The 60,948-nt window shown below is 41.0% G+C and overlaps 2 protein-coding genes and 1 long non-coding RNA gene across 16 annotated transcripts; 2 read left to right on the top strand and 1 right to left on the bottom strand.

Moving 5' to 3' along the window:
* Positions 1-948: 948 nt before the first annotated feature.
* nmi (N-myc (and STAT) interactor) lies at positions 949-17,051 on the top strand. The gene is made up of 9 exons (XM_040201262.2): positions 949-1,267; positions 1,342-1,410; positions 6,164-6,322; positions 6,413-6,529; positions 6,693-6,855; positions 7,352-7,458; positions 12,107-12,293; positions 15,860-15,963; positions 16,430-17,051. The coding sequence occupies exons 1-9, from the start codon at positions 1,229-1,231 to the stop codon at positions 16,634-16,636; spliced, it is 1,152 nt and encodes a 383-aa protein (XP_040057196.2). The 5' UTR covers positions 949-1,228; the 3' UTR covers positions 16,637-17,051.
* A 4,801-nt stretch (positions 17,052-21,852) lies between these two features.
* mmadhcb (metabolism of cobalamin associated Db) lies at positions 21,853-31,518 on the top strand. Of its 14 annotated transcripts, none has more exons than XM_078091250.1 (8): positions 21,853-21,941; positions 23,475-23,534; positions 23,883-24,027; positions 24,263-24,468; positions 26,311-26,419; positions 27,463-27,593; positions 29,330-29,416; positions 30,721-31,518. In XM_078091250.1, the coding sequence occupies exons 2-8, from the start codon at positions 23,526-23,528 to the stop codon at positions 30,913-30,915; spliced, it is 882 nt and encodes a 293-aa protein (XP_077947376.1). In that variant the 5' UTR covers positions 21,853-21,941; positions 23,475-23,525; the 3' UTR covers positions 30,916-31,518. The 14 variants fall into 14 exon arrangements, with proteins under 14 accessions (XP_077947376.1, XP_077947371.1, XP_040057200.2 ...); XM_078091245.1 differs by lacking the exon at positions 21,853-21,941 and adding an exon at positions 22,982-23,035 and having other exon boundaries at positions 23,868-24,027; XM_040201266.2 differs by lacking the exon at positions 21,853-21,941 and adding an exon at positions 22,983-23,035.
* A 7,393-nt stretch (positions 31,519-38,911) lies between these two features.
* Positions 38,912-40,161, bottom strand: LOC144388838 (uncharacterized). The gene is made up of 3 exons (XR_013453107.1): positions 39,802-40,161; positions 39,602-39,663; positions 38,912-39,513 (listed from the first exon to the last, which is right to left on the bottom strand). It is a non-coding gene; the product is annotated as an uncharacterized LOC144388838 (long non-coding RNA).
* Between the last annotated feature and the right edge of the window lie 20,787 nt (positions 40,162-60,948).

Here is a 60,948-nt window from a genome sequence, read left to right as displayed (position 1 = left end):
GAAGGAATCCACAGTGGTGACAAGGGCTGGTGGGGCTGCAGAAAAGCCATTTTGATAGGATTCAGATTTTGCAATGATACTGGACTTTAGTGCCAATTCTATTGAAGTTAATTGGGGGAATTTACACAGAAGGTAACACGTTTCATTAGCAGTACTGAATATGAGTATGACAAGACATATTATGGCAGTTTTTCCAAAACACCCTCAATGTCCATTTTGGATATGTCTCCATCACATCTCACCTCTTATATGTTTTATCCAACCAGCCATAGATCAAGTCCAGATGTAAATATCAATGTACACATCTAACTGTCAGACAACATAATAATGTAGGATTTTGTAATCAAATAAGGAAGAACTCCCCTCCATTAATCATATATGAGCTGTCCAAGCGGGTGTATCATGTCTTTAGCTTGTGTGAGTCCAATGGCACTTGAAATTAAATCATGTACAATAGAAATCTTCATCTTTATTCTGATACACAAGTTATGCTGAAATATGTTGGGAACGGTGAGCAGCAGTTATAAACATATGCACAAAGGGAAGGACCAGAGGGTAAACATGTTCCTTCATTCATACAGATATCTCTTCCTGTAGCAGATGGCATGCAGGCCAATTCTTCCCGTATCACATTCTATTTAATAATTAGACCTTGTTAACTCTGATCCCTCTTCAATCGCTTCACAGAAATGCCATATGATAGTGTGTATCTGTCTCTGTTTGTGTGTCATTTAGACACAACATGCAATTTTTGAGAAGAAACAACATTGTTTTAAATGCAACGTTTGATGTTGTTGAGTTTTGCGTTGTGTGTCTGTATTTTTGTATTTGTGTGTTGATTTCAGCGATGACAGGCAGGTCTGCTTTCAAAAGGTGCCTCTAAACAATGTAGGAAATGCCTGTAAAGAACAGTCGACTCTTCGGGGAGGTGTTGCAACGTGATCCGCTACCTTCAATTGGCTGACAGAAATGTTTATTCATTCTATTCTCCTTCCGCCATGACTTCTGCGCCATCGTCAGTCCCGTCTTACTTTCACTTTTGTTTCCTGTCCTTGGGAGCCGCAGCTGCTCTGTGCGTATTCTCACTTTAGGACACCTCGACAGCAAAGTACAGCGTACAGCAAAGAAGTACTCAACAGGGAGTGATCGTTTTACCCCAACTATTGGCTCATTTAATATAATATTAGCTACTTTGTTTACCGATATTCTCTTTCCAAACCGTGAGGTCATGGCGGATATCTGCAATAACCGCCCGGTTAATGGCCAGGTAAGTATTGCGTACGTGACTTCTCGGTGAAGAGGTGAGTGATCGCATCACGATAACATGTTCCTCCCGGGCAGGAGGGCGGGGGTGTGCAGGAGGACACCGAAGACACAGAGGAAGCAAAGAAAGAGTTGGATACTTGGAAGGTAAGAGTTACTCTCCTGACTCCCTGAGCCTTCCACCTCCCAGAGGGCCACGTAACGTCACAGGTTGACGTCAGCAGGGCGGAAACTCCGCGTTACATAACAATAAAATTAACGTTAAGCTAGTTAGCCTAGCGTTAACTTATCCTAAGTATTCTTAATTTTACTTAGTAACTTATCCCAATATTCACTGCGGTCAACTCAGCCGACACTTGGATTTCCGTGGTCAACTCAGCCGACGCTTGAATTGTAGTGCACGTGTATGCTCATATTTACGGTATTGAACAAGTAACCGGAATAAATCAATATAATAATCAAATATTCTGGACAATGACTGAAGTATGTGTGTTCAGGACCATTCTGACTACTATTGTACAACAAAAGGAATACTTCTACTGTACAAAGTTAGATAATTATCCTATATTTCAAGTTCAAAAGGACCATTTCTCAAGTTTGAACTGCAATAAAAATGCTTTTCTCAATAATTCCAGTCAAAGACTAACTGTGTTAGACTGTGTTATGGACATATCTGACTACTATTGTAAGAAAAGAGAAATATTTTCAAAAAGACCATATCTCCATTTTTGAAATGCAATAAAAACAGATTTATCAAATGTTCCAAGGCAATACCAATGTACCTGTGTTAAGGACCTCTCTGACTACTACCATGCTGAATTTGAAACATTATTACTGTACAGATTTGGAGATTTCTGCAAAGTAAAAGCCCTATTTTTGCAAGTTCAAAAACACCATTTCTCAAAGTTTGAACTGCAATAAAAACAGATTCATCAATAGTTCCAAGGCAAGACCAATGTACCTGTGTTAAGGACCTCTCTGACTACTACGGAAGAAATAATAAGCCCCACCATATCCAACTGATTCCGCTCCACCTCCTGCACAAGCTCCGGCTCCTTCCCCCCCAGAGAGGTTACGTTCCCCGTCCCCAGAGCCAGCATCTGCCGCCCAGGTCTGTTCCATCTAGACCCCCCATGTTAGGATTCACGTTTGTTAATTGTGTCAAAGAACCTACTAAAAGGTCATTTTATTTTTTTACTAAGATCAAAGATGTCCATGAATGTATAAATGTTAGACAAATGTTTACTTTCGAGAATCTTTAACTTGTATATACAAAATATTCAGTAAATTTATTGTCATGAAAGTGTCGTACGGATAAATGTACGTCTTTGTCTGGAATTATTGATGAATCTGTTTTTATTGCATTTCAAACTTTGAGAAATGGTGTTTTTGAACTAAAAATAGGGCTTTTACTTTTGTGAAATCTCCAAATCTGTAAAGTAAAAATGTTTCAAATTTAGCATGCTAGTAGTCAGAGAGGTCCTTAACACAGGTACATTGGTCTTTGCCTGGAACTATTGAGAAATTCATTTTTATGGGAGTCCAAACATGGAGAAACTGTCTTTTTTAACGTGCAAAAATAGGGCTTTTACTTTGCAGAAATCTCCAAATCTGTACAGTAAAAATACTTGATATTTATCGTCCTATTAGTCAGAGAGGTCCTTAACACAGGTACATTGGTCTTTGCCTGGAACTGTTGGGAAATCTGGTTTTATTGCAGCTCAAATATGGAGAAATGGTGTTTTTGAAATTTCAATTATAGGGCTTTTACTTTGGAGAAATCTAAATTTTTACTGTACAAATATTTATTTTATTGTACACCAGTAGTCATGTACACACATAGTTCTATCACTGTCTGGAATTAGCTATTTAAATAGCCTTTTTTCGGGTTAAGTCTAGTTTATGCTTCTGTGTTTTCAGAGCGACGCAGACGCAAGACCCCCTTGCGTGTCCCTTGCGTGCCTTTTCACACCTCCTTGCGTGCGTCGACCCATTTTTCTAGGCTTCCGTTGAAAGCGCAGCGCACAAGGCTGTGATTGGTCTGCTAAACTACATCCTTTACGCAGTCTCACATTTCTGTTTTCATAGCCCGACACCGCCATTATTAAAACGAAGAATGTTTACGAGAGAACGGATCAGATTGAAGAACTTTTGTCGGAAGAAATGCGTAAATATGACCCGCTTATACAAGTCGTCATTGGCGGACTGTAGGACCCGCAGATGGCCTCTGATTCATGGAGGGAGATTGTTGAACCAAGGAAATCAGAGTGTCGGCTGGGTTGACCGCAGTAAGTAATCCTACTGTTACTTTGCAACGTAACATAGTGCTAGCTAGCCTATTGCTAATACTTTGTAATTTAGTTATCCTCAAGGAGGCCAGATTACAACAGAAGTCCTTTAGTCCTTTCCTATAGAACAGAGTTCCGCCACACACACGGGTGAGCACACTCCCAACAGCTTACGGAGAACGCATTTTGGAAAATGTGTCGGTTCCCACAATATATGCTGTCCTACAACACCATCAGATCTAACAAATTATGATTTTATTTATTTATTTAAAAAATGATATAAATATGTGTGAAATGCTGACCGTCTGAGCAGAAATTCCCTTTCTGTCAACTCTTAACAGGCACGTGCACATTTTGAGGGGCAAGTGCTCAAACCAAAACAAAAGAGCACCCAAAACGATTCATTAAATAAACATACTAATAATAAAATAAATAAATAAAAACACAGTAGGATATTTTACCTGTTCTTCCTCTTTTGGAATCTCTCTTTTCTCGGCATTCAATTAATTTTATTTTGTATAGCCCAAGATCGCAAATTACAAATTGGCCTCCGAGTGCTTTACAGTCTGTACACATGCGACATCTTCTGTCTCGAAACCTTCACATCAGCACAGGAAAAAAATTTAAACCCTTCCATGAGGAAAAGGAAAGAAACCTTAGGGAGAACGTCAGAGGAGGGATCCCTCTCCCGGGACGGACAGACTACAATGGATGTACAGAATGAACAATGTAAAAGATGTTTAATACATTCAATTCCTATAGCAGAAATGATTCAAACAATTGTGAGTAGCAAGCCAGGTGCGGCAGGACCACTGCAGGGACCACCACCATCAGATAGTACCACCATCCACTGTGGATGGTGCTGCAAATTTTGTAAATGAGATAAACAATGTTGTGCATAATAATCAAAAGCTGACAACACATGTGTACTGTTTTCTAGGGGTGGGGGAAAAAATAGATTTTTCGATTTCTCTCAATTCTCTCTAGAACGATTCGGTCTCGATTCAGAAAAGTTAATAATCGGAATAAAAAAAAAAAAAAGTGTCTCGCGCGAGCAAAAGCCTGTTCGTCTCGCGCGAGCAAAAGCCTGTTCGTCTCGCGCGAGACGTTTGCTCGCTCGCGGAGCATGAACTTCCTCGCTCGCGAGGTTAGTCTCTGCTCGCGCTCGAAGGTATTTTCTACGCGCTCGCTGTTGTTCTTTCTGACTGTAAGGGGGCGGAGCCAGTCACCATGGTCTCTACATCTGATTGGTTACAAACCCCGTCTTTGGATTGGCTGGAGCGATGAATTCACACAACTATAGAAGCTCATTTCCGCACTAATTTGTGAATATCTCAAATTTGAGAAAAAAAAATCTTTGTCACAAATATGATTTTCTATCAACAATGCAAGAACCAATGCATCTTGCATTTCAACACAATATGGAAGTAGCCTATAAAAAATTAGAGAAGGTAATTCATCCGTTGATTTTATTTAATTATCAAATAAAGTAGGAAGTGATTAGCAACCTCTGAGTAGCAAACTCAGTTTTGAGAAAATTTAGAAAATCGAGATGCGATCGATAATCGTTTTATTGGTTTAGAATCAATTATCGGTTTAGAATCGATTATCGGTTTAGAATCAAATCGTTGACCTCTGAATCAGAATCGAATCGAATCGTGAGGTGCCAAGAGATTCCCACCCCTACTGTTTTCTGTTGAAGCATTACACTAATAATATAGCACAACATACCTCACCAGACTGTCATGTAGCTCAACTTAAGACCTACCTTTCATTTCAACAATTGTATATTAAACAAAACTAGTAAACTAGGGTCTAATTTGTAGAACAGTAAAACTGTCTTTAAATTCTCTGCCTGTCTGTCTGCATCTCCCTCTCTCTCTTCATTAAACATGACAAATGTCAGTAAACAGCTGGACAAGGCTTTGAAATCACGGATTTTGGGACTTTTTTGTTTGTTTATTTTTTAGGACACGTCGGACCAGTTGCAATGTAATGTTTTCAGCGGCGCTAATGTTGTGGTTAATTTATCACTAAACAACGTTGGGGGTTTGCACAAACACCGCCATCACCTGTGTGTTCGATGCTGCAGCCGTTTGGCGCTCAACCCAAGCACGAGCACTAAGCGGAGGAGGAGGAGGAGGAGGGAGGGGCGGGCGGAGCGTGTGAGCGCCACGGAGCAGTTCAGGCCGAAGTTCTCACAAGAACTCAAATAAATGCCCCGTCGGATATCAAAACACATTTGGGGGGAATTGATGACAGAGAGAGTAATTGTTATTCTTAAATATTGATGAATGGAAAAACTATTGTGCTCCAGCAGAAGGGGCACTTTTCCTATCCAGGGCAAAAGGACAGGTGCTTGACCACCACTAGGGGTCTATCTGTGTACGTGCCTGCCTCTTAATAATAAACAAGAATACAGGGCACTAATTTCGGTCTCTAGTCACGCACTCCCGCCACACATCCAATTCCTCACGCCAAGACATCGGACTCCGGTTCGAGCCGTGTTGGTTATCCCCCTTTCGGGCGCAGTGTCCGCGCCCCCCGTCTGCCCTGAGCCCTGAGAATATAATACAACTTTTCTCTTAACATTTCCAACTATTTCGTATAAGACTAAAGCAGAGAAAGCTGATGATGTGAAGGCCAGAATGATCTTGGAAAAACTGGAGGAAGATGAAGCCAAGTCAAAGGCCCAGCAGGAGCTGGTGGCTCACGGTAAAAAGCAGGAGGAGTGTCAGAAGGAATCCACTGAACGCATAAATGCAGTGCAGGTACAGTTACTGTCATCTCTATGATGTTATAACATCTACTGGGGGAATACCAATGGATCCACTGCATGTTTTTACTTAATTCTCTCGTAGGTGGAAATCCTGCGGCTTGCTGGGCGCAGACAGAATTTGCTGGACAAACTAAAGGGATATCAAGCTGTGCTGGAAGCTAAGAGGGCCGAGTCCGCAAAACTGAAGCGCAGATTCAAGGTGAGAAAGTGGTCAGTCCATCTACCATATTAGTGCACCAAACTGCGACTTCATAGCAGCAACAAAATACAGCATGATAATGATATAGCTAAATATTGGCATATTCATCAAAGAAAACAAACAACTCTACTTTTGAACATTATTGTTGTGTATTACATTGCAGATCTATACCCAGGTTCCAGACACAGAGGTAGAGTTCAAGGCTCAGAGTAAAGAGGAGAGGGATGAGAACAGTCAGCCAATCAGAGGAGTGTTTACCATCGGCCAGAGACCCACCGTGCCCCTGCAGGGAGGACAGGCACTCATCACCTTTGAAGAAGAAAAAGGTACACTGGCTTCTTAATCCCTCTTTTCTTGTTTGTAGATATTAATGAATTTTTAAAAAAGCATAAAAAGTTACAAGTCCTAACAATCAGTGTGAAACCGTTTTAAAACAACCTCAAGTCACTGTTACTAAACAGCTGGCAGGGGGGGGGGGGCTGTTGTTTTGGACATCAAAAGAGAGGCTTGTGTTTTATTCAGACTCTGTTATTAAACGTTTGCTTCTTGCTTGGCTCTGATTAGTCCCACTTTGTGGTTTTAAGGAGTGCGATGGAATGGAGCACTCTTCTTATCTGTGCTTTTGTACCAACAACTGTCATGAAGTTCACACGTTTGAAAGGCTACTACTAAATACAAGTACAAAAGGGAATTGAGGTGTGTTAGTATGTACAGAGATGATGAAAGGTGGGTGTGTAGAGAGGGTTTGGGTTTGTAAAGAGAAACCCATTCATATAATTGTAGCCTGTTAGCCTGTGATGACACAATGTTTCCCACCTGTAGTGGCCTCTCAGATCCTGATGAATGCCAAGTGCTCCGTATCCTGTGGGAACATCATTTTGGATATTAAACCAAAAAGAATAACCATGGATCCTACTGTTAAGTTTGAGGTATGTTTTGTTGTCCACCTTCAACAGATGCAGTGTCTTATCCTGCTTGCTTTTCTTGCGTGCAAATAGAGCTTTGGTACCAAGTCTACTTTCCCCATTATAGCAACCTGCAAAGGACCGACGGGGAGAGAGACACAGAAAGACAGAGAGGCTAATCCTATAAATCTGTAATCCTCCAGATTTTCTGATTAAAGGACATAAAAGTAATACAATAATAATATGAATTCAAGTTTTTTACAAACAAAACTTTTTAGTAGAGCAACAGAGAAGACCTAACCTTAACCTAACCCGGAGCAAGGTGAACCACGAAAAGTCTTTTAGAAAAGCGCCGTGCCAAGCTACCAAAAATGCATCTATGTTTTATGCAAAACTAGTTTCTTCAGAGCGTAATAGGATTTTGGTTGCGAGCGGTGGCACGGTTCGACACGTGATTGTTCTACACCAATGAGGTAGCTTCTTTTTGTCAACAGAATAGCAAGATGGTTCCGGTGGTTCGATTGAACGTTACAGATAAAGAGGAAAACACCCGAACATCCTCAAAAGTGGGCCAAATGGATTCTAAACAGTGCTGTATACATAGCCACGTCCAAGAAGAACAATGAGGCAAATATGCAATAATGTTATGTTTATGTTAAGTCACAAACGGTGGTTTGACAGGGATCACACAAAATCGGTCTGCAGTGTATCGCTGGATAGTGTCACAGCATGAAAGAGCCGCTATAGCAAGACAGTGTGAATATCTCCTGAGCTACGGACACAAAGACCTTGCCCACACGAATCGATGCTGATGAAAAGGCTGTGAGCAGAATAATTTCCACTATTGATTCCATGCTCAACCCTTTTCATGTATACCAAGACGGCATTGTGTGCCTTCGCTCTGGAAGCATGAAGGATTTGCTTGTTGCCTCAGAAAAGGGTAAAAATGCCGTAAAGAATTTATGGACCAAAGACTGTTATCCAATTCAATTAACATATTTGCCCCCACAGAATCACAAAAACTCAAGACCTGGTAAAAAAATCTGTAGCAGTGTGCTGACAAGAAGTTATTTTCCAGGCTCCTTACCTTGGTCAAAACAGAAAAATTGAGGGAAAAATGAGGGAAATTCTGTCATATTCCTTGGGAACTGTGTCATATCCATTAGCAAGTGCTCATGGATCTATTACAGAACAAAGGTGGAGACTGCTTGGTTGACCAAGTTCCAGTGGATGGTGCAATTCTTTTTGATTGTATGTTGTGGAAGATTTTGCACAGACAATTGGTAAATAAGAATAAGGCTCTGAGTCAAATATGTCTTTTTCCGTTTATTTCTTTGCAAGGGAAAAAAGGTCACGACAGCTACGTGCTCAGTAGACTGCCAAGAACCTTCCTCTTCCCATAACAGGGCCAGGCAGTTCTTATACCTACAGGTGGCCTCCAAACCAACTTGTTCTGTCTCTACAGCCAGGAGACTGGCATCTTATCTGTCAGGGTTTTTGGACTGCATTACCCTGAATGACCATGTGGGGTCCTCAGTGATCCTGTTTATGTCTGTCACCTGTCACGTGTGTGTGTGTGTGTGTGTGGGGGGGGGGGGGGGGGGGTCTTGATTGTTTTCATTGCGTTCACCTGTGCCTTGTTTTCTAGCCTTTAAAACAGTGTTTTTCAACCTTTTTTGCGTCAAGGCACACTTAAGACACAGAAAAAATCTCACGGCACACCAACAACCGGAAATGATATGAAAATCAATCCCAAACATAGTTTCAGCATGAGCATAATAAACTCTAAGAAATCAGGGAAACGCGTGTTCTATTTGTTGTGTTTTATTAAACTTAACATCATCCTAATGCCAAAATGGCACAGGCTTTATGCCCAGGTATCTCTTAAGCCTAGTTTGTGCTTCTGCGTTTTCAGAGCGACGCAAGACCCCCTTGCGTGTCCCTCAGGTGCCTTTTCACACCTCCTTGCGTCCTTGCGTCCTTGGAGCCATTTTTCTAGGCTTGCGTCGAAAGCGGCGCAAGCAACGCAAGTCTCCCGCAGCGCTACAGGCTGCGATTGGTCCGCTAACTATGTCCTTTACGGAGGCTCACATTTCCGCTTTCATAGCCCGATACCGCCATTATTAAAACGAAGAATGTTAACGAGAGAACGGATCAGATTTAAGAACTTCTGTGGGAAGAAATGCGTAAATATGACCGCTTATACAAGCCGTCATTGGCGGGTTGTATAAGCGGGTTGGTTTCACGGAGGGAGATCGGCGCAAACGCCGGTTTGCCGGTCGAGAGGTGCACAAAATTGTGGAGGAAAATACGGGACAAATGTGTCCGCGATGAAAAGCAGCAGTGGCGATGCACGGGGCAATAAAGTCTATGATAAAAAAACAAATAAATAAATAGACGTGACTCTCTAGGTCGTCTTCAACAAAACACGCAACGACGCAGACGCAAACGCAGAAGCATGCGCTGGCCTTAATCTTAATCTCACTTTTTAAAATTGTCGCCTTAGCAAATCTGCTTATTAATTACGCTGCGCACCGCCACCCACAGACAGAGGGGAGTATTGAGCCTTCATACCACCAACAGCGCGACAACACACACACACAAACACACAAGTTGGCTCTTTTTTTTTTCACCAATCAAGTGACCGTATGTAAAAAAGGATTTTTTTTCACGGCACACCTGACTGCCCCTCGTGGCACACCAGTGTGCTGCGGCACACTGGTTGAAAAACACTGCTTTAAAAGGCCACCTGAGTTTCTTTGAGTTTGTTGTGTCTTGGAACTTGCCACCTGGAGCTGAGCCGCGTGAGATTCTTGATGCCTTTCCTCTGTTAATACCTTTTGGTTTTTAAGATCTTCTGTTGCCTCTTTTTTGGGACACCCTTAGTTTCCTAGTTAAATGCCCAGACCTTGGTTTTAGTTGTCTAGGAATATTTTGGAGTTTTTGTCAAGCATATGGAATCCTCTGCTCTTGCAAGTAAAGAAACCTTTTTTGACTCTACAAACGACTTGACTTTCTCTGTCTTTGCACCTGAGTCACCACCAGGGCTGTAGTGGAGGGTAAACGCACGTAAACGCTGTTTACGCACCTCTTGAATTTTGGAAATAGCGTTTACGCACCTATAAATTGCGTTTACGCACCTCAAAGTTCCCTGCGCCTTGTATTCTTCCGTTGGAATAATCCGAAATAAACTTGGTGTGATTTTAAAACAGCTAAGACTACGTTTCCTATTGTTGAACATATAAACGCCGTCGTCTGAATCATGTTCATCTGCGCTGTATTACGGTCTGTGAGCATCCAATCAGTGCCTTGCGGCTGCAGCAGCGACCAATCAGGATCCAGGAGGTGTGTAAACACACGTTGTGGATCAGCCCAGTGGTCCTTTCTTACCTCACGGACCGGTTTCATGTCAGACAATATTTCGCGGACCGGTCGAGAAGGTCCGACGGGGGTGTAGTCGTTGCGGGCGGAACGTGTAGTCGGGGGGGGGGTAGTAGTCGTGCGCTCTGTGCTCGCTGGTCTGTGTTGCACGGTAAAAGGACAAGAAAAACGCCTGGTGACGCGTAGATTAGAAAACAAGTCAGTTCTCAATGTGAAAAAAAACATGCTGAGTGTTCCTTTAACTTATGTTGTCAGTGTGATTGACAGGCTGCTTAACTGGTTAACTTTTAAATTCAACATATTGTTTCAGGCAGTGATAGGACAGGCAATGATGCAGAGAGTGTGCACTCAATGTGCAATTGTGTTGTGTTGACATACTTTTCTTTACTGTTTTCTTAAATGTAATAAACTACTAACACATGTATTCATTGTCATTGATTGTATATGACTTTTACTGATAACATAATGCAATATAGCCAGGACAGCCTTACAGAGTCGCGACGCTTTGTGTTGCGTTGCATCGCGTCGAGGTCTGTATGATCACAAAATTCAGAGTTTACCCACCTCTAATTTTACCACTACAGCACTGGTCAGGACACTATCCACAGCTGATGGGTGCTGATACTTTGAACTTCCTCAGCCGACGTAGAAAGTACAGTCTTTGCCTTGATTTCTTCAGTGTGTGCTGACTGTCCATGTTAGATCGTCAGGTGGATTCCCAGGTATTTCAAACTTATATTAAGTGACTTAACATAACATGATCGTATATTTGCCTCATTAAACTTCTTCATGTATACAGCACTGTTTAGAATCCATTTGGCCCACTTTTGAGGATGTTTGGGTGTTTTCTTCTTTATCTGTAACGTTGAATCAAACCACCGGAGCCGCCATCTTGCCATTCTGTTGACAAAAAGCAGCTACCTCATTGGTGTAAAACAATCACGTGTCGAACCCTGCCACCGCTCGCAACCAAAATCCTATTACGCTCGGAAGAAACTAGTTCTGCATAAAACATAGACTCATCGACAATCAACTGGAATTTCAGCGCCGAACGTTTTTTTGGTAGCTTAGCACGGCTCGTTGTGTAGATTGTGTAGATTCCAGACTGTGGAGCGGGATGAAACGATAACAGGGTTCACTTTACGGCCTAGTGTTGAGTGGGCATTGTTCAGGTCAACTCTGCTTCCTCAGCATTTCCCAACATCAACACTGACTCACACAACAATGGTGCTTAGTGTGTTACATACTGCCCACATGGTCTGAATTCTTACTGCCCTTATTTGTGCAATAGGTCCACCTGGATGTGTCCAGAAAAGAGCTCAAAGTTTCCGGCATCCCCCGTGGCATGCCAGAGGAGCGAATGAAGGAGCGACTGGAGATAAGTTTCTCCAGGCCCAGCAGGGGAGGAGGAGAGGTGGACAAAGTGCAGTACGACAGGAACACCGGGGCAGGAGTCATCACTTTCCTCCACCCTGGAGGTAAAAGTCTCTGGGCCAGAGCTGTACAACAAACGTGTCTCAGTGGATTCTTGTTGTTAGCACCTGATTTACAGAGGTGGGGGGAGTTTGCAGACGGACAGCAACATTTTCATTTTCCGACGTGCGTGCACACACGGGTGAACATGCTCCCACCAGAGGACAGAGAGCGCATGTCAGAAAATTAAAGCGTGTCTGTGTGTGCCAACCAGTGAAAACGCTGGTATGCTTACCTTTTCAACTTACAGTGGTTTTAGAGAATTTGGAGATATGTGACAAATGTCAGGCTATAGGAAGAGACATTCTACTGAGACGGCCCTGGTGAGAGTCCATAATGGCATTCAGATGGCCTCAGACGTAGGTCTATGCTCATTGTTAGTACTTTTAGACCTCAGTTCTGCCTTCGATACAGTCGACCACCATATCATGATTAAGCGATTGCATGAATGGGTGGGTGTATCAGGTGTGGCCTTGGACTGGTTTGCGTCCTATCTTTCAGATAGAACCTTTGATGTCTCTATTGAGGAATGTCATTCTGCATCACCGCCCCTGTTTTGTGGTGTTCCACAGGGTTCAGTGTTGGGCCCAATATTATTCATTTTATATATGTTGCCTCTATGTGAGGTTATCCGCAATTTTAACATTTCTTATCATTTTTATGCAGATGACATACAGCTCCATTTCACTTTTAGGCAAAATGAAACACACAAACTTACTAGGCTCCTAGATTGCATAATTGCCATAAACAACTGGATGGCTGAAAGCTTTTTGCAGTTGAACAGACAAAGGTTTTAATCATAGCGCCAGACAGTGCTATTCCTCCGCATAAGATACTGCAGCCAAACGTTTGACGTCGGGGCGGGTGGATGGGGGGGATATGGGGAGGTGGAGACTGTGCTTTTAGGGTCCGATCGATGCTGCGAGATGCTCCCGCCGCCCCCCTCGCCATCCACGCCTTAAATCTTCGGCTGCTCTCCAGCCACGCCGCCTGCCAAGGGCCCTTTTTAGAATAACCTATTTTCCCCGTTAAGATGGTTCAGCTACTGTAAAGAAAAGGGCACCGTCTCTCGCTCTTTAAATATTAAATGCTCGGCAAGAACGACAGCTTTGTTTCTCCGACGCGCCCTGAAACAAGCTCCATATCTCACGCGCTTCAGCGCCCGCTCAGCATCTCGCCGTCGTAGACCGAGCTTTGGCATGTATGGCAGAGCGTCTTGAGCACCGTGTACAACCAGTATTGATCAACCAATCAACCAATTGATCCATATATAAGGCGCTCCGGAATATAAGGCGCACTGTCGTTTTTTTGAGAAAATTAAAGGCTTTTAAGTGCGCCTTATAGTGCGGAATATACGGTAAACAAATTAAGGGCTGTGGTCTCTCAGCCAGAGCTAGAGCTGCTCATTCATACCTTCATTTCCTCCCGTATTGATTATTGTAATTCACTTTTCTCCTTACTCAATAAGTCTGTCCTTCACCGCCTGCAATCCATACAAAATGCGGTTGCTAGGCTTCTTACTACAGGCATGAAAATCCCTCACCTTTCGGCAAAATTCGCCGTTTTGAAACCAAAATAGGTGACCTACGTGAATCGTGTAGTTTCGATGAGTTTTTTTGGGGGGTGGGGGAGTATTCATATTCAGTGAACTGCAAACAGGTGCGCGTGTCAGAAGGGAGCGCGAGATTCAGTGAATTGCGAACAGGGTGAGTGATGGTTTTAATATTTTATGGTATATCCAAGTTAAGTTACCCAGGAGCTTTGTTGACATAGACTTAGCTAACGTTAGCTACAGCTTGATGAATTGAGTCATTTAACACAGCAGGAGAGAACGCGGCGTTGGCCAGCTAGCTAAAGCTTCGGTGGAAAATGATTAGCTAACGCTACCGTTTTTGAGGAGGTAGATTTTCAGGTGAGGGGACTGACGAGGCAGAAGGTAAAGTGGTCCACTCAATACCAATAAGCAGACCTGCCAACCTGATACGCATTCTGACTCGAAGAAAGATTCGTTCATTTTACTGAACGAGATTCAAAAAACCGAGTCGGTAAAAAAACTGTTGAAAACCCCTGCCCTAGAGGGGTAATATCCTTCTCACCTTTTTCACCCTTGACCCGTTTTCAGGCATGTTACTAGATCAAACAGGCACAACCACGTCACGCCTCTGCTTTGCTCTCTTCACTGGCTTCCTGTAACCTACAGGATCCAATTCAAAATTCTCACCATAACCTATAGGGCTCTACATGGTCAGGCCCCTGACTATCTTGCGAACATAATTCACTTACATACCCCATCCCGGGGTCTCAGGTCTGTCAATCAAAATCTGCTATCCATGCCACACACGCGTCTGAAGACGTATGGGGACAGAGCTATGGCACCCAGACTCTGGAATGCTCTACCAACCAGCATTAGGTTTGCTGAGAATGTGGACTGTTTTAAGGGACAAGTGAAAACTCATTTGTTCAGGCTAGCTTTTGGGTAGCCTACGTCTTTTTTATTCTTTTGATAATTTGTATTTTATATTGACTGTTGTAATGTCTATGCACATTGTAAAGCACTTTGTGACCTTGTCTGTGAAAAGCGCTGTACAAATAAATTTTACTTACTTTTGTTTATCTGGCTGTTGGAGCCAAAAGAGAGAGAGGCTGTGAATACTGAAAGGAGGAGATCAACTAGGTGGTGCTGTCCACCCTCGGGTGTGTGGTGTCTGGGCTCATCCATTGTTTGCTACTTAACTTGATTTCCTAAACACATCTCACAATGTCAGCTGTCAACAAGCTCCACTTGTAAAATGGTAAATGGCCTGTACTTGTATAGCGCTTTTCTAGTCTTCCGACCACTCAAAGCGCTTTAACACTACATGACATCATTCACCCATTCACACCCATTCATACACTGATGACAGGAGAACCATACACAGTGACACTTCCCATCAGTAACTACCATTCACACACTAGTCGCAGCTACAGGAGCAATGTTGGGTTAAGTGTCTTGTGTGGTGGAAGATTTTGCACAGACAATCGTTAAGTAAGAATCAAAGGCTCTGAGTCAAGTATGTCTTTTCTCCGTTTATTTCCTTGCAAGGGAAAAAGGGTCACAACAGCTACGTGGTCAGTAGACTGTCAAGAACCTCCTTTTTTCCCAACACATCGAGGCAGTTCTTATACCTAAATTTAGATATCGGTGGCGTCAACAGAAACCGTTAACCATCTTGTTGAGTATCTACAGCCAGGGTACTGGGAACATCTTATCCATGTAAGACACGTCAGTTCTTTGACCGTATCCTTGCTCTCCCAACATGCTAAAACAAAGGTGGTCATAGACATAACAAACACTTTGTTCAATCTCTACAGCTATGACGCTGGAAACATCTAATCCAAGTGGGAGACATCAGTTCTTATGTCAGGGCCTTTGTGACCTAAGCACTTGCAACTAATAAACTGGTTATACAAATGAAGCATTTAAAAGGGTCACATATCATTTTCCCATTACACTTGCCCAAGGACACAACGACATGCGGGTTAGCCGGGCCTTGTCAAGGTGCAACCCCTGATGATCTGTCTGCCTGTGTAGTTGCTGAGAGCCTAGCCCTGAGAGGGAAGTACCATGTGGATCTGGACTCTGAAGTGACCGTGCAGGTTGGACCCATTTACAAATACCAGCTGTGCAAGTTCCAGGTGAGATCCAGCACTGGTTAAATGCAGCATATTATGTTCTGGATTCCACTCACACACAGGCTGAACCCGCTCTTCAGTCAGCTGTGTGATATTGGAGCCAAACTTAATACCACACAGCTAGACCTTCGGTCAGTATCATCCTAGTTTAGCTTTTTCATTTTTTGTTATAAAATACATCAGTAATTCCCAAAGACTGGGTTGGGATCCCCCGTGGGTTACAGGAAATATTACCCAGGTCGCCGTATAATAAGGAAGATTTCTTCCATAGTTTTTTATTAAACATTTACATATTTGTAATCTGGAATCTTTGTAAGATTTTAAAATATATTTTAGACACTGAGGTGTACATATCCTATCTAGTGGAATCAATTGTTGTTATTAAAACATGTATCCTTTCAATATCAAATCCAAATAATGTTCATATCAGTGGGATCATCAATAACCCTCTACTGCTGATTCCTTTCAGACCTTCTGTGGCTCTTCTAGGCGTACCATCCTCCTGGAAGACATCGAGGACAAGGGGGACGAGGAGGACCTGCTGGACCACCTGGAGATTTACTTCCAGAAACCCAGCAACTACGGCGGTGAGATAAAGAGCATCGAGTACGCCCCCAGGGGGAAAGCTCTGCAGGCCTTTTTCTCTGAGGACTCAGCTACTGCAGCTGCAACATGAGCTCCTCCTCACTGAGTGTTTCTGTCATCTGTGATTCATTTAATTACAAAATTCTATCTGTAATACAAGAATATGATATTGAAATTTCATTTATTTGCTGTCCTGCTGAGAATTAGAAGAGGAGATTTGATTTTATGGGCAAGGCACGCTACAATTATCTGTATGATTTCCCTGACACAAATATGCAAAGTACAGCTAACCTCACAATCACTGGGATCACGTATATTCTGCTGAGAAAATTGTGTTGGGCTTGATGGAGACAGTCTCTTTGATTCCCTTCCATTCAGTGTTTACAGGTGTAGGATATAGCAGTGGTGGTCTGGGTAATATTAGGCTCACTGACCTTCCTGTTCTCACTGGTCAGTCTGTCTTTGTCTTCATTTGTGGTCATTAAATAGTCTCAATGCCAAATCAACCACAGGTGTAGTGTTTTCTTCACTGAGATCCACCCATGGATGAATTCATTTACTGTATGTTCACAGCAATATATTGGAGAGGCCACGGCTTAGGCCATTCTATCTCATTATCATGAGATAAAAATGATGAGATTAAATGTCATAAAAGTCAACTGTAAAATACAAAATCGATATTAAATAAGTAAAAATTGTGAGATAGAAAATTGAAGTTATGAAAGTAATAATGAATAAATATGAACATCAGGATCATGAGATAGAAATCCTAATTATGAGAAGAACAGTAAAAATGATGAGATACAAATTCATAACCCTCAAATGAAAGTCATAATTTAGCATGATGCACTTCTACATCCATCGCAGGCTGTCCACCCCGAGAGAGGGAGTTTTTTTTGTGCCGATAGGAGGGTTTTGGATACTTTTGGGCTTTACAAAATAAAATAAATTTAATTGACCATATATTTGGATTTATTTTGCCAACGGACCTCTGGAGAGTGACCCACCACCGAGGCAGACTGAACACAAATTCCTCACACTATATAAACTATATTTATGTCATATTTATTTCATCTAAAAGAACTAAATATATATATATATATATATATATATATATCTATATATATATTTCATCTAAAAGAGAACAAAATATATATAAAAGACAAAGAATATATATTGGTGAAGCTCAGGATATGATGGTCTAATCATTCTTGCCAATTCTTTACCTGTAAACAAGACCAAATGTACACCCTGTTACAGGTCATCCACATATCTATTGATATGTGTTTGGAATACACAAGTATTGTAATAATTGCATTTTCTAAAAGGAAAAATGTTACTTTATTCTTAAAATAAATATTGAACAGTATTTAGAAAAGGCTGTTCTCTATTTGGACGCTCAATGTAATTTACCCACATTTATTTTAGGATAAAAGGGAATTCCTATGTAATTTTTTTCCTTATTTTTAGTTCAGATCATTTCGATCATTTTGCCAATTTATAACCAGTTAGTAACCAAATATATATTTGTTGATTTCATTTAATTATGAAAAAACACAGTGATGACGGAAGAGTAACAGGGTGGAAATTTTATCAGTCAACAATACAATTCAATAGTCAAGGCAATGGATTTACATTTCACATGAAAATAGAAATTGTAAATGTAACTTCTATTAACAACCATTAATCATTAACTCTCAGATTTCCTTTTTGGCAGACATTCAGCCAACCAGCATGTGTTTTGTAAACCCACCCCGTCTATTCCAGCTGGACGGAGCTTTCTTGGTTCTAGGTTGTGGCTCTCATCAGGCATACGATCTGGTCATCTGTGTTCCAATTCATGTTATCTCATGGACTTGGCCATTAGAACTTTTTGGTTGCATTATTGTGCATGCATTGGCTCTCACATCATCTTCAACATCCAAGATGATTTCTGGGTAAGGTTCACCATAATATAGTACAATGCACCTGTGGCCATGTCTTCTTTTATGATCACCTCAGGCCGGGATGGTTCTTTGTTCACACATGGCTTTGCCTCTTCTACTAGGCTCACCTCGTTCAGCCCACAGCAGGAACAATCCTGTATACCTTTGTCTGCCGGGCATAGGCAAGTTATGTCAAGGTATTTGATTGTCCCTCGAGGCTGATGACTTTGTGGACTGTCATTGTCCCTCTGACAGGTGTTTCGTGTAATGCTATGTCCTGCTGTGAATGTGTGTGCATATGTGTGTATTCGATGTCTGTGAGTCCTAGGTGCAGCTTCCTGATGAGTGATTGAAGTCACCTGGATGAAGGTGTGGACTTCACCTATATAACAAAAACTAATTACTCCATTTTGAGGCATTTTTTTGGCCTCACTCCCTTATTCTAAGGCTTCATATTGGTTAAACCTACATGTCACTCAACTGTTACTCGTAACATTGAACACCACAGTCACCAGTATCTCTTAACTTTGATGTGTGCGGCAACTTGAAACCCTGAGGCAACCTCAGGTGTTAAAAGTATTGGCTGTGAAACCTCAAATCTCTAGTGCCTATCATTCAGAGAGCCAAGGAGCGCTGGAGCGCTTCCATCAAACCCTGACGACCATGTTACACAACTATTGTCTTGAGACTGGTAAGGAATGGAATGAGGGTATACCCCTCTTGCTTTTTGCGATCCGAGAAACTGTTCAGGAATCGTTGGGAGTCGTGGTCACACAGTCAGAGGGCCATTACAACTATTGCGTGAGCAGTTGTTTGGTGATTCTTCCTCTGCCCATAACATCCTAGACTATGTTAGTTCTTTCAAGGAACGCCTTCACCGTGCTGGGAAGGTAGCCAAAGAGGCACTGGCAATCTTGCAATCTAAGATGAAGGTGTACTATGATACGAAGGCCGTCAAAAAAGTATCGCTTCAGGCACCGTTTAGGCAGCGGTATCGGGTTAGTACCGTGAACAAACCCAAATGATATTAATCACTACTTACAATAAGTGCATTTCAACCATAAGGATACAAAAACAAAAGAACAAGAAACAAGAAAGTGCAATTTCATTAAATAAGCCGATTTACAACTTGCTATAGATAAGAGCCATTATAAGTACAATTTTATGTACTACAATTTTTTTGTGTTTTGTGTTAGTCAAGGTAGAGTGGTGTGCGCAGGATGGGATGTAGGGTTTGACCATGTCCTGGATGTAAATGGGACCCGATCCATTTACAGCAGGGTACGTGTGTACCAATGTTTTGAACTGGATGCGGGCAGCCACTGGTAGCCAGTGAAGAGAGCGAAGGAGTGGAGTAGTGTGGTAGAATCTCTGAACAACCTGGGTCATCGTGGCGCAGGGGTAGAGAGGGTGCGCTGGGAACCACAAGATTGGTGGTTCCATCCAACTCTCTCGGCGATGTCATGCCCTCGCAAGGCTTCTCCTACCACAGTTATGGAGCAACCGGCACTGGCCAGCTCACAGCTAACAGCTAACGTCTGTACAGCATTGACATGTAAAATGTAACAACGTCACACACAACCTAACAATGTCAAGAACGCAACGAGGCAGGAAGATGGCATCTTGATTCATTGAGACAACCACCCGTTGTTTGATAGATAGATAGATACTTTATTCACAGCAGCATGTACAGGGAAGAAAATAGAATAAAAAGATACACATTATATACAATATAATAAGATAGAAATATTAAATTAAATTAAATAAACTAAAACTGAAACAAAAGAATAACCTTCCAAAAGAGACAATAATAATAATTTGTAAGAGGAGAAGAGGAAGAGCAGCAACATCACAGCAGTACAGGGTTATTATTTTCATTATTTAGCCAGAGATGATTTATTGTAAAGTGTTATTGCACTGGGCAGGAATGATCTCCTGTATCGGTCCTTGTGACAGCGGAGCTGAAGGAGTCTGTTGGAGAACGTGCTCCGCTGTCCCTGTAGCAGGTGGTGGAGGGGGTGGTCAGGATTATCCAAATGGATAACAGTTTCTTCAGTGACCTCCCCTCCAACACCTTTTCCAAGCTGTCCTGTTTGCAGCCAATGATGAAGCCGGCCTTCCTAACAAGTTTGTTAAGTCTGTTGGTGTCACCGGCTCCAATGCTGCTCCCCCAGCAGACCACGACGAAGTACAAAGCACTGGCCACAACAGACTGATCTCCAACATCTTGCTGCACACATGGAAGGATCGAAGCTTCCTCAGGAAAAAGAGTCGACTCATCCCCTTCCTGTAGACGGCGTTGATGTTGGTCTTCCAGTTCAGTCTGTTGTCGATGGAGACACCCAGGTACTTGTAGTCCTCGACCATGGCCACCTCCTCTCCCAGAACCCTCAGCGGTAGCGGAGCCGTCGTCTTCCTCCCGAAGTCGACCACCATCTCTCTGGTCTTGGCCACGTTCAGGAGCAGGTGATTTCTGCCCGCCCACACCACAAAGTCCTCCACTACTGCCCTGTACTCCTCCTCCCGTCCATCCCTTGTACACCCTACCACTGCAGAGTCATCAGAGAATTTCTGCAGATGGCAGGACTCCGAGTTATACTGAAAGTCAGTGGTATATAAGGTGAACAGGAAGGGAGACAGAACAGTTCCCTGTGGAGTTCCATTACCACTGACCACTGTATCAGACAGCACACTGCCCAGTCGGACAAACTGTGGCCTGCCTGTCAGGTAGTCAGTGATCCAGGAGACGGTGGATGAGTCCACCCCCACCACCCGCAGCTTCTCACTCAGCATCAGTGGTTGGATGGTGTTGAAGGCACTGGAGATATCAAAGAAAGTTATTCTCACAGAGCCACCCTTTCCATCCAGGTGCGACTGGGCTAGTTGCAGCAGGTAGATCGTTGATCAGTTCTATGTAACAGGTTTTGTTACTCATTCCAAGATAGTCTTCAAACGTTTGCCGCTTTAACCGTCACCTTCAACACACGCCGTCCTACCTGCATATTCTTTCCTATCCTGTATTTCAGAAGACACCATAACATTCCACTTAAAGCGAACGAAAACCAAAAAATCAGGCTGGACTGCACCCGTCTACCAGTCACCCCTGAGTCCATTGACGACCCATTCCAGATACTCGCCGTCTCAAAATTCATGAGCCGTCGGACCCAAAAGTATACCACTGGTACATCCGCTCAAATCTCAAAGATGTTCAAGCCTTGTGGCTTCAAGGCCCATCACACCTCACACATGGGAGTTTTTGGGGAATCCTCCGACGTAGCTCCCCACAACCCATCCGACCGCCAGCCGTATCAATTTACAGATCCAAATCCTATCGCTCAAGTCTGTCTTTTTCTCCCTCCTCTCTTTCTACCTTTCTTCATAGGGTCCCGAAAGGGGTTTGCCTTGTCCGGGTGCCACAGCGGATCCCCAGACGCAGCTCCCCACAACCAACTTACAAGTCCTATCTCTCAGGTCTCGCAAATAAAATTGTCAAACAGTTCAGTTGGCGTGCATGGTCCTTGCTTGTGAAATGTACTTTTCCGGTACCAGATCTCACTCTAAACTATATGTTGGCAGCCTTGTACACATACAGGTACATACTGTGCAGGGGATGTGAACATGTCTCCCATCCTCAGCACCAGTGAGCTGCAGAAACCCTATTAGACATGTTTAAAGGGTATCACACTGCCAACCATGTGATGAAAGGACAACCCACTCAACCCTCAAAGTGATGGTCATGGTAGAGATGTAAAACAAAGTATGGAAAAAAACACTGCAAAAATGCATTTCCTGCAGAAAATGTGTTGGAATGGTGAAAGCTTAAAGCTAGAAGAATTTCTGAAAATACAACTTTTGTCATTTCTGTATTTACAGTATTTTTTTAAATTAATTTCAGCAATTTGCATTGCAACGCACGGCAATGGTTGATTAAAGCTTCGAAGGTCAATATTTGCAATGTTTAAATAGAAAAGTTGAACTGGACATTTTATTTCCCGCCGAAAATACGTTGGAATGCTGAAAGGTGAAAGCCAAAATAAATGAGAAAATACAAGCAAGCCGAAAGCTGAAATGAATAAAAAAGAATTGCTGAAAATACAGAAATGAAAAAAGCTGAAATTGTCGGAAGACTATAGAAGGGCTATACAGGTACAGACACTTTACCGGTTATTTGTTATATAGCATATCATTTTAACTGGGGGATCATTCATTATTTAATGCGAATTCCTTTGCTGTATGTTTTCAGCAAACAATAATAATTGTATGTCAACATTATACTATCAATCCAGGTTGGTTTTACTTTAACTACTAACTCTTGTGTTAGTACATTATAAAGAACAGACAAAACGTAGTCAAAATACTTATGTATTATGTATATGCATACTGTTGCAAATAAAACTGATGTTAAAATTGATAAAATAGCAAATATGCATTTCCAGAATTGCCATGAACATCCGTCTTCCGGTCAGTAGGTGGCGGTAATGCGTGTTATAGTTTACCAAGCGACGTTAATCAAATTCACAAACAAGAGATGAGCCCCGTCACAACAGCGCATGCGCCACTTCAAGGTGAAAATTGCACGGATGTATTGATGTTATTAACTACCCGTGTTATGCGAACTAGCCTTATGTAACGTCGGTCTTGTGAACATCTGCTCGAGTAATAGAACATATCACATAACGCTGGTAGGTAGAAGTTCGTCGTTTTGTATTTGGGTGTTCACTCTGTCCTGCCAATGTCTGCTCTGTAAGTGTAGCTGCTACGTTTTTACCAATGGGTAAGTTCAGTTCATTGCTGTTGTTACCTTACGTTAATTAACACCAACTACGGTGGTCCTATCTGAAGAAGTGCAGAGTGTTAACAGTGTAACAGCTAACGTTGGCTATCAGTGAAATACACTTGGTCTTGCTCCGCCGCAGTCGTGTAGAGTTAAATAAAGATAGAGAGTTGACATGTTTCTTTTCATCCCTCCGGATTGAGGTCCTGACATTAACTGTGTGTTCACAGGTAGCTCCTCCCTGATTCACCTCCCACCTGGACAGTGCCGCACCAACCAAGATGACCAGTGTAAGTCAATGCACACCTGTGTGTTACTTTTTCCCTCTGAGACAGCATGCACAGTGCACGCCGAGGAGACATCAATCTTTATAGGGATGGATTTAGAAAGATTGTGGTAAGAGAGTATTTATCTTGGTGCGTGACAATCAACACAGTGCAATAGTAAAGTGAGCATTTCTAATAAACAAACACGTCTTTTACTAAAGTATTAAGTGTATATTTGAAGAGCACTTCATGTCTTAGGGAGAGGGTCCTCTTCACAGTCCTCCTGTTGCACTGCCATGTCAGGCTGAATAAAAGAAACCTCTCTTGATGTATTCATACTCCCGAATGATCATACAGTGTGATCAACAACAGATGCTGTGCAGCAGAGCCAGGCTAGTCATTTACCTTCCGGGGCTTCATGTGTTGGTATCTCGTGTGACTGGAACCAGAAACTTCTCTGCTACTGGATCATCCAGCTCCCATGAGCTCTGTGTAGCCATCACTCCCTCTGAGATGGGTAGGATATTTTGGTTTTGAAACATGAATTAGCTTGAGCTGACAATGAATGATAGACTTTAGAAGCCTCGTAAAGGTCCCCATATGTGGCCATCTAACACAGATCTTTAAAAGGTTATAAAAAAAACAAGATAGTTAAATCGCCGCACAGTCTCTCTGCTGATTCAATAATTAATAAATGCTTCCATCTGTTTTTTATTGAAAAACGTACCTTTCTGTTTCTGGACTCTGGACAGCGTGGCCCGATGAGATCATGGGCCCTTTTGGACCCCAGGACCACCGCTTCCAGCTGCCTGGTAACTTGGGATTTGACTGCGACCTGCAGGGAATAGCAGAGCAGATGAAGAGCCTGGCCCACAGTAAGGTTCCTGACGTGCTATCTTCTCCGCCCAGCAGTGAGCAGCATGGGTTAATTCTGGCCCAGGTCAACAGAGACTCCTTTGTAAGTACAGTATGTACATGGCTGCAGAGCTCCATACTCTCTGCATTATACCATGTCCATTATACCATGTCCATTCCACACAACTTCAAGGTAAACAAGACAACTCGGATCTCTGGGCTTAGAGTTTTTACACCATGGAAAAAGGTGTCATAAGCCTTTCTGAATGACGTGTCAGTACAAATTTAATTAATATTATTCTATCAACAGCTATTTTCTCTTTTCCTCTACTTTTTTTATAGACTTTCTGCTGCATAAAAAGCTAAACCCAGTGTCATTATGAAAAAAGTATACATAAATACACTGCCGTTCAAAAGTTGGAGTGGAGCCACTTAAAAATTCCATTGCTATTAAACAAGAAGCACATGTTTTGTCCATTCAAATTGATCAGAAATATTGTCTAGGCATAATTAATGTTATAAATTACTACTGTAGCTGTAAACAGCTGTTTTTTACTGAAATATCTACATAAGCATACAGAAACCAATTCTCAACACCTCTTACTCTTGCAGGTATGAAAATCCCTCACCTTTCGGCGAAATTCGCCGTTTTGAAACCAAAATAGGTGACCTACGTGAATCGTGTAGATTCGATGACTTTTTTTTGGGGGGGGGGGTATTCATATTCAGAAGGGAGCGCGAGATTCAGTGAATTGCGAACAGGGTAAGTGATTTTAATATTTTATGGTATATCCAAGTTAAGTTACCCAGGAGCTTTGTTGACATAGACTTAGCTAACGTTAGCTACAGCTTGGTGAATTGAGTCATTTAACACAGCAGGACAGAACGCGACGTTGGCCAGCTAGCTAAAGCTCCGGTGGAAAATGATTAGCTAACGCTACCGTTTTTGAGGAGGTAGATTTTCAGGTGAGGGGACTGACGAGGCAGAAGGTAAAGTGGTCCACCATTCTATCAATAAGCAGACCTGCCAACCTGATACACATTCTGACTTCAATGACCCCCCCGTCAACGAATGACTCGAAGAAAGATTCGTTCATTTTAGTGAACGACATTCAAAGAACCGAGTCGGTAAAATGGTCGGTAATATCTTACCACCACCACCCCCCCCCCGTCAACGAATGACTCGAAGAAAGATTCGTTCATTTTACTGAACGACATTCAAAGAACCGAGTCGGTAAAATATAAACTACTTAACGTGTACAGTGGAAAGGCCACTTTGGGATGCGGGCCTCTTAGTAGGGCTGCAAAGAAAACGCCATATCTTGATGATGGGCAAAATAACACAGACACTGGACACAGGAAGACTGGTAAAATGTGTTATGGACCAACAAATTTGAGGTTTTGGGTTGGGATGGAATAATTTTCTCCTACATCGCATCACAATGACTTCCTGTACGAGCGCCATCAACACTCTAGGAATCATTTATTCACAGGAAGCCTGCGATGGATGAACATCTAACAGGACATTTGATTGACAGTTGAACTACGTATGAGGAACGGGGCCTTGGCTTCAGCCTATTTCTCACCACAGTACACTAGAAAACAATTCATGCAACCTATTGTAGTAATTGTTTGAATAAATCAATTCCCTGCGCAGGAGACAATATTCATTGCATATTTGGTGTACGATAATGTTAGATATGGTTTACTTTTTATTATCAATAATTATATCGTCACAACACAACAACATGGTCACTCTTTTTAAATACATGCAGACTTATTCATTATTACTTAATCAAATTTAACATTTAACTGCGGGCTAGACGGAAGCTAGGTAAACTACTCTAAGCCCACGGCGCTGAGTTGGGGTGGGAACTCAACAGCAGAAAGGATGCTCCTCACTCCCAATGTAATCTCTCTCTCCGTCTCTGTCTGTCTGTCTCAGGAGGAAGATGAGCCAGCCTCGTCTCAGGATGTCCATACAGCTGACCGGTACTTTGACAGCTCTAGCCTGGAGTGTGCTGTACAGTGCTGCCCTGAACTTCTAAAGAAAGGTACAGAACTGAGGCCGAATTAATTATTTTGCATTGACTTTCTTCTCTTCATGCTGATGAGAAGTGCTTCCCAGGCACGTGCACAGATAGAACCCTAATGGTGCTCAAGCACCTGCCATTTTGCCCTGGAGGAGAAAAGTGCCACTTCAGCTGGAGCCCAATTTTTTTTTTCATTCATCAATATTTAAGAATGAAAAATTGATGACAAAGAATAAAAATCTCCCCCCAAGTGTTTCAATATCTGACGGGGCATTTATTTGAGTTATTGTGAGAATTTCGCCTAACATGCTCCGCGGCGCTTACAAACCCCGCCCCTCCTTTCTCCTCCGCTTAGTGCTCGTGCAGCGCTGAGCACCAAACGGCTGCAGCATCGGACAAACACGCAATGGCGGTGTTTGTGCAAACCCCTAACGTTGTTTAGTGTTAAATTAACCACAACACTAGCGCCGCTGAAAACATTACATTGCAACTGGTCCGACGTTTCCTAAAAAATAAACAAACAAAAAAAATCCATGATTTTGAAGCCTTGTTGAGCTGTTTACTGAAGAGAGCGAGGGAGAGAGATACAGACAGATAATTTAAAGGCAGTTTTACTTAACAGTACAGTGTACAAATTGGACAAGTTCACTAGTTTAATTCAATTATTGAAGTGAAAGGTAGGTCTTGAGCTACATGACAGTCTGGTGTCAGTATATTGTGATTATATTATTAGTGTAATGCTCCTTATGCTTCAACTCTGTCAGAAAACGGTAAAAGAAATGTGTGTGTGTTGTCAGCTTTATAGAGATTATGCAAGTCACTCTGGATCATTATGCACAACATTGTTTATCTCATTTACAAAATGCGCAGCATAATGCTAAAAAAAGAGAGACTCCAAAAGGAGAAGGACAGGGAAAATATCTAATGTGTTTATTTATTTAATTATTAATATTTTTAATTTCCTGAATTTCCCTTTTGTTTTGGTTTGAGCACCTGCACAGCCCCAAAATCTTGTGCACGTGCCTGGTGCTTCCTTTCTGATGTCTATGTTTCCTGATGAACAGATTTTCAGTCCATGTTCCCTGAAGCACCATCCACTGGTATGATGGTGGTCACAGTGACCCAGAAGACCCGAAACGATATGACGTCGTGGTGTGCTGAGGTGGAACAGGAGAGGGATCAGATGCTTGACAAGGTGAGTGTCTCTGTGCAGACGGGGCCGTGGACTACACGGCCAAAGTGGCAAGGCCACTTCTCAGCCAAAGTGGCAAAGCCAGTCCACAAGTGAAGCATAATGCCTGTATATGCCCATGATTGGGATCCGCTCCTAAACGTAATGGCTTTTTGCACGGCAAGGTGCAGTGTTCAGCACGCTGACAGACTACATGAAACAAACTGAACTGAAAACTTAACTCCTTGGTTGAGGTAATAAGTCATTTGGGGCTTAATTAAGTGTTGAAGGATCAACTAGATGAACTAGCGTTCTCTCCTCTAGAAACCTAAAAGAGAATGTTCCGGGGGCCACAATAAATATTTCTGCTTGGTCTCACTATATCGTATGTTAAGGCTTCCAGGAACATTTTCACTGCAGTCAAACATCGGTTAGTGCTGAGTTAGATCATTTACATTTTCAGAAAAAGTGAACATTACTTGATTTAGAAGGATTACAGTTTACAGGGCAGTATTACATCAGATGAAATACTACCTATTACTCCTGCATCATCCTCGCTGGTTCTGCCAACCATGAGGTCCTCATCTCCACCGTAAACACACCTCCAACCCATGGACAGTCGCTGTCAACTCGCCTCAGTCACAGCCATCCTCAAGGAGCTACAACAACTATCGGCCCATCTCTAATCTCCCTTTGCTGTCTAAAATACTGCAACGCACCAGCAGTGGCGCAGTGGTTAGCACTGTTGCCTCCAAGACTGCCTGTGAAGGGTAGGTAATCTCAATGCTGGGATGGGCTGGGATTCACTCAAGTAATTGTAAGAAAATGTGCATCCAGCATGTCAAAGAATATTTAAAAATGTTCGAAAACAAACGGTGGCGGCGGTGGCGCATGAAGTAGCTGACTGCTCCATGTCCCACAAGCAAGACACCTAACCCCTAAAATACCCCCATGCAAAATGTAAAAACCATGGGTTAAAAATGCAATGTAAGTCGCTTTGGATAAAAAGCGTCAGCTAAATAACATGTAATGTAATGACCTAAAATCCACCTGGACTCCCAGAACATGTATTTGTACCATATAAACATCATTTAAGATTTCATCACAGCATTTAAAAGTGTTATTGATTAAATAATTTTTTCCATTCACTTATTCACTGTAGATCAAATTACGTATGAGTGTATATATTATCAGTAACCGTATAAGTATACGATAATATGCAGTCCCAAGTGGAATGCATTGTCTGCGCTCCAACCTCTTTGGCAGTAGGAAGCACAAACTCATGTCATTGAGGCGGAACTCACTGATTGCCATGAGATGTGCTGATGTCTCAATGTGTCATGACCACTCCATCTCCCCGTCTAAGTCAATTATGTTGCTCCCTCTCAGCACCAGGCAGCAGCATCAGATACCTGTGGCAGGATTAGGGCTGCTGTCAAGCTGTCCATTATGCTAACAGTTTTAGATGTGTAATACTTGCATTGATTGAAGATTAGGGTAACAAGTCTGTTTGTTCCAAGAGCACAGCAGTGGCTCTACCAGCTGTAGGGTAAATGTCTCTGTTAAGCCTGCGTCCCATCCGAAGGCCTCTATTCTATCCGGAACCATTACTTTTCATTTGATTTTATGTTTGAGACGACTGCAGCACCTGAACTGAACTTGAGGTCAGGGCCATAGTAGCATGTAACCTGTCACCAGGCACCAAACGCGAGATCTCGGAAGGCACTGAAGTGAGACCAAGTTGTTTTTCTGCTTTGCAGTTTTGTGATGGAGCACAGGAGATCTGCCATGCTCTGCAGAAGGAGGGCTTCTGGGCCGACTTCGTCGACCCATCTTCCGGCTTGGCGGTATGATGCCGCCGTCAGTCGTTGTTGTATGAGGAACACTTTTTAAGATATGCGTTCCATAGCATTCTAAGACAACTTGTGTGGGCAGAAATCTGTCTTTCAAACCAAAACACAACGATTCAACTATGTTGAAAGGGTCTGTATAAAAACTGTTTCTGGCGTTTGTTTCCATCACCAGTTTTTGTATTTCTTATTTTCAGAGTAGTGTCAAAGTGGCTGAAGATGATCAATAGGTAATTTGTTCATACCAATTTGAAGCCAAATCCCAAATGTAACTTGGTGTTTGCTCTTAGTAAGATGTGGCAATCAATGGTAGGTTACATAAGCCACTTGAGAAGCTTCACTGGAGACCGTCTTCATAAGGGATTGGTTTAACCATATGTCAATCAGATAAGATAATCCTTTATTAGTCCTGCAGCAAAGACATTTCCATCAGATTCTCGCATGGTCTTGAGAAATATGTGAACATATCATGAATAGTCAATGGGCTGGCTTCTAAAGACATTTTCAACTAGTCTAGCCAGTTGTACTGTTTGAAATACCAACTGAGTGAGCAGCTTGGTACTAATATGCTATAATGTACAATAGAGCTACACAGCAACCGCCAAGACAAATTCCTTGTATGTGTGACATATTTTGGCAATACATTTCCTAAAGTTTCCTGATGTCATACTCAAACCAGAGTATCATTATAGGTTTAACGAAAGCTATACATTGTTCTGGAGGCCTCAGGGAAGTTCCAAATAGGAACAGTGACCTGGGTGAGGTTGCCTTCAACTCATGTTAAGCAGTCTGAGTTGGTCTCAACAATTGGAATGTTTGGTGTTTGAGTGCAGTGTTTCCCTCACCGTTATAAATGGGCAGCGCCTAGCCCTGTCCCTGAAGACAGTTCCACCTGATACGTGCAAGCATATGTACGTGGCGCTCGCACCAGCGTGTGTGACATGCTCCGATCTGCTTGTTGCACTCTCACGGAGAGCTCAACACTCAACAACATTTGCCGTCTTTGCTCCTAAATGGTGGAATGAACTCCCCAATGACAGAGCAGAAAGCCTCTACAGCTAAAACACACCTGCTCCGACTATAGCTGGACTTGGCAGTAAACAATGGCTTTCACCGGTTTGTGCATTGGTAACCTTCAACCACAGCACTCATCCTGTAGATTAACTGTTAATGATGAATTGGAGAATAAATCCAAATGTGGCATCCTCAGTCAACATTCAAAGCTGCTGATACAAAGTAAACATAGTTAGTTTGTCTGTTTTGCTGGAGATGGATGATGATGAATGTGTGTTCCTCCCCAGTTCTTTGGTTCGTATACCAACAACACACTGTTTGAGACTGATGACCGGTACCGCCACCTGGGCTTTCAGATCGAGGACCTAGGCTGCTGCCGAGTGATCCGACACTCTCTGTGGGGGACACACGTCTTTGTGGGGACAATTTTTACCAGCGCTCCACCCAGCAGCCTCGTTATGAAGAACTTGCAGAGCAGCTGAACACAATGATGTAATGCAATTATCAACAGCCTTTTTTGTGGTTTTGCGAGATGTATACATGTTTTCTATTTTTAGATTAAAATCCCACAGGCAAATAGCTGCTGTCTTCATATCAAAGTGGTTCTTGACTACACTATGAACTCTGTCTCATTATTTGATTGTGTTGTGTGAACTTTATTCATGGCATGAATGCTACTGTAGCCATGAGTGTACAATGTAAACTCCATTCTAACATCTTAATGTACATCAAACAGAAAATAGATGCTGCTTACATGTTTGTGAAAACAAGATTCTTTCAGCAAGCTGAAAAAATTATACTAAATCATTTTTTATCAGTCTGTGTAAAAGGCTTGAAAGTCAAGCTGAAATTTGTGGAAATGGTATCAAGAATGCTGTTATTGTAGAGAATTAGAACTTGTTCGATGTCAGGACAAGCTACCAAAAGTGTGGTTCAAGATATTTATTGTCATGTGTACAAAATAATTACTCTGTTCATTTAAAAATGCTTATGTTTGTGGAGTTCTGAGCTTCTGATCAAGGAACACTACTGTTCACTCGCCTCTTCTGAGACGATAATAAAGAGACTGAGTCATAAAGAGTCAACTGGCTCGAGTTTAAAAAGTATACAGACGGTAGACAAATACTTTTTAATTGTTCAAAAATGCTGACAAACCTGTTGATGAGAGGATTATCCTCACCTTAGTTGTCTGCCTGGTTTAGAGCTGCAAGTCGAGCTGCTGCATTGGTCACCGAATCATCAGGAGCTCCCTTCTATTCAAGTCAAAACACGCCAATGTGACACGCAAATTGCTGAGGCGTTCAGTAAGAAGGAAGAAACGGAAAAAAACCTGCGCCTGGGTGACACGCAGATTTGTGACGCGTTCCAAAAGAATGAAGAAACGGAAAACAAGCAAATGGGGGATGCGTTCCACAAGAAGGAAGAAACACGAAAGAAAAAAGGTGCCATTGTGACACGCAAATTGCTGAGGCGTTCAGTAAGAAGGAAGAAACAGGAGAAAAAAAACTTGCCAGGGTGACACAAGAATTGGTGTTCCATAAGAAGGAAGAAACACGAAAGAAAAAATGCACCAATGTGACACACACATTGCTGACGTGTTCTAAAAGGAAGAAACGGAGAAAAACCTGCGCCAGGGTGACACACAAATTGGTGATGCCATGAACAGTTTGAATAAACAGTAAAAACTGTTACTTGGACGTTCCTCAGGTAATCGGTTGATGGAATCACTGTCAAGTTGTAAAACTGTTCAGATATCATTAAACTATCTAAAAAAATTGCCTCCATGCCTCAGGTAAAAGGTTGATGAAAACACTCATGCAAAGCATCCTTCCATACTGCCCGTTTAAGATATTCTCTCATTCTGCAAATGTTTTAAAAGTAATGAAAAGGTAAAGACTTGGTTTGAACAAATCAGGTTGTAAAACTATTCAATGCATTCTTCCACACTCTTCGCTTTAAACATTCTCTCCTTCTGCTAAGCTTTAATAGTGAAAAGGTATAAACTTGGTTTGAGGAAATCTAGTTGTAAAACTATTCAGACACCATGATAGCACGATAAAACTGATAAGTCTACATTGCTGAGGTGATATGTTGATGAAAACATTGTCATTCAATGCATTCTCCAATACACTTCGTTTTAGACATTCTCTCCTGCAAAGCTGATGTGAAGAAAAAGTAAAAACTTTGTTAGAAGAAATCTGGTTGTAAAACTATTCAGACATGATGGCATCATAAAACTGATAAGCGTAGATTGCTAAGGTGATAGGTTGATGAAAACACTGTTAAACCAATGCATTCTTGTATGCTGTGCGTTTCTAAGCCTCTCTCAGCCTGCAAACGCTTTAATAGTGAAGCATAAAAAACTTAGTTTGAACAAACCAGGTGTGCAGCTTGAGAGAAGGTTTATGTACTGGATTTAGGGGTCGACTGGAGCCACAAACCGACTTGAAACAGGGTTTCATGCACTTTGATCTTTATTCAGTCATGCCATTTATTTTTAGTTGTTGACGTAATATTTCCATGGTCTATACAAAAAGAAAAGAAAGGAGGTTATAAAATTTGGCATGACGAACAGACGTACAGATGTATTTATATACAAACTAAGTTACATCATAATATGGATCAATCAAGACTGTGTATAGAACAGTTTCTGTTGTTGGTTGGTTTCCTAATGCAACATTGAGGGCCATTTTGATTGATTTGATCTCTCGTTCCCAGCTTCCACCAAAATGCGGGGCGGATGGAGGATTGAACTGGAAGTTCACTTGTCCGTGGGCCAATTGTTGCTTTAAGGCTGGTGCCATGGCCTCAAAGGCACCTTTCAGCTCTGTTTCTCCTCCTTTGAAATTAGTCCCACAGTCGGAGAGTAGTTCAAAGGGTTTCCCTCTGTGTGAGACAAATCTTCTGAAGGCCATTAGGAATGTATCTGTATTCACATTATCAAGCAGCTCGAGATGAATGCAGCGTGTCGTAAGGCATTTGAATAGCAGGCCCCATCTTTTCTCTGTGCGACGGCCAACCTTTACAGTGAAGGGCCCAAAACAGTCCATGCCTGTGGACCAGAAGGGGGGCTTGAACAGTGTCACTGTCTGTCACCGTGGTCACCGTGGTTTGTATTTTTCTGTCTTGTCTTGCCTGTACAAAGTAGGCTGTGCGACCCTGCGGACTGAAGCCCCGCCTACTTCCTGGTTTCGGTGGAGCTCTGTCAGGCTCACTCCAGCTCCACCCATTGGTCCACCCTGTCCCAGCGCACCCAATGGCACGTCGCCACCTCAGCCTTACCTCCAGCTCTTAAGGAGAGCCCACCAGTGGCTCGGGGCAGCTCGTCATGGCCAGTTGACTTGTGTGCCTCCTGTGTGTGTGTATTTGTGCGCAACTGAGTCAAGTACTGTGTTTTGGATCTTGTGTGTTTTACCAGCACGGGGCTGGCAAAAAGGGGGAGTTAGGGTAAGAGTCTGTACTGATTCACCACACGTAGTTTTTGTGCCTGTTAGCTTCATAGGTGTAGTGGGTGCTGTGCTCTTTGTGTTTTTTTGGTAAGCGCCTACTGTTTGTCTAAATGTATATTCAGGCATTGTCCTCCTTTTGGGGATCTCTTTTATTTAACTTGGTTTGTCTTTTCACAGCACCCTCATCCACCCTCCTTTTGTTTGTAGTTACCTGCCTGTCTACCTCTGGTCGGCAATAAACACTACCCTTTTACAACCGACCAGGTTCTGCCCATATGTTTATGGTCCCCTCACCCCTAGACCACCCAGGGGGTCGTAACAACAGCTAAGACCATTTTGGGAACTACTGGGTTGGCTCTCCACCTCTGACAATCTCGACATTGTTGTTGACGATGGTGAATGGCTTGGCGACCACGCAGAATCCAGTACCGGCGTCTGATTTCTGCAAAGACACGCTCAGGGCCTGGGTGAAGCATTTTCTCATCATAGTCTTTGATAATGAGTTTGGTTTTGGTATGTTTCGGATTCAATATAATCGGATGGATGTTATCAAGGTTAAGGGTCGGCACTCTTCAAGTCGACCTCCCACTCTGATGAGGCTAAGATTGGGGTCATACTCAGGAGACAGGGAGAAGAGTTTGCTACTCTTTGGGTTTATTAGTTTTAAGGGCATTGCATTCCTCAGGAAAACTTTCGGATTGGGTTTGTTGCAGAAGATGCCTTTCTGAGTCTATGTACCACTGGGCTATGTTTGGGGTATGATCTCCCGCCCCATGAAGCCTGTTCTTAGTTTCCTTCACCAGATCGTCCCAGCTGCTGAACTCGTTTGGATCAGGGAGGTTGGCGTCATCTAACATTACTGCACCACAGAACATGGATTTCCTTAGCTCCTACACGGGCTGCAATTCAGCTGGCAAAGATGCCAATAGCTGTTGTTGTGTAAGAGGAATGGAGGACCTTGGCTCCCTCGGTTTTGCTGAGAAAGCTCTAGGAGGCTTTTGCCCCGCGTCAGGTCATCAGCTGGATTTTTCTTGGAGTCGACGTATCTCCAGCTCACTGTGTAAGCGAGAGTCTGAATTTCAGCTATTCTTGTGCCAACAAACACTTTGTAGCGACAGGAGTCAGATGTCAGCCATGACAGGACAGTGGTAGAATCAGTCCAGAGGGTCACTGACTGTAGAGGGATAGTGAGCTCAGACTTTAGTAGGTTAGCTAACTGTGCACCAGAAAGGGCTGCACACAGTTCAAGTCGGGGAATAGATAGCTGACGTTTAGGGGCAATACGAGATCTGGCCATAATAAAACTGACCTGATTGTGGTCATGTTCGTCCCTTGGTCATGTTCGTCCCTTGTCAGAACGTTCAGAGGGACGTTCAGAGGCACCACAAAACACTTGCAGATGTGATTCATAGGTGGCTGTGTCAGTTGAGGGAGGAGATAACACCGGGAAAAGTGAATATCAGGGATTTTCTGTAGCTCCGACTCCCATGCTCTCCATTTCTCCAATAACCTATCTGTTTTGATTATGTTATCCCATCCTCTTTCCTGCTTCTATAGATCCTGTACAAGGATCTTTGCTCATGCTGTGAAAGGGTTCAAAGAGCCCAGAGGATCATACTGGCTTGCCAGCCCCTTGTACACATTTCTCATTGTAGGCTGATGGTAAATGATGGGTCGGTTTTTGTAACCCAACATGTCTGTGAAGCAGTTCCATTGCCTAGTGTCAGCTCTTTGGGGTCTCCATTTTCTGAGTGCCACAATTCGCTGGTTTCGGACTTTGCGTTTGGTGGGAGATGATTTATTACAGCTGGGTCATTGCTGGCCCATTGTCTGATGTTAAAACCACCAGTGGCAAGGAGAGGTCTCATTTTGTCAATGAGGGACTTTGCTTTATGAGAGGAAGGGAAACTTTGGAGGCAGTTATCTACATAAAAACAATGTTTGATAGATTGAAGGACCTCCTCATTTCCACTGGAGTGATCTTGTACATGTTTATGGACGGCATAGGTAGCACAGCACGGGCTACATATGGTCCCAAATGGCAAGACTTGCCATTCGTAAACACTGGGCTCTCTGTGGAAATGCATACCTCTCCATATAAAGCGCAATAGGGGTTTGTCCTCATTCAGAAGGCGTACCTGATGGAACATTCCTTTGATATCTCCGCAGATGGCAACGGGGTGTTGACGGAATCTGAGTAGAACCCCAAGGAGGAAAGGGCCTAGTGTCGGTCCAGGCAGAAGACATTTGTTTAGATTTTGGCCCATGTATTCAAAAGAGCAGTCAAACACGACTCTGTGTCTGTTGTTATGTTCAACAATGTGATGTGGGAAGTACCATGTTTCAGGGGGTTGATCTACCTGCTCTTTGGGAATCCTTTTCACATATCCAGACTGCACAAGCTTAATCAGTTCCTCTTAGTATTTATCGGCAAGTTTAGGATCCGTGGACAGGCGTCTTTCTGTAGCAAAGAGTCGGGGCAGGACAGCTTCCTTTGGAGCCTGAAGGGCAGGAGTGTTCGGAGTTCTTAATAGAGGAGTAGCATAGTCCAATACACCATCCACATCTACTCTAACAGTCTTTGAGTGGAGTAGAGGGAGGGCTAGCTTATCTTGTTTTGACCTTATTCCTGTCTTTTCGTTGACGTAGGGCAGCGTGTCAATCTGCCAGAGTCTTTCGACATTACGGAGCAATTCACTTTTTAAACAAGTAAGATTTACGGAGATACTTTGCTGCGTTTGAAATAAACTGGCTGGCCCTTGGAGGGTCCAGCCCAGCCTAGTGTGTACTGCCAATGGGCCACCGGGGGGCCCCATGAGTATTGGCTCTGTGGCTGTGATAAGATGAGCGAAGTCCGAGCCAATGAGGACAAGTGGCTGTGCATGATCGATAGACTGTACCGGAATAGCTCTGAGATGTTGATACTGCTCTTGGAGCTGCTTTACAGGGCATTGTGCTCTGACAGGCCAAGATTTTCTGCAGTGAATGCTCCAATTATAACGTGCCTTTCAGTTGGCTTGTTAATAAGGGATACTTCAAAAGGACACAGATGCTCCAATCAATTGCACAATATCCTGTCTCACTGTGCGTAATGAGATAGTTTCGGGCCGGGCTGCGAGGCCCAAATGCTGAACAGCCTGGTGTAATGGTAAAAATATGTTATAACATTGTTTTGTACTAAAGCCGTGTCTCAAGTGTCCTGTATTTGACCCTGATGTGCAAAGAGCAGCATGATACAAAATGTTAGTTTGCAGCTGTGCCCCGAGAAGGGAGGACGGTCGACTCGATCTCATCGAAGCTTCAAAACAAAGGACTCCTGTTCATGGCCTTGGTTGATATCTTATTCTGTACGAAAGTTCTTGATCCAAGTTTTACTTTCATGTCAATTAATTATGATTTGCACTGGCCACTGAGGAGTATCTTGTGTGTGTGTGTGCTACCCTCAGCTTCACCTGGGTTCTTATCTCAACCTGCTTTGCAGCTTCTCGTAGCTGTCACGGAGAATGTTATTCACATGTGTATAAAAACTCAGCGTCTTTAGTGCTCGGAGACGCCATTTCCACAGAGCACCGTGATACGTGCCTGTGTATTTGACCTCCTGCTTGCAAGCAATAAATGGACTTTTTGCAACTTTGATCATTCATCAAGACTCTGTTTTATCAGCCAAATCATTCTCTTCTACCGAGCTTTTATTGAAATATTCCACAACACTGGGGAAGCAGAATAGATCTATCTGCGCCATCATCGAGGACTGCATGTGTTTCAAATGTCCTTTCCCCATTGTGGAGACGTATATTGATGACTTTCAACATTACTTCATGGGAGCAATTGAGTTTGTCCATGTAAAGGAGCTCTGAGGGAGAGGAGGCAAACGTCACGTTAACTGATTTGTTTGTATTGTCATGGAGAATGGGCAGGTGAAGCTCCTTACAGTTGTTACATGGCCTCTAACGTGCATTTGTCCATTTTGAGTATTCGCCCACATTATTGGCATCTCCCCCTCTCGTTGAGCCATTCCTTAATGTCATTCCTGGATAGTTTTTAAAATTCTGTGCATGCACTAAGGAAATGGTCTCTGACATTGCAGAAGGGACAGTAAGGCTGTGGCTTATTAAAATGTACCTTTTGCTTCTGTGTAGACTCTTGGTGTGCTCTCTTAGATGTTGTTGATATGTAGAAAGAGGATGCTTGTCTGGGGGGCTGCCGTTCCTTCCAAGTTCGTGGGCGTTCCGGTTTGTGGCGCTCAGCAGCTCACTCGGATATACGTTTGGCTCTTGCCTTTGACTGTAGCCAGGTTGAAATGTCAAAGAGGGAACATGTTTGGTTTGCCTGCCCAGTCAGGATGCCATGATTAATACAGTGTTGAACAAATCCATCTCTATACTGCACAGGGAGTTTACTGAGGAGTCTGTCAACATGGGAGCCACATCTTAATTCGGACCCCTTAGGGCCTTCTAGGGACAGCAACATCCCCACTAGAGCATGGGCAGTGCGAGATGCATGTACACTGCATGAAAAGTGAGATTTTCGTCCCCGTAAACGGCCGGAAATCTCCCTAATTTCCGACAATTTGCAACCCGCGCACGTCGCGTTTGTCTGTGCCACAAATTATCGGAAACGAACCATGACGTATGCGGAGAGCTGGCGGAGGTGCGAATGGCCCGAATTAGCATATGAATGCAGCAAAACTGCGGGTGGCCGAGCGGGCTTGAATATCCTTACTCCTTATTGGATGAAACCACAACTTACTAACGAATAAAATCACTCGTGATTGGCAGCAAAACCACACCTGGGCAGACCAGGCTTGAGTTTCCTTGTTCATGATTGGTTGAAACCACAACTTTCAATCACTCGTGATTGGTTGGCAGATCTGTAACTATTGGTCACCCGCCTCATTTTATTTATATATTCATATTATGCTGTATATTCATTTCATGTTTATCCAATGTAGGCTACAATACTATTATTAGGATACCAACCAGGACATCAATGAATTTATAGAGAAAATGAACATTTGACACATGTTTATGCAAAGAAAGAGCTTTATTAACAACACACAAACAACAACTACATACAAAGTGAGGATCTGCCCACACTTGGGTAACGGCGGTTTAAAAAAACTACAGCTCAGTAAACTGTGCGTTTGCCTCCTCGGGGTTGTAGACCGTCACTGGCGCCGTGTTTTCCGAGGCAGGTCTGTTGTGCAGGCGCCTCGTGTGTGTGTGGCGACCGTACAATCCACCCCGACGTGAGCTCCACGGTGGCGGATTTCCAGAGTTCCACCTCGTCATCAGCCAGCACACTTTGTCTTGATTCCAGCAGCTGTAAAAACAACAATGAATCAGTACCGTGCGATGCGATGCGTACGGACACAACACATCTATCAATGCACCTGAAACAAGTCAGCAAATAAACTCTGACCCTCTTTCTTCTCGCTCGACTCCGCGCTGAATCCTTCGCAGCTTCCGCCCGCAATGAGTGTCCGGCTGATCAACGCAATCAAACGCAAGTCACAGTAACAGTTAACAAGGAAGGAGAAACAGTGTCACTTACACACAATGACGTCGTCTAAATCTGGACTTTTCCCGGAGCAAATACGAGGTCACCACCTCATTATGAGGCGAGATTAGTCTGTGAAAACAAAATGTAGTTATGATCGGTATCTATACGTATATATTCCCTTATAGCGCAGAATGAAAGCATCTTCTTTAAATCTAACCCTTGCTCCGGTTCGTAGCGCCAGTAGTTCGTCTCGGAGTTGTGAAGACGGCGCACCGCTTCCTGTAAACGACACGGCAAAGAAAACACACTTTAATAAAGCTGTTTCTGCTCACTTGTAAGGCTACTAGGCTACTCCTAGCTTTCGTTTGAGGCTACGCTACTTTTAGCTTAGCTTGCAGTCATCGAACGTATTCTTACCGCTATCTTGGGATTGTGCGCCCGTCTCCTCTTCTTTGAGTCGGTTCCTCTCCTCCATGGACAGAAACCCGCAGAGTCCCCAACCGCTCGTTGATATCGGCAGTTTGTTGTTGGAGTTGACGAGACGATCCACTGAGAGCATTCAGCAGCTTCTTCTCGTCTTGTCTGCGGACTGGGCGAAAGTTGGTGACCGCGGAGAGGAGTTGAAGGCGAGTTGAACGCGAGACGTCGTCCAGCCATTATTCACGAAGCAGCAAAAACCAAACAAAGGAACTGGAGATACAGTTCTTCTGAACGTAGTAACACACACGTATCTGTTTGTATGCTCGTCTTGCAAGTACTGCTGTATCAGTCATGCCTATGACCTCCCACGTGATTGGACGAGGAGTCTAAGGGTCCTCCAATCACATACGAGGTTATTGTTATACGGAAGGACCAGTATTTTAGGAAGACAAATGGTTGGGACTTTGAAACAGCTGATATGCTTTATGTAAAGCAGTGTTTTGGTGTCAGCAGAACGACTTTCCCTAGAAAACTGTACAGTGGTGCCTCTTTCTCCATTCCACCAGACAATCTTGAGTCTGACAGACATGCAATGTTGACAATGTATCATCAGATGTACCCTTGTGTCACTGAGGTTAAATGTTTTGCCATGACATGTAAACAGGTAACATATATGAATGTAACAGTTTTGAGGAACCCGTCCTTGACCCTCTAGCAGAACTACGACCAGCCATTATAAAGCAGTTTATAGTTGTTAATGTGTCAAAGGGTACGGCATTTAAACATGTTCTTGCACAAGTTTCCTGGCTTCATCTCCACCCGGACAGACATTTTTATGGAAAGCCAATAGAAGTTTGGGGCTTGCAGGGAACAGACACGTCATACCCAGCATCATTTCTGCCAGTTGAGCGCATTGCTAGAAGATGTGTGGTTAATACATCCTCTGTGCATTTAAGTAAGACCAAAGAAAAGGTCACTGTAGTCCTGCCACTATGCACTGTAGTTGAGCTCTAGGAGACTGTGATCTCTGCAGACCCCTCATTCTGATTCAAATGTTGTTTGCATAGAATGCTCAGTTTACCTTGATTAAAACTCATCTTTTAAAGAAGTTATTTTGTGTATCTTTTTTACATAACATTTGCCATTGCTAATGGCGTACACAGTAATCTAGCATATTTGAATTAAATAAATCAATTCAAGCTAAAATGTAAGAGTCTATAATTAGGCTACTGAGCCTGATTTATGTGTACCAGAGATTTTCTAACCTTTTAAAAAAATGTCACCTGGGCTAAAACTCCCTCTGCAACCCTGATTTGCATTTGTATAGCTCACAGAATTTTCATTTACATGTCAAAGCCTCCCCTAGAATTAGGAGGAGGGGGGTCATGGGGGGAAAACTGCCAAGGGAGGCCCACATCAATTTCTGACAATTTTCGGCAGTTTTCGGCGTTGCCCGCAAATTGCCGCAAACCTGAAATTCCACGACAATTTGCCAAAAATCTCTCTGGGCCTATCAAGATAACTTCTGTTTTGTCTGAGTTTAGCATCAGGAAGTTGCTGGTCATCCAAGTTTTGATGTCTCCAAGACATTCTTAAAGTCTAATAAGCCTGTTGGTCTCTTCTGGTTGATCGACAGATACAGTTGAGTATCGTCTGCATAGCTATCTATGGAGGTTTATGCAGTATTTCCTGATTAGATCTCCCAAAGGAAGCATATAGAGGGTAAATAAAATCGGTCAAATACAGAACCTTGTGGGACACCGTGGCCAACATTGTCCATAATCGTTTCCGCACAGTTTTAGGTTCCTATACCAAGGCGCAAACTTTCTTCTTCTTGCTATTAACAACTATTCAGACATCATGATAGAATCATAAAACTAATAAGTGTACATTGCTGAGGTGATAGGTTGATAAAAAACCTTTCAATGCATTCAATGCATTCTTTCATACTTTTCGTTTTAAACGTTCTCTCCTCCTGCAAAAGCTTTAAAAGTGAAGAAAAAGTAAATACTTGGTTTGAACAAACCAGGTTGGAAAACTATTCAGAAATCATGATACCATCATAAAACAGATAAATGTACTTTCCTAAGGTGCGAGTTTGAGGAAAACACTGTTAACCAATGCATTCTTTTGTTCTGTGCGTTTTTAAGCCTTCTCTCGGCCTGCAAACGCCTTAATAGTCAAGAAAGCACCAAAACTTAGTTTGAACAAAAAAGGTTGGAAAACTATTCACAAACCATATTACCATCATAAAACAGATAAATGTAGTTTTCTGAAGTGCTAGTTTTAGGAAAACACTGTTATCCATTGCATTCTTGTGTTCTGTGCGTGTTTAAGCCTTCTCTCAGCCTGCAAACGCCTTGCGACTCGGGCGACTGTGGGTGAGTGGGGAGCACGGTCGTCCTCCAATCAGAGGGTTGTCGGTTCGATCCCAGGCCCGGCTAACCCGCATGTCGTTGTGTCCTTGGGCAAGACACTTAACCCAACATTGCTCCTGTAGCTGTGACTACAGTGTGTGAATGTTAGTTACTGATGGCAGGTGTCACTGTGTATGGTTCTCCTGTCATCAGTGTATGAATGGGTGTGAATGGGTGAATGATGTCATGTAGTGTTAAAGCGCTTTGAGTGGTCAGAAGGCTAGATAAGCGCTATACAAGTACAGGTCATTTACCATTTACCATTTAATAGTGAAGAAAGCACCAAAACTTAGTTTGAACAAAAAAGGTTGGAAAACTATTCACAAACCATATTACCATCATAAAACAGATAAATGTAGTTTCCTGAGGTGCTTGTTTTAGGTAAACACTATTAACCAATGCATTCTTGTGTTCTGTGCGTTTTCAGCTTTCTCTCGGCCTGCAAACGCCTAAATAGTCATGAATGCACCAAAACCTAGTTTGAACAAAAAAGGTTGGAAAACTATTCACAGACCATGATACCATCATGAAAAGGATAAAAGTACTTTCCTATGGTGCTAGTTTGAGGAAAACACTGTTAACCAATGCATTCTTGTGTTCTGTGCGTTTTCAGCTTTCTCTCGGCCTGAAAACGCCTTAATAATCAAGAAAGCACCAAAACTTAGTTTGAACAAAAAAGGTTGGAAAACTATTCACAAACGATGATACCATCATGAAAAGGATAAAAGTACTTTCGTGAGGTGCTAGTTTTAGGAAAACACTGTAAACCAATGCATTCTTGTGTTTTGTGCATTTTTAAGCCTTCTCTCGTCCTGCAAACGCCTTAATAGTTAAGAAAGCACAAAAACTTAGTTTGAACAAAAAAGGTTGGAAAACTATTCACAAACCATGATACCATCATAAAACAGATCAATGTACTTTCCTGAGGTACTAGATTTAGGAAAACACTGTAAACCAATGCATTCTTGTGTTCTGTGCGTTTTTAAGCTTTCTCTCGGCCTGCAAACGCCTTAAAAGTCAAGAAAGCACCAAAACTTAGTTTGAACAAAAAAGGTTGGAAAACTATTCACAAACCATGATAACATCATAAAACAGATAATTGTACTTTCCTGAGGTGCTAGATTTAGGAAAACACTGTAAACCAATGCATTCTTGTGTTCTGTGCATTTTAAGCTTTCTCTCGGCCTGCAAACGCCTTAATACTCAAAAAAGCACCAAAACTTAGTTTGAACAAAAAAGGTTGGAAAACTATTCACAAACCATGATACCATCATGAAAAGGATAAATGTACTTTCCTAAGGTGCTAGTTTGAGGAGAACACTGTTAACCAATGCATTCTTGTGTTCTGTGCGTTTTCAGCTTTCTCTCGTCCTGCAAACGCCTTAATACTCAAGAAAGCACCAAAACTTAGTTTGAACAAAAAAGGTTGGAAAACTATTCACAGACCATGATACCATCATAAAACAGATAGATGTACATTTCTGAGGTGCTAGTTTGAGGAAAACACTGTGAACCACTGCATTCTTGTGTTCTGTGCGTTTTTAAGGCTTCTCTCAGCCTGCAAACGCCTTAATACTCAAGAAAGCACAAAAACTTAGTTTGAACAAAAAAGGTTGGAAAACTATTCACAAACCATGATAACATCATAAAACAGATAAATGTACATTCCTGAGGTGCTAGTTTAAGGGAAAACACTGTGAACCAATGCATTCTTGTGTTCTGTGCGTTTTTAAGGCTTCTCTCAGCCTGCAAACGCCTTAATACTCAAGAAAGCACAAAAACTTAGTTTGAACAAAAAAGGTTGGAAAACTATTCACAAACCATGATAACATCATAAAACAGATAAATGTACATTCCTGAGGTGCTAGTTTAAGGGAAAACACTGTGAACCAATGCATTCTTGTGTTCTGTGCGTGTTTAAGCCTTCTCTCAGCCTGCAAACGCCTTAATAGTGAAGAAAGCACCACAACTTAGTTTGAACAAAAAAGGTTGGAAAACTATTCACAAACCATATTACCATCATAAAACAGATAAATGTAGTTTTCTGAGGTGCTTGTTTTAGGTAAACACTATTAACCAATGCATTCTTGTGTTCTGTGCGTTTTCAGCTTTCTCTCGGCCTGCAAACGCCTTAATACTCAAAAAAGCACCAAAACCTAGTTTGAACAAAAAAGGTTGGAAAACTATTCACAGACCATGATATTATCATGAAAAGGATAAAAGTACTTTCCTAAGGTGCTAGTTTGAGGAAAACACTGTTAACCAATGCATTCTTGTGTTCTGTGCGTTTTCAGCTTTCTCTCGTCCTGCAAACGCCTTAATACTCAAGAAAGCACCAAAACTTAGTTTGAACAAAAAAGGTTGGAAAACTATTCACAAACCATGATAACATCATAAAACAGATAAATGTACATTCCTGAGGTGCTAGTTTAAGGGAAAACACTGTGAACCAATGCATTCTTGTGTTCTGTGCGTTTTTAAGGCTTCTCTCGTCCTGCAAACGCCTTAATACTCAAGAAAGCACAAAAACTTAGTTTGAACAAAAAAGGTTGGAAAACTATTCACAGACCATCATACCATCATAAAACAGATAGATGTACATTCCTGAGGTGCTAGTTTGAGGAAAACACTGTGAAACAATGCATTCTTGTGTTCTGTGCGTTTTTAAGGCTTCTCTCGTCCTGCAAACGCCTTAATACTCAAGAAAGCACAAAAACGTAGTTTGAACAAAAAAGGTTGGAAAACTATTCACAAACCATGATAACATCATAAAACAGATAAATGTACTTTCCTGAGGTGCTAGATTAAGGAAAACACTTTAAACCAATGCATTCTTGTGTTCTGTGCGTTTTCAGCTTTCTCTCGTCCTGCAAATGCCTTAATACTCAAGAAAGCACCAAAATTTAGTTTGAACAAAAAAGGTTGGAAAACTATTCACAAACCATGATACCATCATGAAAAGGATAAATGTACTTTCCTAAGGTGCTAGTTTGAGGAGAACACTGTTAACCAATGCATTCTTGTGTTCTGTGCGTTTTCAGCTTTCTCTCGTCCTGCAAACGCCTTAATACTCAAGAAAGCACCAAAATTTAGTTTGAACAAAAAAGGTTGGAAAACTATTCACAGACCATGATACCATCATAAAACAAATAAATGTACATTCCTAAGGTGCTAGTTTGAGGAGAACACTGTTAACCAATGCATTCTTGTGTTCTGTGCGTTTTCAGCTTTCTCTCGTCCTGCAAACGCCTTAATACTCAAGAAAGCACCAAAATTTAGTTTGAACAAAAAAGGTTGGAAAACTATTCACAAACCATGATACCATCATAAAACAGATAAATGTACTTTCCTGAGGTGCTAGTTTTAGGTAAACACTGTTAACCAATGCATTCTTGTGTTCTGTGCGTTTTCAGCTTTCTCTCGGCCTGCAAACGCCTTAATAGTCAAGAATGCACCAAAACTTAGTTTGAACAAAAAAGGTTGGAAAACTATTCACAAACCATGATACCATCATAAAACAGATAAATGTACTTTCCTGAGGTGCTAGTTTTAGGTAAACACTGTTAACCAATGCATTCTTGTGTTCTGTGCGTTTTCAGCTTTCTCTCGTCCTGCAAACGCCTTAATACTCAAGAAAGCACCAAAATTTAGTTTGAACAAAAAAGGTTGGAAAACTATTCACAGACCATGATACCATCATAAAACAGATAGATGTACATTCCTGAGGTGCTAGTTTGAGGAGAAAACTGTTAACCAATGCATTCTTGTGTTCTGTGCGTTTTTAAGGCTTTTCTCAGCCTGCAAACGCCTTAATAGTGAAGAAAGCACCAAAACTTAGTTTGAACAAAAAAGGTTGGAAAACTATTCACAAACCATGATACCATCATGAAAAGGATAAATGTACTTTCCTAAGGTGCTAGTTTGAGGAGAACAATGTTAACCAATGCATTCTTGTGTTATGTGCGTTTTCAGCTTTCTCTCGTCCTGCAAACGCCTTAATAGTGAAGAAAGCACCAAAACTTAGTTTGAACAAAAAAGGTTGGAAAACTATTCACAAACCATGATACCATCATAAAACAGATAGATGTACATTCCTGAGGTGCTAGTTTGAGGAAAACACTGTGAACTAATATATTCTTGTGTTCTGTGCGTTTTTAAGGCTTCTCTCAGCCTGCAAACGCCTTAATAGTAGAGAAAGCACAAAAACTTAGTTTGAACAAAAAAGGTTGGAAAACTATTCACAAACCATGATACCATCATGAAAAGGATAAATGTACTTTCCTAAGGTGCTAGTTTGAGGAGAACAATGTTAACCAATGCATTCTTGTGTTCTGTGCGTTTTCAGCTTTCTCTCGTCCTGCAAACGCCTTAATACTCAAGAAAGCACAAAAACTTAGTTTGAACAAAAAAGGTTGGAAAACTATTTACAAACCATGATACCATCATAAAACAGATAGATGTACATTCCTGAGGTGCTAGTTTGAGGAAAATACTGTGAACTAATGTATTCTTGTGTTCTGTGCGTTTTTAAGGCTTCTCTCAGCCTGCAAACGCCTTAATAGTCAAGAAAGCACAAAAACTTAGTTTGAACAAAAAAGGTTGGAAAACTATTCACAGACCATGATACCATCATAAAACAGATAAATGTACTTTCCTGAGGTGCTAGTTTGAGGAGAACACTGTGAACCAATGCATTCTTGTGTTCTGTGCGTTTTCAGCTTTCTCTCGTCCTGCAAACGCCTTAATACTCAAGAAAGCACCAAAATTTAGTTTGAACAAAAAAGGTTGGAAAACTATTCACAAACCATGATACCATCATGAAAAGGATAAATGTACTTTCCTAAGGTGCTAGTTTGAGGAGAACACTGTTAACCAATGCATTCTTGTGTTCTGTGCGTTTTCAGCTTTCTCTCGTCCTGCAAACGCCTTAATACTCAAGAAAGCACCAAAATTTAGTTTGAACAAAAAAGGTTGGAAAACTATTCACAGACCATGATACCATCATAAAACAAATAAATGTACATTCCTAAGGTGCTAGTTTGAGGAGAACACTGTTAACCAATGCATTCTTGTGTTCTGTGCGTTTTCAGCTTTCTCTCGTCCTGCAAACGCCTTAATACTCAAGAAAGCACCAAAATTTAGTTTGAACAAAAAAGGTTGGAAAACTATTCACAAACCATGATACCATCATAAAACAGATAAATGTACTTTCCTGAGGTGCTAGTTTTAGGTAAACACTGTTAACCAATGCATTCTTGTGTTCTGTGCGTTTTCAGCTTTCTCTCGGCCTGCAAACGCCTTAATAGTCAAGAATGCACCAAAACTTAGTTTGAACAAAAAAGGTTGGAAAACTATTCACAAACCATGATACCATCATAAAACAGATAAATGTACTTTCCTGAGGTGCTAGTTTTAGGTAAACACTGTTAACCAATGCATTCTTGTGTTCTGTGCGTTTTCAGCTTTCTCTCGTCCTGCAAACGCCTTAATACTCAAGAAAGCACCAAAATTTAGTTTGAACAAAAAAGGTTGGAAAACTATTCACAGACCATGATACCATCATAAAACAGATAGATGTACATTCCTGAGGTGCTAGTTTGAGGAGAAAACTGTTAACCAATGCATTCTTGTGTTCTGTGCGTTTTTAAGGCTTTTCTCAGCCTGCAAACGCCTTAATAGTGAAGAAAGCACCAAAACTTAGTTTGAACAAAAAAGGTTGGAAAACTATTCACAAACCATGATACCATCATGAAAAGGATAAATGTACTTTCCTAAGGTGCTAGTTTGAGGAGAACAATGTTAACAAATGCATTCTTGTGTTATGTGCGTTTTCAGCTTTCTCTCGTCCTGCAAACGCCTTAATAGTGAAGAAAGCACCAAAACTTAGTTTGAACAAAAAAGGTTGGAAAACTATTCACAAACCATGATACCATCATAAAACAGATAGATGTACATTCCTGAGGTGCTAGTTTGAGGAAAACACTGTGAACTAATATATTCTTGTGTTCTGTGCGTTTTTAAGGCTTCTCTCAGCCTGCAAACGCCTTAATAGTAGAGAAAGCACAAAAACTTAGTTTGAACAAAAAAGGTTGGAAAACTATTCACAAACCATGATACCATCATGAAAAGGATAAATGTACTTTCCTAAGGTGCTAGTTTGAGGAGAACAATGTTAACCAATGCATTCTTGTGTTCTGTGCGTTTTCAGCTTTCTCTCGTCCTGCAAACGCCTTAATACTCAAGAAAGCACAAAAACTTAGTTTGAACAAAAAAGGTTGGAAAACTATTTACAAACCATGATACCATCATAAAACAGATAGATGTACATTCCTGAGGTGCTAGTTTGAGGAAAATACTGTGAACTAATGTATTCTTGTGTTCTGTGCGTTTTTAAGGCTTCTCTCAGCCTGCAAACGCCTTAATAGTCAAGAAAGCACAAAAACTTAGTTTGAACAAAAAAGGTTGGAAAACTATTCACAGACCATGATACCATCATAAAACAGATAAATGTACTTTCCTGAGGTGCTAGTTTGAGGAGAACACTGTGAACCAATGCATTCTTGTGTTCTGTGCGTTTTTAAGGCTTCTCTCAGCCTGCAAACGCCTTAATAGTAGAGAAAGCACAAAAACTTAGTTTGAACAAAAAAGGTTGGAAAACTATTCACAAACCATGATACCATCATGAAAAGGATAAATGTACTTTCCTAAGGTGCTAGTTTGAGGAGAACAATGTTAACCAATGCATTCTTGTGTTATGTGCGTTTTCAGCTTTCTCTCGTCCTGCAAACGCCTTAATAGTGAAGAAAGCACCAAAACGTAGTTTGAACAAAAAAGGTTGGAAAACTATTCACAAACCATGATACCATCATAAAACAGATAGATGTACATTCCTGAGGTGCTAGTTTGAGGAAAACACTGTGAACTAATATATTCTTGTGTTCTGTGCGTTTTTAAGGCTTCTCTCAGCCTGCAAACGCCTTAATAGTAGAGAAAGCACAAAAACTTAGTTTGAACAAAAAAGGTTGGAAAACTATTCACAAACCATGATACCATCATGAAAAGGATAAATGTACTTTCCTAAGGTGCTAGTTTGAGGAGAACAATGTTAACCAATGCATTCTTGTGTTCTGTGCGTTTTCAGCTTTCTCTCGTCCTGCAAACGCCTTAATACTCAAGAAAGCACAAAAACTTAGTTTGAACAAAAAAGGTTGGAAAACTATTTACAAACCATGATACCATCATAAAACAGATAAATGTACTTTCCTGAGGTGCTAGTTTGAGGAAAACACTGTGAACTAATGTATTCTTGTGTTCTGTGTGTTTTTAAGGCTTCTCTCAGCCTGCAAAACGCCTTAATACTCAAGAAAGCACAAAAACTTAGTTTGAACAAAAAAGGTTGGAAAACTATTCACAGACCATCATACCATCATAAAACAGATAGATGTACATTCCTGAGGTGCTAGTTTGAGGAAAACACTGTGAAACAATGCATTCTTGTGTTATGTAAGTTTTCAGCTTTCTCTCGTCCTGCAAACGCCTTAATAGTGAAGAAAGCACCAAAACTTAGTTTGAACAAAAAAGGTTGGAAAACTATTCACAAACCATGATACCATCATAAAACAGATAGATGTACATTCCTGAGGTGCTAGTTTGAGGAAAATACTGTGAACTAATGTATTCTTGTGTTCTGTGCGTTTTTAAGGCTTCTCTCAGCCTGCAAACGCCTTAATAGTCAAGAAAGCACAAAAACTTAGTTTGAACAAAAAAGGTTGGAAAACTATTCACAGACCATGATACCATCATAAAACAGATAAATGTACTTTCCTGAGGTGCTAGTTTGAGGAGAACACTGTGAACCAATGCATTCTTGTGTTCTGTGCGTTTTTAAGGCTTCTCTCAGCCTGCAAACGCCTTAATAGTAGAGAAAGCACAAAAACTTAGTTTGAACAAAAAAGGTTGGAAAACTATTCACAAACCATGATACCATCATGAAAAGGATAAATGTACTTTCCTAAGGTGCTAGTTTGAGGAGAACAATGTTAACCAATGCATTCTTGTGTTATGTGCGTTTTCAGCTTTCTCTCGTCCTGCAAACGCCTTAATAGTGAAGAAAGCACCAAAACGTAGTTTGAACAAAAAAGGTTGGAAAACTATTCACAAACCATGATACCATCATAAAACAGATAAATGTACTTTCCTGAGGTGCTAGTTTGAGGAAAACACTGTGAACTAATGTATTCTTGTGTTCTGTGCGTTTTTAAGGCTTCTCTCAGCCTGCAAACGCCTTAATACTCAAGAAAGCACAAAAACTTAGTTTGAACAAAAAAGGTTGGAAAACTATTCACAGACCATCATACCATCATAAAACAGATAGATGTACATTCCTGAGGTGCTAGTTTGAGGAAAACACTGTGAAACAATGCATTCTTGTGTTCTGTGCGTTTTTAAGGCTTCTCTCGTCCTGCAAACGCCTTAATAGTGAAGAAAGCACCAAAACTTAGTTTGAACAAAAAAGGTTGGAAAACTATTCACAAACCATGATACCATCATGAAAAGGATAAATGTACTTTCCTAAGGTGCTAGTTTGAGGAGAACAATGTTAACCAATGCATTCTTGTGTTCTGTGCGTTTTCAGCTTTCTCTCGTCCTGCAAACGCCTTAATACTCAAGAAAGCACAAAAACTTAGTTTGAACAAAAAAGGTTGGAAAACTATTCACAGACCATCATACCATCATAAAACAGATAGATGTACATTCCTGAGGTGCTAGTTTGAGGAAAACACTGTGAAACAATGTATTCTTGTGTTATGTAAGTTTTCAGCTTTCTCTCGTCCTGCAAACGCCTTAATAGTGAAGAAAGCACCAAAACTTAGTTTGAACAAAAAAGGTTGGAAAACTATTCACAAACCATGATACCATCATAAAACAGATAGATGTACATTCCTGAGGTGCTAGTTTGAGGAAAATACTGTGAACTAATGTATTCTTGTGTTCTGTGCGTTTTTAAGGCTTCTCTCAGCCTGCAAACGCCTTAATAGTCAAGAAAGCACAAAAACTTAGTTTGAACAAAAAAGGTTGGAAAACTATTCACAGACCATGATACCATCATAAAACAGATAAATGTACTTTCCTGAGGTGCTAGTTTGAGGAGAACACTGTGAACCAATGCATTCTTGTGTTCTGTGCGTTTTTAAGGCTTCTCTCGTCCTGCAAACGCCTTAATAGTGAAGAAAGCACCAAAACTTAGTTTGAACAAAAAAGGTTGGAAAACTATTCACAAACCATGATACCATCATAAAACAGATAGATGTACATTCCTGAGGTGCTAGTTTGAGGAAAACACTGTGAACTAATGTATTCTTGTGTTCTGTGCGTTTTTAAGGCTTCTCTCAGCCTGCAAACGCCTTAATAGTCAAGAAAGCACAAAAACTTAGTTTGAACAAAAAAGGTTGGAAAACTATTCACAGACCATGATACCATCATAAAACAGATAGATGTACATTCCTGAGGTGCTAGTTTGAGGAAAACACTGTGAACTAATGTATTCTTGTGTTCTGTGCGTTTTTAAGGCTTCTCTCAGCCTGCAAACGCCTTAATAGTAGAGAAAGCACAAAAACTTAGTTTGAACAAAAAAGGTTGGAAAACTATTCACAAACCATGATACCATCATGAAAAGGATAAATGTACTTTCCTAAGGTGCTAGTTTGAGGAGAACAATAATAACCAATGCATTCTTGTGTTCTGTGCGTTTTCAGCTTTCTCTCGTCCTGCAAACGCCTTAATAGTGAAGAAAGCACCAAAACGTAGTTTGAACAAAAAAGGTTGGAAAACTATTCACAAACCATGATACCATCATAAAACAGATAAATGTACTTTCCTGAGGTGCTAGTTTGAGGAAAACACTGTGAACTAATGTATTCTTGTGTTCTGTGCGTTTTTAAGGCTTCTCTCAGCCTGCAAACGCCTTAATACTCAAGAAAGCACAAAAACTTAGTTTGAACAAAAAAGGTTGGAAAACTATTCACAGACCATGATACCATCATAAAACAGATAAATGTACTTTCCTGAGGTGCTAGTTTGAGGAGAACACTGTGAACCAATGCATTCTTGTGTTCTGTGCGTTTTTAAGGCTTCTCTCAGCCTGCAAACGCCTTAATAGTAGAGAAAGCACAAAAACTTAGTTTGAACAAAAAAGGTTGGAAAACTATTCACAAACCATGATACCATCATGAAAAGGATAAATGTACTTTCCTAAGGTGCTAGTTTGAGGAGAACAATGTTAACCAATGCATTCTTGTGTTATGTGCGTTTTCAGCTTTCTCTCGTCCTGCAAACGCCTTAATAGTGAAGAAAGCACCAAAACTTAGTTTGAACAAAAAAGGTTGGAAAACTATTCACAAACCATGATACCATCATAAAACAGATAGATGTACATTCCTGAGGTGCTAGTTTGAGGAAAACACTGTGAACTAATGTATTCTTGTGTTCTGTGCGTTTTTAAGGCTTCTCTCAGCCTGCAAACGCCTTAATAGTCAAGAAAGCACAAAAACTTAGTTTGAACAAAAAAGGTTGGAAAACTATTCACAGACCATGATACCATCATAAAACAGATAGATGTACATTCCTGAGGTGCTAGTTTGAGGAAAACACTGTGAACTAATGTATTCTTGTGTTCTGTGCGTTTTTAAGGCTTCTCTCAGCCTGCAAACGCCTTAATAGTAGAGAAAGCACAAAAACTTAGTTTGAACAAAAAAGGTTGGAAAACTATTCACAAACCATGATACCATCATAAAACAGATAAATGTACTTTCCTGAGGTGCTAGTTTGAGGAAAACACTGTGAACTAATGTATTCTTGTGTTCTGTGCGTTTTTAAGGCTTCTCTCAGCCTGCAAACGCCTTAATACTCAAGAAAGCACAAAAACTTAGTTTGAACAAAAAAGGTTGGAAAACTATTCACAGACCATCATACCATCATAAAACAGATAGATGTACATTCCTGAGGTGCTAGTTTGAGGAAAACACTGTGAAACAATGCATTCTTGTGTTCTGTGCGTTTTTAAGGCTTCTCTCGTCCTGCAAACGCCTTAATAGTGAAGAAAGCACCAAAACTTAGTTTGAACAAAAAAGGTTGGAAAACTATTCACAAACCATGATACCATCATGAAAAGGATAAATGTACTTTCCTAAGGTGCTAGTTTGAGGAGAACAATGTTAACCAATGCATTCTTGTGTTATGTGCGTTTTCAGCTTTCTCTCGTCCTGCAAACGCCATAATAGTGAAGAAAGCACCAAAACTTAGTTTGAACAAAAAAGGTTGGAAAACTATTCACAAACCATGATACCATCATAAAACAGATAGATGTACATTCCTGAGGTGCTAGTTTGAGGAAAACACTGTGAACTAATGTATTCTTGTGTTCTGTGCGTTTTTAAGGCTTCTCTCAGCCTGCAAACGCCTTAATAGTAGAGAAAGCACAAAAACTTAGTTTGAACAAAAAAGGTTGGAAAACTATTCACAGACCATCATACCATCATAAAACAGATAGATGTACATTCCTGAGGTGCTAGTTTGAGGAAAACACTGTGAAACAATGCATTCTTGTGTTATGTAAGTTTTCAGCTTTCTCTCGTCCTGCAAACGCCTTAATAGTGAAGAAAGCACCAAAACTTAGTTTGAACAAAAAAGGTTGGAAAACTATTCACAAACCATGATACCATCATAAAACAGATAGATGTACATTCCTGAGGTGCTAGTTTGAGGAAAATACTGTGAACTAATGTATTCTTGTGTTCTGTGCGTTTTTAAGGCTTCTCTCAGCCTGCAAACGCCTTAATAGTAGAGAAAGCACAAAAACTTAGTTTGAACAAAAAAGGTTGGAAAACTATTCACAAACCATGATACCATCATGAAAAGGATAAATGTACTTTCCTAAGGTGCTAGTTTGAGGAGAACAATGTTAACCAATGCATTCTTGTGTTATGTGCGTTTTCAGCTTTCTCTCGTCCTGCAAACGCCTTAATAGTGAAGAAAGCACCAAAACTTAGTTTGAACAAAAAAGGTTGGAAAACTATTCACAAACCATGATACCATCATAAAACAGATAGATGTACATTCCTGAGGTGCTAGTTTGAGGAAAACACTGTGAACTAATGTATTCTTGTGTTCTGTGCGTTTTTAAGGCTTCTCTCAGCCTGCAAACGCCTTAATAGTCAAGAAAGCACAAAAACTTAGTTTGAACAAAAAAGGTTGGAAAACTATTCACAAACCATGATACCATCATGAAAAGGATAAATGTACTTTCCTAAGGTGCTAGTTTGAGGAGAACAATGTTAACCAATGCATTCTTGTGTTATGTGCGTTTTCAGCTTTCTCTCGTCCTGCAAACGCCTTAATAGTGAAGAAAGCACCAAAACTTAGTTTGAACAAAAAAGGTTGGAAAACTATTCACAAACCATGATACCATCATAAAACAGATAGATGTACATTCCTGAGGTGCTAGTTTGAGGAAAACACTGTGAACTAATGTATTCTTGTGTTCTGTGCGTTTTTAAGGCTTCTCTCAGCCTGCAAACGCCTTAATAGTCAAGAAAGCACAAAAACTTAGTTTGAACAAAAAAGGTTGGAAAACTATTCACAGACCATGATACCATCATAAAACAGATAGATGTACATTCCTGAGGTGCTAGTTTGAGGAAAACACTGTGAACTAATGTATTCTTGTGTTCTGTGCGTTTTTAAGGCTTCTCTCAGCCTGCAAACGCCTTAATAGTAGAGAAAGCACAAAAACTTAGTTTGAACAAAAAAGGTTGGAAAACTATTCACAAACCATGATACCATCATGAAAAGGATAAATGTACTTTCCTAAGGTGCTAGTTTGAGGAGAACAATGTTAACCAATGCATTCTTGTGTTCTGTGCGTTTTCAGCTTTCTCTCGTCCTGCAAACGCCTTAATAGTGAAGAAAGCACCAAAACGTAGTTTGAACAAAAAAGGTTGGAAAACTATTCACAAACCATGATACCATCATAAAACAGATAAATGTACTTTCCTGAGGTGCTAGTTTGAGGAAAACACTGTGAACTAATGTATTCTTGTGTTCTGTGCGTTTTTAAGGCTTCTCTCAGCCTGCAAACGCCTTAATACTCAAGAAAGCACCAAAACTTAGTTTGAACAAAAAAGGTTGGAAAACTATTCACAAACCATGATACCATCATAAAACAGATAGATGTACATTCCTGAGGTGCTAGTTTGAGGAAAACACTGTGAACTAATGTATTCTTGTGTTCTGTGCGTTTTTAAGGCTTCTCTCAGCCTGCAAACGCCTTAATAGTAGAGAAAGCACAAAAACTTAGTTTGAACAAAAAAGGTTGGAAAACTATTCACAGACCATCATACCATCATAAAACAGATAGATGTACATTCCTGAGGTGCTAGTTTGAGGAAAACACTGTGAAACAATGCATTCTTGTGTTATGTAAGTTTTCAGCTTTCTCTCGTCCTGCAAACGCCTTAATAGTGAAGAAAGCACCAAAACTTAGTTTGAACAAAAAAGGTTGGAAAACTATTCACAAACCATGATACCATCATAAAACAGATAGATGTACATTCCTGAGGTGCTAGTTTGAGGAAAATACTGTGAACTAATGTATTCTTGTGTTCTGTGCGTTTTTAAGGCTTCTCTCAGCCTGCAAACGCCTTAATAGTAGAGAAAGCACAAAAACTTAGTTTGAACAAAAAAGGTTGGAAAACTATTCACAAACCATGATACCATCATGAAAAGGATAAATGTACTTTCCTAAGGTGCTAGTTTGAGGAGAACAATGTTAACCAATGCATTCTTGTGTTATGTGCGTTTTCAGCTTTCTCTCGTCCTGCAAACGCCTTAATAGTGAAGAAAGCACCAAAACTTAGTTTGAACAAAAAAGGTTGGAAAACTATTCACAAACCATGATACCATCATAAAACAGATAGATGTACATTCCTGAGGTGCTAGTTTGAGGAAAACACTGTGAACTAATGTATTCTTGTGTTCTGTGCGTTTTTAAGGCTTCTCTCAGCCTGCAAACGCCTTAATAGTCAAGAAAGCACAAAAACTTAGTTTGAACAAAAAAGGTTGGAAAACTATTCACAAACCATGATACCATCATGAAAAGGATAAATGTACTTTCCTAAGGTGCTAGTTTGAGGAGAACAATGTTAACCAATGCATTCTTGTGTTATGTGCGTTTTCAGCTTTCTCTCGTCCTGCAAACGCCTTAATAGTGAAGAAAGCACCAAAACTTAGTTTGAACAAAAAAGGTTGGAAAACTATTCACAAACCATGATACCATCATAAAACAGATAGATGTACATTCCTGAGGTGCTAGTTTGAGGAAAACACTGTGAACTAATGTATTCTTGTGTTCTGTGCGTTTTTAAGGCTTCTCTCAGCCTGCAAACGCCTTAATAGTCAAGAAAGCACAAAAACTTAGTTTGAACAAAAAAGGTTGGAAAACTATTCACAGACCATGATACCATCATAAAACAGATAGATGTACATTCCTGAGGTGCTAGTTTGAGGAAAACACTGTGAACTAATGTATTCTTGTGTTCTGTGCGTTTTTAAGGCTTCTCTCAGCCTGCAAACGCCTTAATAGTAGAGAAAGCACAAAAACTTAGTTTGAACAAAAAAGGTTGGAAAACTATTCACAAACCATGATACCATCATGAAAAGGATAAATGTACTTTCCTAAGGTGCTAGTTTGAGGAGAACAATGTTAACCAATGCATTCTTGTGTTCTGTGCGTTTTCAGCTTTCTCTCGTCCTGCAAACGCCTTAATAGTGAAGAAAGCACCAAAACGTAGTTTGAACAAAAAAGGTTGGAAAACTATTCACAAACCATGATACCATCATAAAACAGATAAATGTACTTTCCTGAGGTGCTAGTTTGAGGAAAACACTGTGAACTAATGTATTCTTGTGTTCTGTGCGTTTTTAAGGCTTCTCTCAGCCTGCAAACGCCTTAATACTCAAGAAAGCACAAAAACTTAGTTTGAACAAAAAAGGTTGGAAAACTATTCACAGACCATCATACCATCATAAAACAGATAGATGTACATTCCTGAGGTGCTAGTTTGAGGAAAACACTGTGAACTAATGTATTCTTGTGTTCTGTGCGTTTTTAAGGCTTCTCTCAGCCTGCAAACGCCTTAATAGTAGAGAAAGCACAAAAACTTAGTTTGAACAAAAAAGGTTGGAAAACTATTTACAAACCATGATACCATCATAAAACAGATAAATGTACTTTCCTGAGGTGCTAGTTTGAGGAAAACACTGTGAACTAATGTATTCTTGTGTTCTGTGCGTTTTTAAGGCTTCTCTCAGCCTGCAAAACGCCTTAATACTCAAGAAAGCACAAAAACTTAGTTTGAACAAAAAAGGTTGGAAAACTATTCACAGACCATCATACCATCATAAAACAGATAGATGTACATTCCTGAGGTGCTAGTTTGAGGAAAACACTGTGAAACAATGCATTCTTGTGTTATGTAAGTTTTCAGCTTTCTCTCGTCCTGCAAACGCCTTAATAGTGAAGAAAGCACCAAAACTTAGTTTGAACAAAAAAGGTTGGAAAACTATTCACAAACCATGATACCATCATAAAACAGATAGATGTACATTCCTGAGGTGCTAGTTTGAGGAAAATACTGTGAACTAATGTATTCTTGTGTTCTGTGCGTTTTTAAGGCTTCTCTCAGCCTGCAAACGCCTTAATAGTCAAGAAAGCACAAAAACTTAGTTTGAACAAAAAAGGTTGGAAAACTATTCACAGACCATGATACCATCATAAAACAGATAAATGTACTTTCCTGAGGTGCTAGTTTGAGGAGAACACTGTGAACCAATGCATTCTTGTGTTCTGTGCGTTTTTAAGGCTTCTCTCAGCCTGCAAACGCCTTAATAGTAGAGAAAGCACAAAAACTTAGTTTGAACAAAAAAGGTTGGAAAACTATTCACAAACCATGATACCATCATGAAAAGGATAAATGTACTTTCCTAAGGTGCTAGTTTGAGGAGAACAATGTTAACCAATGCATTCTTGTGTTATGTGCGTTTTCAGCTTTCTCTCGTCCTGCAAACGCCTTAATAGTGAAGAAAGCACCAAAACTTAGTTTGAACAAAAAAGGTTGGAAAACTATTCACAAACCATGATACCATCATAAAACAGATAGATGTACATTCCTGAGGTGCTAGTTTGAGGAAAACACTGTGAACTAATGTATTCTTGTGTTCTGTGCGTTTTTAAGGCTTCTCTCAGCCTGCAAACGCCTTAATAGTCAAGAAAGCACAAAAACTTAGTTTGAACAAAAAAGGTTGGAAAACTATTCACAGACCATCATACCATCATAAAACAGATAGATGTACATTCCTGAGGTGCTAGTTTGAGGAAAACACTGTGAAACAATGCATTCTTGTGTTCTGTGCGTTTTTAAGGCTTCTCTCAGCCTGCAAACGCCTTAATAGTAGAGAAAGCACAAAAACTTAGTTTGAACAAAAAAGGTTGGAAAACTATTCACAAACCATGATACCATCATGAAAAGGATAAATGTACTTTCCTAAGGTGCTAGTTTGAGGAGAACAATGTTAACCAATGCATTCTTGTGTTCTGTGCGTTTTCAGCTTTCTCTCGTCCTGCAAACGCCTTAATAGTGAAGAAAGCACCAAAACGTAGTTTGAACAAAAAAGGTTGGAAAACTATTCACAAACCATGATACCATCATAAAACAGATAAATGTACTTTCCTGAGGTGCTAGTTTGAGGAAAACACTGTGAACTAATGTATTCTTGTGTTCTGTGCGTTTTTAAGGCTTCTCTCAGCCTGCAAACGCCTTAATACTCAAGAAAGCACAAAAACTTAGTTTGAACAAAAAAGGTTGGAAAACTATTCACAGACCATCATACCATCATAAAACAGATAGATGTACATTCCTGAGGTGCTAGTTTGAGGAAAACACTGTGAAACAATGCATTCTTGTGTTCTGTGCGTTTTTAAGGCTTCTCTCGTCCTGCAAACGCCTTAATAGTGAAGAAAGCACCAAAACTTAGTTTGAACAAAAAAGGTTGGAAAACTATTCACAAACCATGATACCATCATAAAACAGATAGATGTACATTCCTGAGGTGCTAGTTTGAGGAAAACACTGTGAACTAATGTATTCTTGTGTTCTGTGCGTTTTTAAGGCTTCTCTCAGCCTGCAAACGCCTTAATAGTCAAGAAAGCACAAAAACTTAGTTTGAACAAAAAAGGTTGGAAAACTATTCACAGACCATGATACCATCATAAAACAGATAGATGTACATTCCTGAGGTGCTAGTTTGAGGAAAACACTGTGAACTAATGTATTCTTGTGTTCTGTGCGTTTTTAAGGCTTCTCTCAGCCTGCAAACGCCTTAATAGTAGAGAAAGCACAAAAACTTAGTTTGAACAAAAAAGGTTGGAAAACTATTCACAGACCATCATACCATCATAAAACAGATAGATGTACATTCCTGAGGTGCTAGTTTGAGGAAAACACTGTGAAACAATGCATTCTTGTGTTCTGTGCGTTTTTAAGCTTTCTCTCGTCCTGCAAACGCCTTAATAGTGAAGAAAGCACCAAAACTTAGTTTGAACAAAAAAGGTTGGAAAACTATTCACAAACCATGATACCATCATGAAAAGGATAAATGTACTTTCCTAAGGTGCTAGTTTGAGGAGAACAATGTTAACCAATGCATTCTTGTGTTATGTAAGTTTTCAGCTTTCTCTCGTCCTGCAAACGCCTTAATAGTGAAGAAAGCACCAAAACTTAGTTTGAACAAAAAAGGTTGGAAAACTATTCACAAACCATGATACCATCATAAAACAGATAGATGTACATTCCTGAGGTGCTAGTTTGAGGAAAACACTGTGAACTAATGTATTCTTGTGTTCTGTGCGTTTTTAAGGCTTCTCTCAGCCTGCAAACGCCTTAATAGTCAAGAAAGCACAAAAACTTAGTTTGAACAAAAAAGTTTGGAAAACTATTCAAAGACCATGATACCATCATAAAACAGATAAATGTACTTTCCTGAGGTGCTAGTTTGAGGAAAACACTGTGAACTAATGTATTCTTGTGTTCTGTGCGTTTTTAAGGCTTCTCTCAGCCTGCAAAACGCCTTAATACTCAAGAAAGCACAAAAACTTAGTTTGAACAAAAAAGGTTGGAAAACTATTCACAGACCATCATACCATCATAAAACAGATAGATGTACATTCCTGAGGTGCTAGTTTGAGGAAAACACTGTGAAACAATGCATTCTTGTGTTATGTAAGTTTTCAGCTTTCTCTCGTCCTGCAAACGCCTTAATAGTGAAGAAAGCACCAAAACTTAGTTTGAACAAAAAAGGTTGGAAAACTATTCACAAACCATGATACCATCATAAAACAGATAGATGTACATTCCTGAGGTGCTAGTTTGAGGAAAATACTGTGAACTAATGTATTCTTGTGTTCTGTGCGTTTTTAAGGCTTCTCTCAGCCTGCAAACGCCTTAATAGTCAAGAAAGCACAAAAACTTAGTTTGAACAAAAAAGGTTGGAAAACTATTCACAGACCATGATACCATCATAAAACAGATAAATGTACTTTCCTGAGGTGCTAGTTTGAGGAGAACACTGTGAACCAATGCATTCTTGTGTTCTGTGCGTTTTTAAGGCTTCTCTC

The sequence above is a fragment of the Gasterosteus aculeatus genome, chromosome 16 (assembly GCF_964276395.1).
Source record: "Gasterosteus aculeatus chromosome 16, fGasAcu3.hap1.1, whole genome shotgun sequence".
Taxonomy (NCBI): Eukaryota; Metazoa; Chordata; class Actinopteri; order Perciformes; family Gasterosteidae; genus Gasterosteus; species Gasterosteus aculeatus.
The sequence above is the reverse complement of the archived record's forward strand: the minus strand, read 5'-3'. Positions and strand labels throughout refer to the sequence as shown.

Excerpts from the sequence above, each read along its gene's own strand:
- mmadhcb (XM_078091245.1), top strand. Across the intron at positions 24,469-26,310 it reads AGGTCAACAGAGACTCCTTT|GAGGAAGATGAGCCAGCCTC; the intron begins GTAAGTACAGTA and ends TGTCTGTCTCAG. Across the intron at positions 27,594-29,329 it reads GGGATCAGATGCTTGACAAG|TTTTGTGATGGAGCACAGGA; the intron begins GTGAGTGTCTCT and ends TCTGCTTTGCAG.
- nmi (XM_040201262.2), top strand. The coding sequence starts at position 1,229 with ATGGCGGATATCTGCAATAACCGCCCGGTTAATGGCCAG. Across the intron at positions 12,294-15,859 it reads CACTTTCCTCCACCCTGGAG|TTGCTGAGAGCCTAGCCCTG; the intron begins GTAAAAGTCTCT and ends CTGCCTGTGTAG. Across the intron at positions 15,964-16,429 it reads ACCAGCTGTGCAAGTTCCAG|ACCTTCTGTGGCTCTTCTAG; the intron begins GTGAGATCCAGC and ends GATTCCTTTCAG.